Raw genomic sequence first — 55,638 nt, forward strand, 5'->3', positions numbered from 1 at the left:
TCTTACATGTGTACAGTAGCAAATTTTAATCATTTCTTGATTGCTTTTTCTCTCGCGATTCACATTAACATTTTGGAAATTGCTTTATTCAATTTTTAAGATTTATAAACAAAATGTTATATGCATCACTGCCATGTGTATTCACCTATTTGGGGCAATTGTAAAGTCTCCTAAACAAAGCAGTGACATCATTAGGCTAGGAATTACCCACATGGATCAAACACTACTGTATAACATATGAATAAGATAAAATACATTATTATTTCTAGTTCTAAAATGTCAGGGTGTCTCCAAGGGGACATAATCTTACAATACAATTTTACGCGCAATGACACAAAGAGCAAAAATAAATTAAACGGTTTAGGGATGATCTCAGAAGTTAACAAAATATACAGTGTATCATATCATTTCCTATTTCATAAAGGCGGGGGGGGGGGGGGGGGGGGGGGGGGGGGGGGGGGGGGGGGGGGTTAAAAGACAACACCTGGGGGGTCATTAATGTACTTTACACCAGTTGATGCATCATAATGACTTTAGAAGATATTTTGTATTTTCCTGTTTCGTGGGGTCAGAACAGTCCCATAAGGTCATGACCTACATTGTATTTGATGCATTATAACACATTAAGAAAGAAATACTCCTTCCTTCCCTATTATTACTCATATAAAAAATATAAGTGTCTACACTTACTTACATATGAAATACACAAATTTAATAAGAAATTGTTTATACAGGGTCAATATGCGGTCAACTCAACAGTGCATGCAGTCTGACAAATGAAAAAAATAACTTTGCAACTAAAATGACAGAAACTTTACAAATGCGATAGGATAGGTAACGATGATAAGCTATTTAAATATTAAAAGATGATGATACAGTATGCTGTCAAAGGGAGATTACATTTAGAAAGTGAAAGTAGAACTTATATACATGTGTAAGTATGCTGGCAGGAATCCCATGCTGGCATCTTATTATATTGTGCTACTGCTACTACATGTATTATGCTTACCTAAATTGGTCAACATCATAATGATAATCCAATTAAAACACAATAATGAATTCCTTTAGCTGATCTTAACTACCGTAATCCTTTTCTGCATACGGAAAACACAGACATGTATGTATGGGTGTTGCTAAAATGCGGAACGGAAAACGGAACGGAATGGAAAATATCATCACGTTTATCCCTTAAAAAGGGTATAGACTGGCCAGAAACGATTTACTTTGTATCTTTTATTTATATCTAATGAATGATTATCAACATGTTGCTATCTTATTAATATTCAAATGAATGTCTATCAATTATAGCATTGTATCATTCGGCTTTAGTTGAGTACGAAACGGAAAAATCAAATGTATACGAATTGTGAAACATTAACATGATTAAACGAGCAAATTAGCTATAACTTTTTACTTATTTCTCTTATATGGTATTGCTGGCATATTAACGTAACGTACGCAGTTAGTGAAAGCGTTTTATGCGTGTTTTGAGTATTTTTATATTATTTTCAAATATGATGTACATGTATATACTTACATCAAAATTGAATTTTCGGTGTTCTAGACGATCTTTTATCATACAGACGATACAGTATCATTGAGATGGAAGAAAAAAACTGTAGGACTGACGACATTAAAAAATTAAAATACAGTAAACATTAAAATACCCAGTAATTTGTGAAACTAGTAATTTGTGAAACTAGTATTTTTAGCAATGCAATTTTGTTACGTTTGCATTACAAAGCATGCAGTTGTTTATTTCAGCAGCTATATACATATGATCCGAATAGAGAGCTCTGGACGTTGCCTGGTTTGATTTTCCGATTATATATTGGGACTATAGTCTGTCGATCCCAAAATATTCATGCAGCACATTTGGACCATTTATAATGGAAAATGTTGACATCTTTTCTCCATTTGGAAGTCACTCAGAAGACCTTGCACAATTTTTCAACACCATCATCCGGGTCTGTTAAAATGCAAAACCCCGTAGACATCTTTATTTTTAGCCGTGTATTTATACCAGCTGATCAGCTAGAGAGGACGTTTTAAAGAAAGAATAATGAGAATGTTCAATGCTTCTAAAAGAGAATCGCTTGAACCCTGAGGTATATATAAATATACAGCAAAAAGTGAATCGAGGATATTTTGGGACAGAATATAGTGGTCAATGCATGTACTGTTAATTTTGAGGAAATAAATATTCTTGAATAAATAATCTAATATTGCTAATCTTTCAAAAAAAATTAAAAAGGTACATAAAGTATATCGTTTTAGCATACTTAACAAATCTATGAGGTAAATAACATTAGATAAGATTTTCCGTTTTCCTTCCGTTCCGTTTTCCGTTCCGCGTTTTAGCAACACCCATGTATGTATACACGTGAATCCATCTAATCGAAGAGCTGGGTAAAACTAGTACCCGCTAATGAGACATGCAAACCTGTGTTGTGTACGTAACTTCAGACAAAGATCAGTCATTTGTAACATGCATGTATTTTTATGACCTATTCTTCAAATCCACTTGCACTATTTTATTAGGTAAATGACAGCTTTAAGGTGATGCAGGCCACCTGCATATTGTGATGTACATGTATACTTCCTATTGAGATAAACAATAAAGTATGTTGACTATTGATTAAATATTTACCCCCCAAATGATGTTACCTAACATTGAAGCGCAATGGGTTAGAGCGTTTACATGTCTGTAAGAGCATTGGGGTCCAAGGTGTATTTTTGGTAATTTACGAATTTTCATGGGGAGCGGGGGTCTGGACCCCTCACTCCCACCCCTTCTCTAAATCTGTGCACACGATGATGTTCATTTAGGCACACAGAAGCAAATCTAAAACCGGCAACCGCCACGGGGAGGGGGCATAATTTAATTTTTAATTTTGTTTGTAATAATTATATAGACCATTATACTTCCTATGACATAAAATGTTAAGATTATTGATTAACTGAAAATTCACTGCAAACAGTTCTACCCCAAATTGCACATAAAGTGCTGCTCATGTCACGAGGTGTATTATCATATGGGCAGGGATCTCATCCTTCAGTTATGAAAATTATAATTTTTAAATGTATTACCGGAGTTTGCATGTAGCCTTCATTTTTAATTAAACTGGTATAAAACAGTGTTATTTAGGGGCAAACACATGGTGCGGGTATTACTGTCTAATGACAGCATCTAGTTTGTATTATAGTTTACAAGTGTCTTAGCCCCTAAAAAAAGGGGCCAGCCCCTTTTTGTTGAATTTGTTGGAAAGCACTTTTTATTATCTACCACTTTTGTTATATATATGTTAACAAAATATTAACTGATAAAAAGATACAGATCAAAGCGTATGAAAATTTTGATTCAAAATTCGTATCCAATTTTCGAGCCCAGGCGAGCTCCTAAACTTTGCGCCTCTGGCATAAAAAAACTGCATTGTGCACAACTTCAATCTATGGTCTACTTATCCTGAAAATTTTATATTCATATCTCTGATAGTCTCTGAGTTTATGTCTGCACCAAATTGGTCGTAAAAATTTACAAAATCGGCCGTAAATCGGAACCGGAAGTGACGATTTCAAAATTTCAAAAAAATTTCTAGAATTATGACCTCTGGCAATCATCTGTGAAAAAATGGTCGAAATCGGCCGAATAGTTTTCGAGATATCGCGTGCACAAAAAATAATAATAATAGGAAACAGTACGAAAACTATAAGGTCTTCCGTTGGAAACGGAAGACCTTAATTATTTGCGGGAACTATTTTTGATGACCGTTATTTTAAAATACCAAATGATTATGAGAGATATTTCAAAAGTATCTTGTTCATGGCGAAAAAAAAATTGTAATGATTGATAGAAGTTCTGTTGTGATTCTCTGAAAAATTATTTGCTCATGGAAGAAGTCTTCTATCCCTGACTCAACTATTCAGGCTCAGTTACTAAAAAACTTATAGATGTTTCATCAAATTCTCAAACTTATACAAAGATATACCAGTACACAGGGTTATTTTTGGCCTGTGCTTTCACCCTTCTAGACTTGCAAGCTACATTTCCCCGTCTTGAATTCACCCAGTTTCAGTTGACTGTCACGGTGATAAAAGATTAGAATTCGCCCACTCTCAAATTTGCCTGCTGAAAATGGGCAAACAGGAACAAAATAGAAACGGGGGCAAATATTTTCCTACATACAGTATACACGCATTTTTTGTTCTGTATCATATGAATTAAATTTTGTTTGTTTCAGGTTTCATATGGATTGCTGGTTACCTTAATGGTTTTCTCCAGTGTTAGGTTAATGTTGTGAGTATAATACATTTTTGGCTGTAATAAATTAATATTAATTTTTGCACATCTTGATCATATCTGCAATTTAATAAGCACATGTATCATTTATATTGAATTACTCTCTCTATGTCATACTTTCTTGCAAAGCTTTCACAGTGCACATGTTTTTCAGGTACTATGAACATAACACTCTTCTCTATCTTACTGGGCTGGTTACATACATGAGTGGTTTTGTGTTGTGGAACTTGGACCAGCACTTTTGTGGCAATCTTCAGTAAGTACAACTTGTAAATTTCATAGCAATACTCACAAATAGGTTTGGGGGCTTTGGTTTCTTTAGATCACCTGAACTAAAGCCTGAAAAGGTGACATTACTGATTAAAATTTGTCCTTCATCTGTAGTTGTCGTAAACTTTTCACATTTTCATCTTTTTCTCCAGAACTACTTGGTCGATTTCAACCAAACTTGACACAATTAAAGCATTTTTTTAGGAAAGAACTTTCTAATTTGAACAAAAATAGGGCCAGATTTTTTTGAAAGGGGGAGAAACTCAGGAAATTTAAGGTAAAAATAGGGTGAGGTGTTTTAAAAATCTTCTTCTCAAGAACCGAATAGCCTGTACGGAATATTCTAACTTTAACATGACCCGAAGTGTTAAGTAGAAAACCACACTTATATATAGTTCTTCCAAGAACAGAAAGACTATTAATAGTGTGGTAATGTTATAGAAGAAAGCTATTATACCTTAATGTAAGATTGTAAATTAGGTTTGTAAAGATGTGTTACAACATAAATGTATTATTTCAATTGAATAAATAGAATGTTAAAAATGTGAAATTTTGAACTGCTGACTTGGACTAGCATATTGAAGTGTGTTGTTGAAGCATCTGAATCAATAAAAATGGTTGGATTGTTGTCTGTAGAATTGCTGTATTATGTTGTCAAAATACTGTTTATTTGGTATATTATTCCTGAAATCTGAAAATATCTGCATGCAAAACTAAGTCCCTTATATACAGTGGTTCTTCAATCAATAGATTCATTTGAACTCTAAATGTTTATTCTAGCTACAACCAAAATTTAAGCACAGTTGAACGTAACAAATTGTGATATTTTTTTAAATAAACACTGAGAAAATATCAAGAGTTGAAGTATTTGGAGATCAAAATATAAATATTCTAAACTTTAGATGAAAATCAGGGAGATTCATTATAACATAGTATCATATCTAAATCAGATGTGCATGCAGTACCAAGAAAATTGCAAGAAAAATTTGCAAGATGCACTTTTGCTTCAACTTGTACAAATCTTATTAAAAGTGTTTGCGAAGTGCATTTTTGCACCAACCTGTACACACTTATTAAAGTCTGCACTAATCAGTTTTGTATTATCTACCTGCATGACATCTGAAACTAAATATAGGTCACTAGTAGGTGTATATACTGATACAGAAACATGGCGACTATAGTTCCTAAATACCCACTTGGATCTGCTCAAGTGCACATCCAAATGTGTGAGAAACACGATTTAAGAATAGACATGACATGTGAAGACTGTGATGAGTTTATTTGCTCACAATGTGCCAAAACAGACCACAAGGATCACGACTGGAAAACTATACCTGCAGCAGGAAGTCAAAGGAGAAAAGAGCTAAATGAATTTTTGAGTAAGATTAAGGAGGAGGATGTGAAAAAGATGGATGAGAAGATAGAGAAGGCAGCAAAACAGATGGAAGACAATCAGAAATGCTGTGATTTTGAGGTCTCTAAGCTTCAGAAACAGTTTGATGAGATAGTGTCAAAACTTATTAAAATCAAGATACATTTGGAAACTGAATTGAGGGAAGGTTTGGTAAGAAAAAATGCTAAAGTAAGTGAGAAGAAATTAGACTTAGAAAAGAATTCTAAAAAAATCAAGGATTTTGTGAAGTTCCTGGAAGATAAACACAGTATTATGTCTGACTATAGTTTGATAGAGAACCTCAGAGACTTGACCAACCTTGTATCTAACACCGACGGTAATATAGAGAAAGGGGATTACTCATTGATGTACAGAGAAGGGGGCATCGGAGAAGAATTACTGGAGTCCATGATGGGGCATACGTTTGATGTAGATGACATAACTGTTACTGAGACAGATTCATTTCAATACGGAGATAAAAGTATAGTTGTTATGGAGGCAATCAAAAAAGATACGTGTTTTGTTGGAGGTTTGATTTCGGGTTACATTGAAAAAGTGAATAAAAGCAATAAGAAGGAAATATACATTAATATTAATGTTAATGATGTATGTGTCACAGATGAGGGTGATGTGTACGCCACTGATTTTGATAACGACTGCGTCCTCAGTCTGTCCCAGTCAGGCTCAGTCTCTACTGTGTTCAGGACAGCTCCGTTGGTGGCAGTAGGAATCTGTCCATCAACAAAAGGAGGACTGATGGTCACATTGGTGGATGATGAGTCAGAAAGATATCAACCAGACTCGAGCAGCCGACGTCTGGTCAGACACGTGACACTGACCGGTGACGTCATCCGTGAGTACGAGTACCAGGAGGACGGTCAGACTAGGCTGTTCACTGTACCAAGGAGGGTCAGACAGAACAGTAACACTGATATCTGTGTGTTGAACAGGACAAACCAATTTGCCGGTGAACTGGTGATTTTATCTATATCTGGATATCTGAAGTCTGTATACCAGGGCAAAAACCAGGGCTTTCAGTTTAATCCAATTGATGTGGTGTGTGATTCACACTGTAACCTCATTGTTAGTGACTGTTTTAACAGCCAGGTTCATCTCGTTAGTCCTGAAGGGGAATTCATGAAGTACCTACTGACAGAGAATGAAGTAACAAAGCCGTGCTCCATGTCGTTGTATAAATCGGCATTGTGGGTAGGCAACAAACATGGGCTTGTCAAAGTGTTTCAGTACTACGAAACTTGGGATTACATTAATTGATATATGATCCTATAATGATGATGTTTTAAAATAAATTTGGAGAGAATGAAATGCATGTAAATTTATACAGTTGACTTACCATTGTAATACCAATGCAACAACAATAAGGATGACACTTTCAGTATATGTATATATTTCATATTTGCCACTGTTTTAGTATCTTAGATCCATGTAGGACACTACTTAAGATGTTAATTTTATTTGAAGCATCAATTTGTACTGTAACATCATTATAATACCCCACTGCAAACAATGTTTAGGGATATATAGAAATCACCTTGTCCTTCTGTTGGTCTGTCTGTCCATCTGTGTTATCGTGTACAGTCCATATCTATCTTTTGGAGAGACATTGGAAGTTCATACTTCACACAAAAATTTGGTTATGACCTGAGGATGTTGTCATGATTTTGTCTCAAAATCATTTGGGCAAGGTCAAGGTCACTGGAAGAAAAATCTTATAATTTGTGTCCAGTCTATTTTTTTTCTTATGGTGAAATATTGGAAGTTCTTATTTCACACAAAAATTGCTTATGATCTGAGGGTGTATAATGTTTTGTTCCAAGGTTATTTTGGTAAGGTAAAGGCCATTGTTCAAAAATGGATAATTTCTGCCTAGGTCATATCTTGTGATGAAAATGATTAGAAGCTAGAATTTGACACAAAGATTGGTTGTGACTTGTAAACATGTCCTAGGCTTTAGCTTTAGTCATTTGTGCAAGATCACTATAAGAAGGAAAAGTGCATACATAACTTTTTCATTGAGAAAGACTTGAGTTATATTTTTGTTTAGTGGGAGGTACATGTATCATTTGTGAGATTTGCTCACAGTACCTCTAGTTTTGATTCATGCACATTGCAAAAAAAAAACGAGGAAATAAAAAAAAAAAAAAAAAATTGAAGTTTATCATCATGCACTTACAATAAAGTGGTTACCGGTATGTTTTATGATTTATAAAAAAAACTTAAATCTATCTTTTTTAGAATTTTAATTTGCTATGATACAACAACAACCTTGTAAACTGTTCCAATTTGTGACAATCAATGCAATAAAAAAATACCATAAAGTTTTGTTTATTATTATTACATTAAGATGGAATAACACATCATCACAAAATGGCTGACACTGATCGAAATGACATTTCGTTTTATTTAATGGTAATTATGGATTAAAACATGTAACTTACTCCATAGCCGAGTGGATAAAGTGTCGGACTTGTGATCCGTACACCCCAAGTTCGAATCCCACAGGGGCATTTGTTGTTATTTACTACATTGTAAAATGATTATTTCAGATATTCATTTTTTATCCCCAAACTGCAAATTTTTCGCTTATTTGACATTTGTACAGTTTATTTATCATTATATCTTTCGTTATCAAAAATTTCCTGTTAATTTAAGTGAATTTTTCCAGGTGTGTTATTCCACCTTAAAACTTGTTTAGTGCATGGATATAGTGAATTCTCAGATTAAGGAAAGTTTTTTTGAGTCCCTGGTAAAATTCTTAATAAACGTTTACAAAATTTTACGGTTATAATGAATTTGGATACATGTATAACATTTACAGATATAGCGAACTGATTTTGAGTCCCGTAGAGGTGAATAATTAGGATATTTAACACTTTTATAACGAATTTCTTTACAGTTTATAAAAGTTTGCACTACCATTTAACATAATAGTTTGAATGAATGATTTTTTATATAATTTTTTTCAATTCACAAGCTGATTATTAAAAGTAACAAAGTATTGTATTTTTATTTTAAGCCTTAAATAGCAAAAATTATTGTCTGGTGAGAGAAAACATGAATTCGCTAAATATATTATTATTAATTCATTATACGGATATAACGAAGTAAACCTATTGGTCCCTAGGACTTCGCTATAACCAAGTTTTACTGTACACCACTTGTAAAAAATGAAAATGATAGTCAGATGTAATGCTATTCTGTAGAATTATTGAGCTTGTTATGGAAAGTAAATATATCTTAAAAATTATTTTGGGGTGTGACTTTGAGGATTTACTTTTAATTCTAATTCATTGAGGATATTATATAAATCTTGATATACAATATATGATACCTATAAAATCCATAAAATTGGAGCCATCACAAATATCATATTTTCTGAGTACCGATATGTATCGGCTGTCATTTACTATCTGTATTTCCATCTCAAGCTTGATATAGTTATGAATTCTGTCTGTTTTGCAGGTTAATCAGAAAAGAGTACCTAGGAGTATTCGCCCCTATTTTCCAGCTCCACGCCTGGTGGCACATCTTAGCAGGGACTGGGACATATCTCTCTGTGTTATTCAGGTAAAAGAAGTGCAGTGTGCTAAAGGGCTTAGGAGAAATAGCATATGAGTATAGAATTTACTCTCGGACAATTAACGACTTTGAAAATTAATATTTGTTGATTGATGGGTATAGGTATTTCTACATTGTAAGTGTAAGCAATACTTTTTATTTAAGCATATTGAAACCTTGCCTGCGCTTATTTTCAGTTAATTTTATCAACCAGGCTATGTTTCTATTTGGGAAAAAAAAGATAAAGGAATGGCAAAATCTCTTTGAAGAGCTTAGTGTCATTAAGCTTTTTTGGAAATATGGTAGATACGTTATCTCACTACAGGCCGTCTTTATTTATATGATTATAGTAAAGATGTATATGATAAGAAATTTACACTTTTTTGAGGCATGAACGTCAACACATACATGGTCAACAATTAGGATGTTAGAATACACATAAATTGAAATTGTAAAAAGAGATTACTTTCTTTTTAGTGCTCATACAAGATACCTATACCTTGGAATGAAACCAGAAATCAAGGTTTGTTTGTTGTATTCTTTTTTTATTTTTAGCTCACCTGAGCTGAAAGCTCAAGTGAGCTATTCTGATCACATTTTGTCTGTCGTCTGTCTGTCCGTCCGTCCGTAAACTTTTCACATTTTCAACATCTTCTCAAGAACTACTAGGCCAATTTCAACCAAACTTGGCACAAATCATCCTTAGGCAAAGGGGATTCAAAGTTGTGAAAATTAAGGGTCACACCTGTTTTCAAGGGGAGATAATTAGACATTAATGAAAAATTTCGAGAAATTTTCAAAAATCTTCTTCTCAAGAACCAGAAAGCCAGGAAAGCTGAAACTTGTGTGGAAGCATCCTCAGGTAGTGTAGATTCAAAGTTGTGAAATTCATGACCCCCAGGGGTAGGGTGGGGCCACAATGGGGGGTCGAAGTTTTACATAGGAATATATAGATTAAATCTTTAAAAATCTTCTTCTCAGAAACTAAACAGCCAGGAAAGCTGAAACTTGTGTGGAAGCATCCCTCAGGTAGTGTAGATTCAAAGTTGTGAAATTCATGACCCCCGGGGTAGGGTGGGGCCACAATGGGGGGGTCGAAGTTTTACATAGGAATATATAGAGTAAATCTTTAAAAATCATCTGCTCAGAAACTAAACAGCCAGGAAAGCTGAAACTTGTGTGGAAGCATCCTCAGGTAGTGTAGATTCAAAGTTGTGAAAATCATGATCCCTGGGGGTAGGGTGAGGCCACATTGGGGGGGGGGGGGTGTTAAAATTTGTAGAAATATATAGAGTAAATCTTTGAAATCTTCTTCTCAGAAACTAATCAGCCAGGAAAGGTGAAACTGTTGTGGAAGCATCCTCAGGTAGTGTAAATTCAAAGTTGTGAAAATCATGATCCCTTGGGGTAGGGTGGGGCACAATGGGGGGTCGAAGTTTTACATAGGAATACATAGAGTAAATCTTAAAAAATCTTCTTCTCAGAAACTAATCAGCCAGGAAAGCTGAAACTTGTGTGGAAGTATCCTCAGGTAGTGTAGATTCAAAGTTGTAAAAATCATGATCCCTGGGGGTAGGGTGAGGCCACATGGGGGGGGGGGTGTTAGAGTTTTACATTGGAATATATAAAGTAAATCTTTGAAAATCTTCTTCTCAGAAACTAATCAGCAAGATGATTCTTTATAATTGTTAAAACTTTGGCTCCAGGACAATTCTTCGGCCTCACAAGAAGGTTCAGAGTTTGTAGCTAAATATCCCATATATAAACAATTGTAAAGGATCTTTTTGAGAACTGCAATACTCAACATGTGATATGACTATAAAATTGAAGCAGGCAGCTATTTTTTCATTAGAATCTTTTTGTATTACTGTATTGAGTTATTGCCCTTGATTTATTGATTCTTGATTATTTTAATTACTGCTTCCACTGTTAACCAATTATTGTGATGATTATTTTTATACAATAAATATTCAATGTATATAAGTTGTTCTGCATAAGAAGTTTTGGGTAAGGCTGGATTAGTTTGTTTATTTTTGATTTCCAATTTTTAGATACTATGAATTATTTTAGGTTGGCAAATATATAGGGACAGTGTCAGTTGCATTTCGATGAGCTACTGTTTGGGGTTAAACTTGAACAGGTATGGATAGATTGAGTGTGTGAACATCCTTGCTCTATCTAACCTACGTGTTTTCTAACCTTCCATACAAAGTATGCAGTCATTCCTGCCCTGTATCGCATTAATACAAGTGTGCAGTCATATCTGCTTGTATCGGTGGTGGTTGCGGCGGAGCACTAATGTATGGTCATCCCTGCTGGTGTTCAGGCCTTTCTAGCGCAAGTGTGAGGCACTCCCTGCTTGCGTTAGGTTGAGCTGTTGGCGCAAGTGTGCGGTCATCCCTGCTTGCGTAAACGTTGGTACAGACCCTGAAACGTACTACTACACCACACGCTCGCTGCACGCTCGCTACACGCTCGCTAAACGGTTCACACGAAACGCTGAACGGTTTACACGAAACGCTGCACGCTTTGCCCGAAACGCTAAACGATTTACACGAAACGCTGAACGGTTTACACGAAACGATTCTCGAACGAAACGATTTGCTCGCTTTTCACACGCTTTGGACACGCTTTTATCCTGATCGATTCGGGTCCTCTCGGATTTTTACCCTGACTCTGTTAGTAAGATTTAATTTTAAGAAAACACGAAATAATAGAAGTACTGATATGAGAAACATATATGTACATAAGTATTGAATTGCTTAATGAAATTAATTTGGTACTTATTTTAAAGCAAAAGATTATCTATTCACAGAATTAGCCAAAACTCTTACTTTTCTAAATATATTTATTGCTCAAGAGAAATATCCATGATTCTTATTAGTCCCGTAAATAATAAAAATTCCAGAGAAAAAAGTTACCGTAACACAACATTCAATACCAAAAATAAAATCCGTATGATTACAAACTGAAATCGGTTTTTCAGTATTCGGCGGGATTTGTTTTTTCTTCTCACATTAATATTTTTATTGGTTTCAGAGAATACGATGTAAAAATACTAACTGTAAATAAACCTGTAATTATTTACATTGATAATTTTGAAAGTTATGTAAAATAAAATTAGTCACATAAGTTAGAGAAATGCTAAAAAACAACCGATTAATTTGTTTATGTCGAATCATTTGCGTAAATAAATGTTCCGTACATAACATCACAGAGAAAAATCGATGGATTAAACAATAAAGAAAAATGTCATTACTATTTTGGATTTCAGGAAGAACAAAAAATAAAAAATGATTTGGATTTTTGTCTCAATATTCGTATACATAACCAGTGCCCCGCATAACGGCGTACAATATATCTATCATAATCTATTTGAATTAAGTACCATGCATATAGATTCCCATAATAATTAATTGCATGTGTACTTTTTAGGAAAATTTCATAGAAATGAACGGAATATTTTTTTTTCTATGTTTACATTGAATTTTGTTCAAATTAATGTTAAATAATCTATCATTGAAATTGTGTGCATCATCAAATACTGATTCCGACTACCTTGAAGTCATTAAATTTCTATTGGCTATTGACAAAAAAAACAACGCGTGACCATCCAATGAAAACGAATACACAGAGTTTGATTGACAGGTTCAGCCAGGTGCAGGTCTTACCCGATGTCCGAGGTTATGTGTACTGGTTATACACAGCCGAATAGTCTCAGTAACTAGTCTTCTTTCAATACGCGTACTTTTCTTTTGTTTGTTAAAAATTAATTCAATTTTGTAAAAAGATAAGTATATCATTTTTTATAGATTTTTTTCACGAGAATATCTCAACGGAGTTTTGCCAATCAGTTTAAAGTAATGTTTAACACGAGCGCTATTTTGAAACAATTAAATTGTCAGAGAGTTCCGAATGAAATCTGATGAACGTTTCACACGGTTCTCTCACGCTTTGCCCGAAACGATTTACACGCTTTGCCCGAAACGCTGCACGCTTTGCCCGAAACGCTAAACGGTTTACACGAAACGCTTCACGATTCACACGAAACGCTAAACGGTTTACACGAAACGTTTCTCGCACGAAAGTCGCACGCTCTTTTGGTGTAGTAGTACGTTTCAGGGTCTGTACCTGTTGAGTTGCGTAGGTGTGCAGTCATCCCTGCCTGCGTAACGTTGAGTCCCTATATATGTGCAGGAGCGGTGATTAAAGTCTGCTCTTGTAAATATTGGCAGCAATTAGGGCTATCCGAATTCCAAGGGGGAAAAATGGATTTTATTTATACAGGATCTACATGTATTATTGTACATTGTCCAGATTGTTTGTATTATGACTCCATTAAGCTGACTTTATCAAATTTATTGTTCCTCAGGTGAGCGATGTGGCCCATGGGCCTCTTGTTCTGTTTGAGGCTATTGGACCTTGGCCATTCAATACTATTTCTTTCACCTCCAAACCAAGGAGGGTTTATTGACAACTTGTGAAATTATGAAAATCAATAATCTAATGGAATGCACGTGATTTTAATGTGTCAAAATGTCACTTTGTTGTTTGAAATTAAATTGTATATGGACCAATTATTGAACCCAGATCCATGAAGCTTCTCTTGGTTTATTTTTTCACAATGTTTAGAAATAAAGATTAATGTATAAGAATTTGTGCTTTTGTGTTGTAGTTTTGGATGAAAGTCTGGCCATACCTGAGACTTCGCAAGCAAAAGAAAGAGTAGTGATTCATTCCAAAATGTTAGAAAAGACTCTGAAATCAGAGAACAAGACAGATCTTGCATTGTGTTTATCATCTGTTTGATGGTATCTAAGCTTTGAAGGGAAGAATCAATCTTATATTTTCCTTTTTTGGGGGGGGGGGGTGGGTGGGTGGGTTTTGTGGGTAAGGGATTATATTATATTATCCTGCCAATTTGAAACTAAATCCTTCCAATATTAATTTATTCACATATTTATTTCAAGCATATTTTTTTCCTTACATTACTGAAGGTGTTAAACAAGTTTTCCCCCTTCGTGTTACCTGTAAATTTGTTCAATTCTTGAGATAAAATGCACTGGTAATATTCTAGACATATTCACTTAGTACATGTTCTACTAGCACAAACATACAATTTGATTCTTAGCATATCTTACTTTTGATTTAATTAATGACATATTTCAATTGTAGCAAAAATAATCAATGAGACATCAGGGTGTACACGTCAATTTTTGTCATCAAAATTTGTATCAAATATGATTCAAATTCAAAGTCAAATATGCTTTTTCATTCCTTCCCACAAAACTATAGATTCAAACAATTGGCTTTACCCTATGTGTTGATCTCCTTAAAATTGCATGCAAATACTGTGATGAAACTTAATGTAATCAATCTTACTTTTAAATTGACTGATAGTTACATTTATATACTTGTACAGTTTTTTTTTGGAGGGGGGGGGGAGATAATTCTCAACAAATAAAAAGAGTATTAAGGGAGTTTGTTAATTCCATCTAGTCAAAATCAGTGGATCCCCAACTTCCAAATTAGTTGTTGTTTTGTAAACTTTTTAGGTGACTAGATCGAGAGTCAAGTTTATTCGTTCAATAGTTGATTGAATACATGAGTTGATTATTTACTTGTAAAAATAATCCACGTTGACACATGCATGTTATGTACGGTACATTGTCTATGTGTTCAGAATACGCTCTACATGTTGTGCTGTAAATTTTCATTTTCTCCTCCTGTTCAATGCAAATTGTGTTGTGTACTTGCTCTATCTGTAGTGTTCAGATTTAATAGTCACTGTAAGCGCATTATATTTGGCTGTGTATTCTATTTCGCAAATTTGGCAGAATGCGACTTCTAGCTGCTAAATTAAATACATGGCCAAATGCCAAGAACAAAAACATCAGGAAAACTCTAATTCATATGCATGTGAACATATTGAAAAACTATTTTTCCAACAAATATTGTACGCCCCAAATATGACACGTTTACAGTAGTGTTCGTTCATCTTTATATTGTATGTGATATTGACATGCATGTGTATATGAAAAAAATACATATGATATACATGCACTGTTGATGCTTTTTTTCATGTGAGAACTTAATTCTGCAATTCAAGAATTTTGCATATACCGGTAATTGTGAGAATTTAAAATTGTAAATGCCAAACTTTCATCACAGTTTCGTTTATAGTTTACATCTGCCTAAAAAAATATAAGCGAGATGTAGTGCTATTTGCGATTTTATGAAGGTATTAATTCCTTGCGTTTATTAGGCATCTACAGTGTATGCATGATTACATGACTGTATGAAACACAAGTACATGCATAGAGCTTTTCCATCATCCATTTTATTTTATTTATTGGTTGTGGGGCTATTATTTGCTAGGTGCTATATTTATTATCATCAGTTTATTGTTTGTATATTAAGTACTTGCTGTTAATGTTCATGATTTTACAGTTGATATATATTATAGTACCTAGCAGAAACTAGGAATTCCCGTAACTCAGGTTTTGTTCATATTAATTTAGTTTGTTTTACATTATACACATTATATATATATCTATATATACATACAAGTAAATAAGGTAGAAAACTTTTTTTTACATGTATGCATATAGTCATAAGAGTAAATAAGATAAAAAAAAAAATAATATATGTATTTTTGTATTATTCTTAAAATTTTTTATTATCAATAGTAAACTGCTGTATACATGGTATATGTAAGGGATCTTATGACTCTCTTCATATATTCCAAACACTCTTGGTCTTTTCACTTTTTAATTAACTGAATTTTGCATTGTATATTTTTAAAAAGGTATATTTATGTATTGAAAACTCAAAAATTTGAAAAGATTTTGAAATGTTACATAGTTTTTAAATTTGAAGGTCACGTGCTGGGGACATTAAATTGTTACATTCAGAATACCCCATTTTCCATAGACAGGACATGCTATGATTTTGTCAATGGATGTTTTATCAGGCAAAGAGAGACCTTCAATAAAAGATATGTGTAATTGTGGGGGGGGGGGGGGATGAATGCTAGGGTCAGTTGTACAGGTTTGAGTGAAGTCATACCTCAACCAAAGTTATTATTTCATCATTCCATATATTTTTCCTATAATACTACCATATGTCCAAGATAAATTAATATGTGTATGCATACTTTTTTTTACATGTACATTGAATTATTAAGAATAAAGGGGATAATTAGAATTTGGGAGGAATAAATCTTAAGATAATTCACATCTAGGCCTATAAATTTGACAATACTGACATGAATTATGGGATTTCGTAGTAAAATATCACATGCATTAAGTGTTCTTAATTTCACCTACATGCATGCGTTTTTCTTCTCATGATAATGAAAAATAGTTTTTAAAATTTGTATGCTTTTTTTGTTTTTGTTTGTAAAATCAAATTAATTGTATCAAATTTTTATGTATCAAAATGAAAAACAGAATATGCATATGTATACCGTTATGAGCAATTGGTATATTTTATGTGCTTCTTAAAGTAATCAAGACAGTCTTACAGATTCAGTTGTAATGTATGATTTAACCTTCATGTGACCTACTCCTGTATGCGAATAGTATCTTATTTGTTTAAATCTTTTTTTTCTTTCTATAACTTACCTAAAATCTCGTTTGTTTTAATTGCTTATATGTGTATGTAACTTTTTGCTGAAAAAAATACATATTGAAGAACTTATGTGTTCAATTTTAATTTCAAACTTAAGAAGATCAAAAGGATGAATATGTACACATGCATATGTATTTATTCAGAGCTATGTACAGTATTAAAAATACATCTGGTGCCTATGTCCAATTTTTTGTCTATTTAAACCATGCAGCTATAATTTTGTTGCTTCCAATTTTTGAATGTACACATACTGTGCTTTATGTACATGTATAACTTTACATGAACATTTATGTTTTGTTTTTGTTGTTAGCTTATATAACAATCAAATTAAGGTACCTCACTACACCCAGACTTATACTTTTTAAGACACTACGTCACAAGATGGCGATTCAAATGTTTTGTTATACTGTTTATATCGTTCCATTGGGTTGTGTATCGTTGTAGCTCAGTGGTTAAAATATTGGGATTCTGAACTGCAGTTCATGAGTTCGAATCCGACTGGAGCTCTTGTTCATGTTTACGGAATTAAATTATCGAAAATGTAATTTTTCATCCAAATTGCACATTTTTATTGCCTAATTGACTTTAAAATACTTCTTTTCCATATTGATAGACTTCCATTATAATGTCTATCATAATCAAGTAATTTTCTGCTGATTTGAGAATATTTCAAGGTGTAGTGAGCCACCTGAAGTTTGATATTTTGTTTGAAATATGGAAAACTAATGGTGAATGAAGAAGCGTATCACAAAATGAAATTAAAAGCTAATCTATAGGTTTTGATTTTAAAAAAATCAATTTCATTAATGTTTGTGTTTTTCGTGACTAAAATTTTAAAAGCTTTGAAACTTGAAAACATGTGAAAAGCATGAAACACGAAAATAGTGAAGTGTACATTGCTTGTTCTTTTGTTCTTTATTTTTTGGTTAATATTACTTGTTGTTTTGAAAATTTATAACATTGTTTGGATTCAATCTTCTTCTGATTTCAAGCATTATTTAAAAGTTTTGGTCTTTTTATTGATTATTTTAGAATACATATATATAGTGGTTGTAATTTAGGGTTAATTATATCACTACCTTTGTATTTCTTTTTTTATATACAAAGTCATCTTTATTGTAGCCCTTCTAGTTTCATAGATATTAGCTATAGATGGCATATCTTGATGTTCAATAATGCAATAATTATTATTGGGAATATGTAAAATTTGAAGAGGGCAAAAGTTGTATAGAAAAAGACATATATAATAAGCAAATTAAAGTTATAGGTTTTTTCAGTAGACATTATATTACAGACTTACAAACTTGTACATTTCTCTCCTGTTTTATGCTTAACTTATAATATGTGCAAAGTAGCAGAACAATGTGAATCAAATCAAATATAATTTGTTTGTGTTTTGTTTAGTATATGAGTTATATCTCTTAAAAGAATGAAGACAAAATGCTTCTGTGATAATTACATGTATAACATTATATGTATCTTTCATGAAATAAATTCCCCAATGACTAAAAAAAAACATGTGTTGGCCTTAGTAATTCCCCCCCCCCCCTTTTCTCCTCAGCCTGATGGTAGCTTTGACTCCGTACACTTTATATATATTGCTTAATACCATCAATTATGGACTGTTAAAGTACATTGAGTACGGTATAATGGATTCTAAGAGGTCTAAGCATGCAGTAAATACCGAAAGACAATTTAGCCTTATACAGAGACGGCTGTTCTCAAGATCATAGCACCAAGAAAGACCTATGTGGCCGCTATGCCCTTGAAACATACTCCAATATATCTATAGTAAATCGCATATCCTATAAAACCTTAAGTGCTTAGTATGGTATTCAAGATTGCTGCCAAAATTACCATTTTGCACCAAATACACGTATGATATTTACAATGGTTGGTAATGTTTTCAATATCCGTAAGATTGTAATTTATATCTACATGCATATTTCCGTTTGAAATTAAACAAATAAATTAACGTCCGTGTAATGATGTGTCTCCAGCATACATAAGCAAGCGAACATCTGCAACATCAAATTCGTTAATATTTTTCATGAGCCATTCGCATTGTTTCACATGACCAACCACGTGCATTTGAAATTGAACTTCGTGATTGAAACATAATATATTGAATGCAAAAAAAAAATTTCAATATTATTCTAGCCAGTTACTGGTCCAATTAAATAATTACATACTGCACCCGCCATAAACATAAAAATTAACTTGCAATTCGGAGAATAACCTTTTTGGTTTTCTTTTTCTCTGCATTCGTGACGTCGTCTTGCAACGCATCATAATATAATGACGTCACAAACGTTGCGAGCTATTATCGTTGTCAATTGACACCAAAACACACGCTCTTGTTGGAAAATTGTTTACAAAGTTAGATTGATTTGTCAATATGGAGAAAGCTGGATTCGAGACTCGATTGCGGTCACTCCTGATGGAACACGTGTCCGCCACAAACAAACGGACAATGACTCCGGTGGGGTGTTTGCTTTTTTTTTTTTTTTTTTTTTTTTTTACCCTTTTTTGTTTTGGTAGACTTTCATGTCTTTATAAATTATAAGTATATGTTTCTTCACAAAATCTAAATTTCTGGTTTTTGGACATCAGTTTTTAACTTTTGTTTTACAGAGAACACAAATTCTGCATCTATTGATGTTTCTGTTCGGAGAAGAGAATTTCAGAGAAACTGGTAGATTCTCTTACTCAGAGGATAAAGATGTTGCTGGTATATAAAGATACTAAATAAAACTTTTAATTCATTTCATTAATCTTGATTACTTACAAAATATGTAAATGTACAAAGCATAAATTCTAATGCAATAAATAAATTTCGTTCACTTTTTTAAAATGATGATCCATAGTTATTTCAATTAATTGTTTATTTATATTTTTCAATTTCAGACCAACAGAAGAAGTAAGTTCTGTATTGCTATCTGTTCATGGAGGCGTTGAAGAATAACACAATAACTTCAGAGCGATTTGACAACACTCCAGAGAATGTGGGGACAGCACCTCCTGTCCCTGGTCAACAGAGGTATAATACATTATGTACATGTATATAGTTCTTATTTGGCATTCATTATATTGATTGTTATAATTAACAAAATCTTTATTAGATATACGTAGTTTGTTCTCCATTTTTCATTCATGTTTGTTTCACTCCTACAGATAAGGCAAACATAGCTGAGAAATACAATAGAATTCTTCATAACAGCAGTGAAACAGTTTTTAACGTAAGTATTTCGTGGTGTTCAACTTAACTAATTTTGAATAAGATCTAGACCGAAATATTCCGTTGTAAACAAGTTTTGTCAACATCAATGTTTTTTTTCATTCCTACCTCATCGTTTTTAACAACATTGTAAAAAATGTGTAATAATTAGATTTTTCTCCATCTTGCAGATCAAACGATTTCAACGATTTTTAGAGAGAATGAAAAAAAGCGAAATAAAGTCAGAAGACAGAACAAAACTCAAAAGTCACGTGACAAAGATTGGATTTAGTCCGTTTTGCTTCCGAAGACCCAGACTTCTTGAGAGACTCACAATGTCACTGAAGAATACGTTTGGCCGAGGAGATCCGAGCGATTTCTTGATGCTGAAGTTCCAAGACATTCAGTAAATTATGTAGCGTTTTAGTCACCTGGCTATGGATCTTACTTATGGCGTTTTAGTCACCTGACTATGGAATATCGTTGTGGCGTTCTAGTCACCGGGCTATGGATCTTACTTGTGGCGTTTTAGTCAACTTACTATTGAATATCGTTGTGGCGTTTTAGTCACCAATAAACCTTCTTAAATTCTGTTTTTGTTTTTGTCCTATTAATACCGTAACGATAATATCTACTTACAAATGTTTTGACACCTGTACATGCAATAAAATTGTTGATATAATTGTATACGCCGAAAAATTCATCAATCAAGTCTTAGTTTTAGAACTGAATTAAAAAATACAAGTATTACTACATGAAGTACTCTGACCAGCATCTTAATATAAAGTAAACGTCCATTTTAATTTTTTTTTTGCTCTTTGCTTAAGTCGTATTAAAATCTTTAAAGCTTTAATTTACTTGCTTTTTTTGTCATTTGCGAGCTGGTCCTTTTTTCTCCACAAAACAATGGGTTTATATACCCAGAAATATTCTTTTAAGTATATGTACATGCATGTATAAAGATTTTGAGTTATGAGCAGGAGATTATCAACTCAGATTTATTAGGCCACCTGAGTCATTCAGTTTGAATAATGCTTTACGGGAACACCAATATTGAGGCTAATTCCAAGTTTTTATTTTATTCTATAGCATGTCTAAATTTCAGAAGATTCCAAAGGCTGTCCCCTTCCATACTTTGCTCTTAACATCTCTATTCACCCCTATTCCTGTGAAAAGAACCCCGAATGCATACATAAATTACATTCAACTAACCCCCCCCCCTCCATTTTCTGCACCTGAGCATGTTTTTATTTATCTCACATGTCGACATATTTGATAGAAAAATGACTTGTGTGCAAGGAGCAAAAGTATGTCACCATACTTCAAGATATATTACTAAAGTTACTCTTTACACAATTGCTCTGAAAAATATAGTTCCATTATTAATCAGCAGATACATCATTAAAATTTTTTTAGAATATCGATGTATATTGAGTATGCATTAGGCCACACCAATATAATTTTTTGTTCGTCAGACATTGAATGGAAAAAGGTACGAGCGATAAAATGTTTGTTTTTTTGTAAGGCAAAATTTTTCAGGCGGTACTTGAATAAATTCTACAGGCAGTTATATTTTTCTTCTTGTTTCTGATTTCTAAATAAAAACTAATGAAAATACAAAAATAGACCGGAAATAATATAGAAAACGCCGCATAATTTCTTGGAAGGGGAAATTAATTATAATACATTGTATTACTTGTACATTTTTTATTCAAATACGAGCGCGCGAGGTACGACGAGCAAGAAATGATATTGGTGTGGTCTTACATGAGAGAAAACAAAATTAACGATCTTTTAATAATCCCCCCCCCCCCCGAAATGTAAATATCCCTATGCTTGCTGTCTCCTCAATCTTTTTCACGGAAATATACTAGTAGGTTATTCTAGGATTGACAATTTTTCACCAATGAATACTAAGTATTGCTTATATTATCACACCAGTTACTAGTATATTACTTTCATGTTTTTTATTTGTTATTTATCACAACCTTTTTCGACAGAGAATTTCAATTCTTCACTGTGTATGAGTGTATGTTTTTATTTTATTTTTTTAATGACGGAATGGTTATGTATCGGTTTCTGATCTCGCTAGTGTAGACCTGGGTTATTTGTTGCAGATTCAAATGTATAGTAACGACAAAATATAGTTCGGCAGTGTTTGCATAATTTTGTACATCAAAGATTGTTTTCAAATGATTTAATAAAGAGTAGTGAACACGAAATCGAGCATGCCATTTCCCGCAAGAGTATTTGTTCCAATTAAATCCGTGCGATGGCTGGGAATCTACCGGATGCCGCTAAAACTCGAAAAGGAAAACTACGTAGGCCTTATCGGCTAAATTTAACAAAAAAAAGATGTTACAAAAAAGGAGTAAAAAATTATTTTGAGATATTTCTATTTTATTTTGAAAATGAAGCTTTCGTAGAAAACGGAACTAAAACGAATTTCTGATATAATGATATTTACTGTATAAGGTATTGAACAAGCTAGAAACGTTTTTAATTTTGTTTAATCTAAACTGTTAAATTAGGATTTGTAGGATCTTTACCGGTAATTTACCATCAGCCACTTTTTTCCAAGATGTTCAAAGATTATTTTAAGGTTTTGTTATTAAATATTTTTGGCTCTAGAGTTTCAGCATGGGGTGTTTACATTTGCCCAGCGGGTTTTCTGTATGATTTGTGGGCATTATGGCAGTCTGTTTAGCAAACAGTGTTAATGTTTACATAGAACAGATATATTTCGCATGGGTTCTCAAGAGAGTTAAAACTTGGCATAATCCATACAAAGGAAGTGTTGATTAATGTACGCTACATAATGATACAGATATCTATATGTATAATAATTTCATTTATTCAAACATTCAGTGACTTGGAAACGATGTTTCCGGTTTCTGACCCCCCCTCCCCCTTACCAAAAAAAAAAACCCAACAAATTTTCAAAACTGATTCTTTATTTATCCAGCAAATAATGCATTGATGTGTCGAGCCACACTAAAGCAACGCACTGAGATATATGACAGAATTCAGCTATTCAGATATTGGATGATTTTCCCCCGTTTTTTTTTTTTTAAATAAACCCGTGGGTTTATAATTGAGAAATATTGGCTCTAGAAAAATCACAGAAATGGAACATCAAAACCAATTAAACACAAAAACGGATCACATGGTATTAAATTGATTTATCTTGTCGAACTTCACGTCGTTTTCTTCCGCTAATTCTAATTCATTGGCAACAATTACAAACCAAATTTGACAAAACACACTGCTTTTATTCCATATGTTACAAAGAAAGAAAGTTCTTAAAAAAGAATACAGATACAATCAATTAACCATATCTGAAGCTCTGCACTCCAACGTACATGCATGTTTATATACACTATATAATGTACATATGATTTAGGAGATACATGTATATACATGTATAAGAATATTACTTTGCACATAATTTTTAACTGCATGGAAATCTACGCATAAATCTACATAAAGATATTGGTTTTGTAGATAGATTTTTGACTCTATAACAGATCTTTCATCCAAATTACTGTCTAATTTTAGAAATAAGGAATCATTGAGTATTTTAAGATGATCAAATAAGGCCGGAGTGATCAAATTCAAAGAAAGCCTAAAGGGGCTTTATGATAGATTCGATCATGCCCGAACGTTATTTGATCACATTATAATACTCATAAATGATTCCTTACTACCTATATTCATATTATATAAACTAATTTTCAATCAAATATTAAGTAATTCACATTTTCACTTTATCTTAGTTTGTAAAATTATCCAAACCCCTTCTTGCACCCGAACTGCGTGATTGATGAACTGTATTGGGCTATACGTTACAAAATCGATTCGTAGTGTTATCACAGACAACGACACGGGAAAATGTAAATATTTACTGGTGTAGTGTTGACTGGACCACATCATGTATTCTCCTCTGTGTAGCAGTTTGTATCCTGTGGAATGGATACTGTGCGAGTGATTGTTGATACGAGTAAAGAGCAGCCTGAAGGTTCCCTGTCATCTGTTGACAGATCCCCAGGATTTCCCAGGAGATGTCTCTGAATAGATTATTTACATACATCCCCTGATCATGGTGGATTAGGACCTGTAATTCATTTAAAGCTGCTTGTGATGATGTCGTATCAATGTGTCTGTAACACAAAAACTTTAGGAAATGTAACATTACAAACACTGGGATCATTAATCTAATCGATCTGTTCTGTAGAGCAGACTGTTGTTCTGGTAATAGTTCACTGATATAACAGATTTTGGGACTAAGGATGATATCCTGTGCTACAGCCTGTCTGCGCTTTGTAGACCAGGACTGTCCTCCTACAGACTCATTATACCTCTCTCTGTCTACGGATCCCCTATACATCAGATAAGGCTGAGCTAACTTGACCTTTGTCATCTCTAAAACAGATAAAGCTTCGCTGTATCTGAGTGTCTTGTAATAATACATGGCAATGTACAACATATCAGAAATACACCCGACCTTGGCTGCTAATTTCAGCATGTGACAGGAAATTTTGACTGCAATATACAGCTGTTTATTGACACCTGCGAATGTGTACATATTTTGTAAGAGAAAAGAGGTTAGGTGAAGGACATAGGATGTAAATTTCTGTAAGACCACAACTTGATATTGTGTCATTGGTGACTCTACAAACTGTTCTATCATGTGTATGTATTTGGTAATATGGCATGGCTGTGCAATTGTATAATAACATTGTGTGGATTCATCGGCCACTTCTACATCATAATCAACTTCAGACATCATCATACAAATTGAAAGTGTAGGGTTGTACAGGATATCAATGATGTAGGACCTGATAGAGGAACTCTGTAACAGACAGGCCAGACCTTTCTTGTAGAATTCATTTAACTGTAAGAACAATCTGTTTTGTGCTGAGCCATGGACCTTTGTCAGAAACAGGTTGTTTTGTGGGATGAAAAAGTTTGGACAGATCCCCTCATACACCCATTTAAGGAGGAGTTTAAAGCAGAGCCAGAAACCACCCAGGAGATTTTGTGGACTCCAGTGAGGTAATGTGTTTTGTTGAATTGTCCAGAAAACTGTTGTCTTCATGTGATAGGAGCACAGCAGTTTACTGGTTTCATCTGATTGTTGGTTTAGAACTTCTTTTAAGAAAAGTTTTAACAACCCATATGTCAAAAACTGACAGTGGTTCATTGACGACACAAGTTTATATTCTGCACGAGAAAAAGAAATTCTCCATTCTTCATTTTCATGAGGTCCTAATGGGTGTCCTATTGCTACAAAGTGACATCCATTTCTGACAATGTCATCAACAACTTGAGGATTAGGCCATGAGTGACATCTGTCTGTCGATAGGGAAACAGAGGGAGGCCAAAAGTCACTAACAAAACAGTAAGCAAAGTCGTATTCCTTTCCATCTAGGATACCACTACTGCAGGGTCCATGTAGTGTAGAATTAGGAACTACTGAGGAACAAGTTAATTCTCTGTAAAGAGAACTAGATGTATATAGTCTATTATTCATTCTGACACATGCTGAAATGACGACTGGGTCAGCGAATGGTGTAGGAAACCGTAGTAAAGTGAATCCTGGTGGACTCTCAGAACTCTCAGAGAGAATCAAGGCTGTATTGGCTGTGTTGTAATACTCAGACTGAGACGCGTCCATGATCACGCATTGGTTGTTTGGCCAAAACATAATGTCAATATCTGATCCCTTCAGTCTAAATCCTTCTCTTTGGCTTCCACTCACCATCATCGTGATCGTACCGTGATGTGTGATTCGTCTATCGATCATCTCCGCGATGTCAATCATCTCCCTCCTCATGGTCACTTGTTGTGAGGTCCCCACTATCTGACACAGTACCACAAACACGCACTCTGACATGTGCTGCAATCCCTCACATCTGTAGTTATTGAAATGTATATATTTGAAACTTATCTTTTTTGTTTTTCATTCACATTATTCACAATATCTACAAAACATCAACTGGAAGAAGTACTAGTATATTGCTTAAATTTTTTATAAACTAAGATACCAATTTAATGCACTTACATTTGTGGGAGGAAAGACTCCATGTTGAAAAAATTAATACATCTGAGGAAATTAATCGTGTTATTTTTATATACATCTCTGTCTTGAAGACGGAAGTTTGACATTTAAGGAAATAAAAAATGTTTGGATTAAATTTTGATGTAACTGTATAAATAAACGTGTATGTAAAGAATAAAAAACCGCTAAACTCCAATTAGAAATATGGTTTTTAGAGTAAGAGCTGACCATAGGATTCATATTCCTACAGTTATGTCCTTCCTTTTGTTGGTTTAATGAAATGAAATAATTTCAGACAAGACTAGTTCAGACTAGATTTTGAATTGTTCAGACTGCAATGTAATGAAAAATCCAAATTAAAGTATGGCAATTTTATTATTAAAGAAAAAGTAATCAATATTTATTTTGTTTTATTCTCAATCAGGTGACCTTTTCCCATTGGTCTCTATCCATCGTCGTGTCATTCAGGTGACAACGTTACAATTTGAACTTTTTAAACTACATGTACAGGGCCAACTACAACCATATTTGGTATTTAGCTTCTGTAGTGCAGGATGTAGGTAAATTTTTAAGTTTATAAAGTTAACCTTCCCTGTCAGGGGCCCCATGGGCGTAACCAAATATTCGAAAAACGCCAGGTTTTCAAAAAAAAAAAATTCGCTACTTCCGCATGTGTGGGAGAAAAACCTAATGCATGGGTATAATGTTCATGTTTCTAAACTGTGAAATTTATGGTTCCAGGGTAAGGGGTTTAGGCCCTAGCGTGGGGCCAATATGGTAATTTTTTAGAGATGTTTAGTCTCCGCTACTATATACTAGTAGATCCCAATAATACCTTGAATTGATAAACAACCTATCCAGATACTCTATAAAAAATATTATGCAAAATAAAAAAATGAATACGTTATATTTACAGTTTCCAGTGTCTTTGCCTGTGATAAAACTACGTATCGATTTTGTACTATATAACCCATAATAAAAATGACGCCAAATCGATCGAGGCACCAGCAGAGTTTGCTTATTTATATTTAAATATATAATCGTATGATGGCTTAAGATTATATAAATGTAAGTAATAAGGAATCATTCTTTGAGTGTTATGAGATGATAATTTCGGTCGGGGTGTGATCAAATCTATCATAAAGCCCTTCGGGCTTTATTGGATTTGATCACGCCCCGACCGAAATTATCACCTCATAACACTCAAAGAATGATTCCTTAATTCTTATAAACAGCTGGTATTTTTCGGAAAATGTATAAAAAATCAAAGCCCAAGTAATATGCACAACTCTGATATAATTCTACATACATGCAATTGAATGCAAAACAAAAACTTCCCTCTTGAAAACCGTTGGAGATACGTACAATATACTAGGTACTCTTTTGGCAGGTACTCTTTTTCAATACTAGTAGCTGGATCTTTTCTACGAAAAACCTGGTTAAAAAGCAAATGCATGATTATGATGTCTATGAAGCCCTTTTCCTAAATTGCAAAATTCATGGCTCCTGGGTCAGGGGTTCAGGCCAATATGGCCATACATGTACATGTATATTATTCTAACAATACTTTCTTCTCTATTCCGAGAGCAAAGGGTAGATCAACTGAATGCATTGTTATTATGTCCACAATGTATTCTTTTTAAATTTTGATTTTGTAACCTATAGTAGTTACGTATAAAAATGATGAGATTCCATAACACGTCAGCGGCCCCTTTTCTACGATCAGTCATTTGTAGGCGCTTACTGGACGGTTCATATAGAATCTGACAAGATTGAAATCTTTATGAATCTGTGAATGTTCTTATTTTTAAAAACGTTTTTACATGTATATGCATTGTTTAACAAATTCTAATTTAAAAATATCAACTTATATTTAAAAAAAAAACAACTATCATAAATTAGGTGTATATAGCTTTTTTTGGTACTCTAATTTGATGTTAATTTTTTCTGCTGTCTTCCTTTCCTAAATTTTATAAAACATCTATGTTTGGCATCATTAAATATATATTAAAGACAGCAAACATTATTAAACAAAGATACTTGAAAAAGTATATTATTGACCAATGAAGGTAGCAATCTGAACATTAAACATTTTTTATATTTTATGATGGTCCATTTTTCAAAGATAATGTACCTGCAAAATGAAACATGAATTCCGACATTTATGGGTTTTTTTTTAGCTTACTACAGGCCATATTTAATTTCAACTTTAAAAATTTCACATTTTAATGAAAAGAATGGTAAAAGAGTAACAGGTATTTATAGATAACATGAAAATTGAACATTGCTAGGTTTTAATGCATTTTATGAAACAGCAAAACAAATTTTAGCATATGATATACATGTACTCAATCAAAGAACTCCTTTTACACTGTTCACTGTACAATGAGATTACAATTTCATTCACTCCTTTGATATAAATACACGTCAAAATAAGATTGGAATTATAAATGTGTATCCACTCAACAAAGATAGTGACATATTTGAACACAAATGTATCTGTGTCCCATAGTAAAATACTGTAAAATAAGGCTGGAACCTTGTATATGTTGAAAGAACTTTCCTAATAAAAATATTCAATTCAATTCAATAACTTTGTTAACTCCTTTAATTAAAAATTATATCAATGTAAATCACACCATCTATTTGCACCCGTCTTTTTTGTTAGACTGTGCAACATAATAATAACTAAATAAATTTAATAAATAATTCATAAATTTTTAAACCCATTTTAAAGATAAACTTATGAATATTCATGTACATGTAGGGTGTTTATGGATTCCATCCTTTGACACTGTCTTTGAATGTTCTCCCCACTTGCTTCTCCACCAGAAATATATATCAGCTGTGGGATATCTTGATTGTTGGACAATGATATACAAGGTATGTATCACAGTCTTCTTATTGTGGCACAATGCATCACTGGTGAGGATTATACTCTGTTCAATCTTAACCAGACACAGTATTATACTAGTAGTTCAGCAATTCATATTTTCCACCAGAGCATCAAACATATCATCAATAGTCAATGGTTTCTGAAGCATTGCTGCAATTGAAATGTAAACATTCATGTATGATGTAAAGTCATTTCTTTGATACATGTATCATAGTCTTCGAATTTGTCTTTGTGAGTATACTATTAGCAGCATAATAAATATCAATCAGATTTTGCAATTCTAATGTAAGTGTAGAATATCGGATTGCTCAAGTTCTTGTATCAATCAGAATTGGACTATCTCTAGTAAAATTTAAAGGGAAAAGATATATGCCTGTAAATCAATTTTGTATGAAGATATGTCAAACACATTGCCATATCCTGATATTTTTCCATTTAGAACTGAATTTGGCTTTCCGACAGTGTACTTTCAATACATAGAATATAAGTCTTTTCATTTTTAGATATAGTAGTAAAATTTACTATAATTGTGCCAGCACTGGCTGAAGTTACGTCTTGATTTTCATTTAAAAGGACATTGAGATTTTGATCCTTGTACCTGTACTTACCATTGATTAAATCTTTGGGTTGAATCTCTCCTCCGTGAGCTAGGACTGAGCTCCCTTCTGAAACGCTCACCCATTTCTCTGTGAAATAAGTTGTGAATATATTTTATAAAAGTCCACTTCATTGTTACATAATTCTTTTTTGTTAGTTAGTCAAAAGACATGTATACATGTATGTGTGTGTTCATGTATATATTCTGGTATATTTTAATATCTAAGACTAGAAGACATGCAAAATATATATTTTAATTTCATATTTCAGAAACAGTATCAACTGTTTGAAATTTGTATCTTTTAATGAAAATATTAAAGATACTGCAAAACTGTGTAACCTAATACCATTTACATTGCTTCTGAAACAAAGTGAGTCAGGTAGTCTAATTATTGCAGCTAACTATGTACACCTGAGTATGGTCACCCACCTGTCTAGGGGATCCTCCTTGAAGCACTGCTGCCAGATTTCTGATGCCAACGCCCAGGACATCAGGTAGGAGTAATAGCGGGCTCCATAACCATTCAAGTGGCCGATGCGCAAGTGGGGAGCCTGAAAGTGAAAAAATATTATATCTTCCAAAAACATGTATATGTTTGTTTAGTTTGTATCAATATTGGCGTATTAAATTCTCTTTTTTCTTATACTGGTACTTTAGGTTATCATTCTTTATAACTCTCTAGTCTTTTTTAAAAATTATTTATGCACTTATTACAAACATAATATTTTTTTAACCCTATAGGTTTACGGTACATGAACATTAGAAGATTATGGGAATAAAACTAAAACTGACTTCCCTGTAAGCGTGCATTTGTTATAAGTATGCTTGCTTAAATTATTTTTACTGTACTGTAGTTACCACTTACTGGGCCTTCCACGTAGGGTACCCCCATGTACTGGTTGTGGATTTCTGCGTACAGCTCAGTGGTAGACTTTTCCAGAGGGTTCTTCCCATAAAGCTTCTGACTAAGCAGGGAGTACACTATCTGAACTTGCATTTCCTAATAAAATGGAAAATTTTATTGATCTTGGTACAACATTCTATTGTATATAATATCTAACAGCATGGATGGAGTACAGTATCTATACTTGCAATTTCTGTCTCCTTGTTTCAGGCAGTTTATTTTTCTACAGATTAGTTGACATGCAACATACCTTTATAAATGTTTAAATTAACATGTAGATTTTATTAGGGAAAAACAAACATTGAAATACTGCATGAGCTGATAGTGGTGGAAAACATAAAGGAAGATATAACTCCTAGCTATCCAGCTATCTTTTCCGAGCCTATTTCTAATGAAATATTTTTAATACTTACAGTGGCTGAAAACATATTGCTTGCTTTACAATACTTCTTAATGGCTTCCATGGGTAACAGTTCTCCTGTTCGAAAATGTCTAGCAAACAGACTGATTACCTAAAGAAATGGAAAAATAAACAAAAATTAAAACAAACAAATGAAAATGATGGAAAAAGCAAGTCCATGTGGATGCATTGCGCTTGTTCAATAATTCACAGATTAATCTCACCCTTGGGTCTGTACCAAAAAAGTCCATAAATTCCGAGGGAACTTCAGCAAAATCAGTTGGACACCTTGTACCTGTCAATTAAAAAAAAACAAAAAAAACTTCAACAACAGAGATTAGGATTGACTAGATGGAAAATTTTACAATTTACTAGCCAACTTTCTCTACACAAGCATTCTTTCCCTACAGTCATCTTATACAATATACTGGTACATACAGTAAGTATATCACCAGCAGTAAAAAAAACTAGATGCTGTCATTAGACATTAATACCCGCACCAAGTGTTTGCCCCTAAATAACACTGGTTTTTACTAGTTTAATTAAAAATGAAGGCCACATGCCAGCTCCGGTAATACATTTAAAAATCATAAATTTCATAACTGAAGAATGAGATCATTTCCCATATGATATATATATAACACACATGAGCAGCACTTTATGTGCAATTTGGGGTTGAACTGTTTGCAGTGAATTTTCAGTTAATCAATAATCTTGACATTTCATGTCATAGAAAGTATAATGGTCTATATAATTATTACAAACAAAATTAAAAATTAGATTATGTCCCCTCCCCGTGGCGGTTGCCGGTTTTAGATTTGCTTCTGTGTGCCTACAAGCACATCATCGTGTGCACAGATTTAGAGAAGGGGTGGGAGTGAGGGGTTCCAGACCCTCCTCCCCCCCCCTAAAAAATTCATTTATATCAATAGTAAAATTACCAAAAATAGCCCCACCTTGGACCCCAATGCTCTTACAGACATGTAAACGCTCTAACCCATTGCGCTTCAATGTTAGGTAACATTATTTGGGGGGTAAATATCTATTTAATATTTACTATACTTTATTGTTTATCTCAATCAGGAAGTATAAATCACAATATGCAAGTGTCCTGCACCACCTTAAAGCTGTTATTTACCTAATAAAATAGTGCAAGTGGATTTGAAGAATAAATCATAAAAATACATGCATGTTACAAATAACTGATCTTTGTCTGAAGTGACGTACACAACACAGGTCTGCAGGTCTCATTAGCGGGTACTAGTTTTACCCAGCTCTTCGATTAGACGGGTTCACGTGTAAGTATACATGTATGTGTTTTCCATATGCAGAAAATGATTAGTTTAAATCAGCTAAAGGAATTCGTTATTGTGTTTCAATTGGATTATCATTATGATGTTGACCAATATAGATAAACATAATACATGTAGTAGCAGTAGCACAATATAATGAGATGCCAGCATACATAATTAATTAGTTCTACTTTCACTTTCTAAATGTGATCTCCCTTTGACAGCATACTGTATCATTATCTTTTAATATTTAAATAAGCTTATCATCGTTACCTATCCTATCGCATTTGTAAAGTTTCTGTTATTTTAATTGCAAAAGTTATGTTTTTCATTTGTCAGACTTGAACTATTGAGTTGACCCCATATTGACCCTGTATAAACAATTTCGGATTAAATGTATGTATAACATGTAAGTAAGTGTAGACACTTATCAGTTTTATTTGAGTTATAATAGGAAGGAAGGATCTAGTATTTCTTTCTTAATGTATTACATGTATAATGCATCAAATACGGTGTAGGTCATGACCTTATGGGACTGTTCTGATCCCACGAAACAGGAAAATACAAAATATCTTCTAATGTCATTATGATGCATACACTGTATATTTTGTTAACGTCTGAGATCTGAGATCCTCATCCCTAATTAAACCATATAATTTATTCTTGCTCTTTGTGTCATTGCACGTGAAATTGTATATAGATTATGCCCCCTTAAAGACACTCTGACATTCTAGAACTAGAAATAATAAAGTATTTTATCTTATTCATATGTAGTGTTTGATTCATGTGGGTAATTCCTAGCCTAATGATATGACACTGCTTTGTTTATGAGACTTTACAATTGCCCCAAATAGGCAAATACACATGCATATAACAATTTGCTTATAAATCTTAAAAATTGAATTAAGCAATTTCCAAAATGTTAATGTGCATCAGGAGAGAAAAAGCAATCAAGAAATGATTTAAAATTTGCTACTGTACACATGTTAGAATGTATTAAGAAGACTGAATCTTTAGAACCAGGTTAGATTGGGGGAGGACGAATGTTGAGTATAAACATTTATAATTTGAATCATTTATTGTTATTAATTTTAACTTGTTAATGAATACTAGTTATTGATCCCAAGGTAGAAACATGACCTCTGATCATATCTCAATAGATCATTTGTCAATTATGCAAGGTGTAATGTAATTTCTTTAAAGAATAACATTTTTTTACAAGTTTATAAAAGTTTTTAGACACCCAAATTATATTTTGATTTTAATATATTATTTGACAATTAAGGATGTTATTTAAAATAAGACAAAGCCATTACTACAGTCATGAACATGAATAGTATAGAACAAAACACTAACTAATGCATGAATATACATACATCGTAAGTATTACAAACCATAGATGATTGATCTATATCTGGGTTCTTAAATTGAATCATATATCATGTACATATTATATTATTGTTTCTTTGTTCAAAGCATTTCAGATGGTATGTAGGTCATGATCCCAAGTGCTCTTCCTGAAATTATCAAATATCATAAAAACCATTGAGATCCCCACCTTAATCCAAAGATATTATTCCTCCTTAGGTCATGGTGCATCAGATCATAATGGCATGTAATTTAAGTCATGACCCTAAGGGGTCATCCTGACCCCCTTAGAATCAGAAATTGTCAATTATCTTTAGATTATTGATGTTTGATGATCCTATCTCTATTTAATCTTTATTATCAAGTCTCCCGAATGAAATTTGGAGACTTATTGTTTTTGTACGGTTCTTAATACATGTATTATTAGTCCCCTACCGGTTTTCACCGAAGGGGACTATAGCTCTACTCTGCGTCCGTCAGTCCGTCTGTCTGTCTGTCCGTCTGTCGGTCCGTCTGTCTTTCTGTCTGTCTGTCTGCATGTCCGTCTGTCCATCTGTCTGTGCAGTCGTGTCCAGTCCATATTTATCTTTTGGAGAGACATTGGAAGTTCTTGCTTCACACAAACTTAAGATTTGCTTATGACTTAGGGTGTTGCCATGATTTTGCCTCAAAATCATTTGGGCAAGGTCGATGTCTCTGGAAGGAAAATTTTAAAATTTGTGTCCAGTCTATATGACCTGAGGGTGTATAATGATTTTGTTCCAAGGACATTTGGGGAAGGTTATGGTCATTGTTCAAGAATACATAATTCCTGCCTGTGTCATGTCTTGTGATGAAAATCATAAGAAGCTAGAATTTGACACAAAGATTGATTGTGACTTGTAAACATGTCCCAACTTTTAGCTTTGGTCAATTGTGAAAGTTCAAGGTTACTTTAAGAGAAAAGTGTATCCATTACATTTTCATTGAGAAAGACTTGAGTTATATTTTTTTTAGTGGGGGGGGGGGGTTGTATTTGTGAGCTTTGCTCCCAGTACCTCTAGTTTTGATTCATGTACATTGCAAATAAAAGGAGATAATAAAAATGAACAAAAAATTTGAAGTTTATCATCATGCACTTACAATACAGAGTTTGTTTAATGATTTATAAAAAAAAAATTGAATCTATATTTTACTATTATAATTTGGTATAATACAACAACAACCTTGTAAACTGTTCCAATTTGTGACAATAATATTGCAGTAAAAACATAACATAATGTTTTGTTTATTATATACCACTTGTGAATTAAAAACCTGGTTTAAAACAAAACTGCCGTGCAAGATGAATATCATTCATTTAGTACAGGGAAGTGTAAACAATGTAAACTGTAAATGTAAATGAGTCCTATTTATTTTTCAGTCAAAAGCTCATCATGACAATTTCATTTTCATGTATACTACCTATAATGTTTACTGCCTATATATAATAAAGGCTTGTGCACCTTATAATGTATGTCCAAGGGAGAGGGGCATGAGTGTTTCACCAATATCGCTTATCGTATTTGATACCATAAAAGATGATTTGATAAGAGTTATGACTATTGTTGCTCAGGTGTGTGATGTGGCCCCTGAGCCTTTTTTTATTTGATTTTTCGAATAGAATTAGATTTCGGGGAGGGATATGAAAATGATGGTCAGAATTAATGGTATTCTGTAGAATCATTGAGCTTGTTATGGAAAGTAAATATATCTTAAAAATTATTTTGGGGTGTGACTTTGAGGATTTACTTTTCATTCTAATTCATTGCATCTACGAAGATGAGTTCATTGAGGATATGATATTAATTTTGATATACAATATGATACCTAATCAATATAATTGAAGCCATCAAAAAAATCATATTTTCTCAGTACCGGTATGTATCGACTGTCATTTAGTATCAGTTCTGTATTTCCATCTCAAGCTTGATTTCTGAGAGGTGATGACTGGTAATTATAGTAATGAACTCGGTCTGTTTTGCAGGTTAATCAGAAAAGAGTACCTAGGAGTATTCGCCCCTATTTTCCAGCTCCACGCCTGGTGGCACATCTTAGCAGGGACTGGGACATATCTCTCTGTCTTATTCAGGTAAAAGAAATGCAGTGTGCTAAAGGGCTGAGGAGAAATAGCATATTAGTAGGATTTACTCTCGGACAGTGAACGATTTTGAAAATTAATATTTGTTGATTGATGGATATAGGTATTTCTACATAGTAAGTGTCAGCAATACTTTAAGCATATATTGAAACCTTGCCTACGCTTATTTTCAGTTAATTTTATCAACCAGGCTATGTTTCTATTTGGAAAGTAAAAAAGAATGGCAAAAAATTTGAAAGCTTTAGTATCACTAAGCTTTTTTCACATGGTAGATATTATTATACAATCATGTAGTAAAAAATGTATACGATAAGAAACATTTTCTTTTTGCATAAACATCACCATGGTCAACAATTAGGATGTTAGAATACACATAAATTGAAATTGAAAAAAGAGATTACTTTCTTTTTAGTGCTCATACAAGATACCTATACCTTGGAATGAAACCAGAAATCAAGGTTTGTTTATTGTCTTCTTTTCAATTTTTCTGTGAGACTGATGGACTTTGGCCATTCAATACCATTTCTTTCACCTCAAAACTAATGAGGGTTTATTGACAACTTGTGAAATTATGAAAACCAATAATCTATTAAATGGAATGCAAGTGATTTTGTTGTGTCAAAATGTCACTTTGTTGTTTTAAATTAAATTGTATATGGACCAATTATTGACCCCAGATCCATGAAGCTTCTCTTGGTTTATTTTTTCACAATATTTATAAATAAAGGTTAATGTATAAGAATTTGTGCTTTTGTGTTGTAGTTTTGGATGAAAGTCTGGCCATACCTGAGACTTCGCAAGCAAAAGAAAGAGTAGTGATTCATTCCAAAATGTTAAAAAAGACTCTGAAATCAGAGAACAAGACATATCTTGCATTGTGTTTATCATCTGTTTGATGGTATCTAAGCTTTGAAGGGAAGAATCAATCTTATATTTTCCTTTTTATTTTTTTTTGGGGGGGGGGGGGGGTGGGTGGGTGGGTTTGGTGGGTAAGGGATTATATTATATTATCCTGCCAATTTGAAACTAAATCCTTCCAATATTAATTTATTCAAATATTTATTTCAAGCATATTTTTTTCCTTACATTACTGAAGGTGTTAAACAAGTTTTCCTCCTTTGTGTTACCTGTATATTTGTTCAATTCTTCAGATAAAATGTACTGGTAATGTACGCGACATATTCACATAGTACATGTTCTACTAGCACAGACATACAATTTGATTCTTAGCATATTTTATTTATTGATTTAATTTATGACATATTTCAATTGTAGCAAAAATAATCAATGAAACATCAGGGTGTACACGTCAATTTTTGTCATCAAAATTTGTGTCAAATATGATTTAGATCCTAAAGTCAAATATGCCTATTCAGTCCTTTCCACGAAACTATACACACACTTGGCTTTACCACATGTCTTGATCTCCGTAAAATTGCATGCAAATACTGTGATGAAACTGAAACTTAATGTAATCAATCTTACTTTTAAACTGACTGATAGTTACATTTATATACTTGTACAGGGTTTTTTTTGGAGGGGAGGGGGGAGATAATTCCCTACAAATAAAAAGAGTATTAAGGGAGTTTGTTAATTCCATCTAGTCAAAATCAGTGGATCCCCAACTTCCAAATTAGTTGTTGTTTTGTAAACTTTTTAGGTGACTAGATCGAGAGTCAAGTTTATTCGTTCAATAGTTGATTGAATACATGAGTTGATTATTTACTTACAAAAAATAATCCACGTTGACACATGCATGTTATGTACGGTACATTGTATATGTGTTCAGAATACGCTCTACATGTTGTGCTGTAAATTTTCATTTTGTCCTCCTGTCCAATGCAAATTGTGTTATGTACTTGCTCTATCTGTAGTGTTCAGATTTAATAGTCACTGTAAGCGCATTATATTTGGCTGTGTATTCTATTTCGCATATTTGGCAGAATGCGACTTCTAGCTGCTAAATTAAATACATGGCCAAATGCCAAGAACAAAAACATCAGGAAAACTCTAATTCATATGCATGTGAACATGTTGAAAAACTATTTTTCCAACAAATATCGTACGCCCCAAATATGACACGTTTACAGTAGTGTTCGTTCATCTTTATATTGTATGTGATATTGACATGCATGTGTATATGAAAAAAATACATATGATATACATGCACTGTTGATGCCTTTTTTCATGCGAGAACTTAATTCTGCAATTCAAGAATTTTGCTTATACCGATAATTGTGAGAATTTAAAATTGTAAATGCCAAACTTTCATCACAGTTTCGTTTATAGTTTACATCTGCCTAAAAAAATATAAGCGAGATATAGTGCTATTTGAGATTTTATGAAGGTATTAATTCCTTGCGTTTATTAGGCATCTACAGTGTATGCATGATTACATGTATGAAACACATGTACATGCATAGAGCTCTTCCATCATCCATTTTATTTTATTTATTGGTTGTGGGGCTATTATTTGCTAGGTGCTATATTTATTATCATCAGTTTATTGTTTGTATATTAAGTACTTGCTGTTAATGTTCATGATTTTACAGTTGATATATTATAGTACCTAGCAGAAACTAGGAATTCCCGTAACTCAGGTTTTGTTCATATTAGTTTAGTTTGTTTTACATTATATATATAAATCTATATACATACAAGTAAATAAGGTAAAAAACTTTTTTTTACATGTATACATATAGTCATAAGAGTAAATAAGATAAAAAAAATAATATATGTATTTTTGTATTATTCTTAAAAACTTTTATTATAAATAGTAAACTGCTGTATACATGATATATGTAAGGGATCTTATGACTCTCTTCATATATTCCAAACACTCTTGGTCTTTTTATTTTTAAATTAACTGAATTTTGAATTGTATATTTTAAAAAGGTATATTTATGTATTGAAAACTTGGAAGAGATTTTGAAATGTTACATAGTTTTTGAATTTGAAGGTCACGTGCTTGGGACAATAAATTGTTACATTCAGAATACCCCATTTTCCATAGACAGGACATGCTATGATTTTGTCAATGGATGTTTTATCAGGCAAAGAGAGACCTTCAATAAAAGATATGTGTAATTCTGGGGAGGGGAGGGGGGGGGGGGGGTTGTGAATGCTAGGGTCAGTTGTACAGGTTTGAGTGAAGTCATACCTCAGCCAAAGTTATTATTTCATCATTCCATATATTTTTCCTATAATACTACCATATGTCCAAGATAAATTAATATGTGTATGCATACTTTTTTTTACATTTACATTGAATTATTAAGAATAAAGATAATTAGAATTTGGGAGGAATAAATCTTAAGATAATTCATATCTAGGCCTATAAATTTGACCATACTGACATGAATTATGGGATTTCGTAGTAAAATATCACATGCATTAAGTGTTCTTAATTTTACCTACATGCATGCGTTTTTCCTCTCGTGATAATGAAAAATAGTTTTTAAAATTTGTATGTTTTTTTTTGTTTTTGTTTGTAAAATCAAGTTAATTGTATCAAATTTTTATGTATCAAAATGAAAAACAGAATATGCATATGTTAACTGTTATAAGCAATTGGTAAATTGCGAATTGTATCTTATTTGTTTAAATCTTTTTTTTTCTATAACTTACCTAAAATCTCGTTTGTTTTATTTGCTTATATGTGTATGTAACTTTTTGCTGAAAAAAAAAACATATTAAAGAACTTATGTGTTCAATTTTAATTTCAAGCTTAAGAAGATCAAAAGGATGAAAATGTACACATGCATATGTATTTATACAAAGCTATGTACATGTAGATGTACTAGTATTAAAAATACACCTGGTGCCTATGTCCAATTTTTTCGTCTATTTAAACCATGCAGCTATAATTTTGTTGCTTCCAATTTTTGAATGTACACATACTGTGCTTTATGTACATGTATAACTTTAGATGTACATTTATGTTTTGTTTTTGTTGTTAGCTTAATATAAAAAGCAAATTAAGGTACCTCACTACACCCAGACTCATACTTTTTAAGACACTACGTCACAAGATGGCGATTCAAATGTTTTGTTAAACTGTTTATATCTTTCGATTAGGTTGTATATCATTGTAGCTCAGTGGTTAAAGTATTTGGGATTTTGAACTGCAGTTCATGAGTTCGAATCCGCCTGGAGCTCTTGTTCATGTTTACGGAATTAAATTATCGAAAATGTAATTTTTCATCCAAATTGCACATTTTTATTGCCTATTTGACTTAAAAATACTTCTTTTCCATATTTGATAGACTTCCATTATAATGTCTATCATAATCAAGTAATTTTCTGCTGATTTGAGAATATTTCAAGGTAGTGAGCCACCTTAAGTTTGATATTTTGTTTGAAATAAGGAAAACTAGTGGTGAATGAAGAAGCATATCACAAAATGAAATTAAATGCTAAAAAAATCTAATAGGTTTTGATTTTTAAAAAAAATCAATTTCATTAATATTTGTGTTTTTTCGTGCCTAAAATTTTAGAAAGCTTTGAAACTTAAAAACAAGTTTAAAAGCATGAAACGCGAAAATAGTGAAGTGTACATTTGCTTGTTCTGTTTGTTTTTTTGTTTTTGGTTAATATTACTTGTTGTTTTGAAAATTTAATTATAACATTGTTTGGATTCAATCTTCTTCTGATTTCATGCATTATTTAAAACAGTTTTGGTCTTTCTATTGATAATTTTAGATTACATATATATAGTGGTTGTAATTAAGGGTTAATTAGATAAGTACCTGTATATTTCTTTTTTTTAATATACAGTCATCTTTATTGTAGCCCTTCTAGTTTCATAGATATTATCTAGATGGCATATCTTGATGTTCAGTAATGCAATTATTATTGGGAATATGTAAAATTTGAAGAGGGCAAAAGTTGTATAGAAAAAGACAGATATAATTAGCAAATTAAAGTTATAGGTTTCGTTCAGTAGACATTATATTACAGACCTACAAACTTGTACATTTCTTTCCTGTTTTATGCTCAACTTAATATGTGCAAAGAAGCAGAACAATGTGAATCAAATCAAATATAATTTGTTTGTGTTTTGTTTGGTTTCTGTAGCAACTATTTAATGAGTTGTATCTCTTAAAAGAAAATAAAAACAAAATGCTTCTGTGATAATTACATGTATAACATATATGTTTATTTCATGAAATAAATTTCCTGATGACTAAAAGAAATGCATGCGTTGGCCTTAATAGTCCCCCCCCCTTTCTCCTCAGCCTGATGGTGCCTTAAATTCCGTACATTATATACAGCGCGTTGGCGGCTGCCATAATGGTACCCTCATTGTACGGATAACTCCTCCTACAGTTTTCAAGAGAGGAAGTTGTTCTCTTGCAGATCAATTGTACATATATCAGAGGTGTGCATATTGCTAGGATTTGGATTTCCGATAATTTATGAAAAAAATACCAGCTTTTAAAGTTAGTCATTTTTTGGCAAAATATTGCATATAGGGTACTCCATTTCACTGGATACGGGATGACATGGATTATGGATACAGTTCACATAAAAGAAAACCCGGTTCGCTGTCACATTGATATCTTTTCACTTGTATATTTCTTAATACCATCAATGATGGACTCTTGAAGTACATGGAGTATGGTATAATAAATTCTAAGATGCCTAAGCGTGGTAAATATCAAAAGACAAGTTAGCCTTATACAGAGACGGCTGTTCCAAGATCACAGCACCAAGAAAGACCTATATGTGACCGCCATGACCTTGAAAAATAATCTAACATATCTATAGTAAATCGCATAGCCTATAAAACCAAAGTGCTTTGTATGGTATTCAAGATTGCTGCCAAAATTACCATTTTGCACCACGTATGATATTTATAATGGTTGGTGATGTTTTCATTATCCGTAAGATAGTAATGTATATCTACATGCATATTTTTGTTTGAAATTAAATATTAAAACTAGAGCAAAGCTCGTTGCAAAGCAACGAGTGGGTCTTCCGTTAATGTCGGAAGTAAAGCCGGAAGTTCCTGTTAGAAACAGACCTCTTAAACCAACAAGAAGAGTAACTAAAATAAAAAGATGAAAAAATTGAATTATTCCTGGTACGACTTGACAAAATCCGAATGATTTTAAGTACGAATTAACAAAAACCTTTCTGATTTCAAGAACAACTTGACCAAAAAAAATACGAATTAATTTTACTTTGAACCAATCGCAACTTCTCGGGCCTTTTCGGCAGGCTCGGAAAAACACCTCGAATGTATTACCATCACCGGATGTAAGAATTTTATACAAAATGGAGTCGCTTCCCATTAAAATAAGTATCGGCTAGACAGTCTTGTATGTCGCTTCTGTGTTATATTTTAGTGTATATCGTTTACTTTAATGAAGTATAGCTCACATCTCAACAGATCGTAAAATGTGTTCTATTTATTTCAAGTTTTACAAAAAGGGGGGTTGTCAGGGACGCCTTGGTAATACATTAGAGGTGTTTTCCGAGCCAGCCGGAAAGGCCCGAGAAGTTGCGATTGACTTTGAACATTACGCTATTTTTTAAACCAAGGACGTGGAATCAACATTTCCGGAAAAATCAATTTTTAAACCCCGATATCTCTGTAATGCATCGTCCGATTTTCAAACGGATTTCAGATTTTAATTCACCATGTTAAGTACCATAAGACTGATATATTGTCTTATTTTGTTCAAAAAAATGAAAATTTCCAAAAATTGGAACTGCTTCCGGTTTTGAGCAAAATTGATGAACAAAATTCTAAACCCCCCAGTACATTATAGAATTGATACATCTATCATCAGTAAAAATTTCAAAGCGATATCTTTAAAGTTTAGGGAGATTTCTTCCGGACAAAATCACTTTTTTTTAAATTTAAAATGGCGGCCAAATTTGAAAGGAAGTGACGTAAATGCTGAAACTTTTACATCTGTTAGGCACGGTAACTTTACAAAAACTCTGAAAATTTAATTGAAATCGGATGAAAACTTTTCGAGATATAAAGCCGAGAAGGAGTCAGAAAAAAAATAAAAAAATAAAATAATAACTAGAGCAAAGCTCGTTGCAAAGCAACGAGTGGGTCTTCCGTTAATGTCGGAAGTAAAGCTGGAACTTCCTGTAAGAAGCAGAGCTCTTAAACCAACAACAAGAGTAATTATAATAAAAAGATGAAAAAATCGAATTATTCCTGGTACGACTTAACAAAATACGAATGATTTTAAGTACGAATTAACATAAACCTTTTTGATTTCAAGAACGACTTGACAAAAAAAATCCGAATGTGTTCAAGCACGACTTAACAATTATTTTTGGTATGAATTAATTTTACTTTGAACATTACGCTATTTTTTAAACCAAGGACGCGGAAATAAAATTTCCGGAAAAATCAATTTTTAAACCCCGATATCTCAGTAATGCATTGTTTGATTTTCAAACGGATTTCAGATTTGAATTCACCATGGCAAGTTCTATATGACTGAAGTATTGTCTTATTTTGTTCAAAAAAATGAAAATTTTTAAAAATTTGAACTGCTTCCGGTTTTGAGCAAAATTGATGAACAAAATTTTAACCCCCCCCCAGTACATTATAGAATTGATACATTTATCATCAGTAAAAATTTCAAAGCAAAGCAACGAGTGGGTCTTCCGTTAATGTCGGAAGTAAAGCTGGAACTTCCTGTAAGAAGCAGAGCTCTTAAACCAACAACAAGAGTAATTATAATAAAAAGATGAAAAAATCGAATTATTCCTGGTACGACTTAACAAAATACGAATGATTTTAAGTACGAATTAACATAAACCTTTTTGATTTCAAGAACGACTTGACAAAAAAAATCCGAATGTGTTCAAGCACGACTTAACAATTATTTTTGGTATGAATTAATTTTACTTTGAACATTACGCTATTTTTTAAACAAAGGACGCGGAATCAAAATTTCCGGAAAAATCAATTTTTAAACCCCGATATCTCAGTAATGCATTGTTTGATTTTCAAACGGATTTCAGATTTGAATTCACCATGGCAAGTTCTATATGACTGAAGTATTGTCTTATTTTGTTCAAAAAAATGAAAATTTCCAAAAATTTGAACTGCTTCCGGTTTTGAGCAAAATTGATGAACAAATTTTAAACCCCCCAGTACATTATAGAATTGATACATCTATCATCAGTAAAAATTTCAAAGCGATATCTTTAAAGTTAACTGAGATTTCTCCCGGACAAAATCACTACTTTTTAATTTAAAAATGGCCGCCAAATTTGAACGGAAGTGACGTAAATGCTGAAACTTTAACATATTTGAGGCACGGTAACTTTACAAACGCTCTGAAAATTTCATTGAAATCGGATGAAAACTTTGTGAGATATAAAGCCGAGAAGGAGTCAGAAAAAAAATAAAAAATAAAATAATAATAAAAAGAAACCGAAGAAAAACAAGAGGGTCTTCCGTTGGAAACGGAAGACCCTAATAAAAAGAAACCGAAGAAAAACAAGAGGGTCTTCCGTTGGAAACGGCAGACCCTAATTAACGTCCGAGTAATGTGTCTTTAACTGTACCAGTTATCGGCTAAACTGATAGTTCGGGTTAATAGCACGTGACAATCCAGGATTTTTTTTAATTCAGTCGTCTGTTTCGAATAAAGAAAATTAAGTTTGATTGAAAACGTTTTTGAATATGTTTTATACATGAGCTTAAACGACCATTGTTTACCGCTGATTTACATCTTTGCATCAAATTCGTACATCTTTTTCATGAGCCATTCGCACTGTATCACATGACCAACCAAGTTAATTTTCCAGTGAACTTTTTTTTTTTACATCGCTGTTTATTTACGAAATTGACACCACCAAAATATTTTCCGATTTGAATCTACACTGTTGGGATTAATTGACTGTCCCTAGGGATATTAAGTATATTAAAAATTGTAGACATATGGAAGAAGATTTTTAAAGATATTTAATTTTTTCCTGCATTTACTTTAAATTTAATTAGAACTTAAGAAGAAGGGCTTTTTTTTTTATTAAAGCGCACGAAAAGATGTTCAAGGTAAAACAATAAAAACAAGCGAAAGCTAAAGAAAATTTCTCGTTCTCATCAGTCTTTCATAAAAAAAAAAAATGATTGATAATTCATTGAAAAACATGGATTGCTTTGAATACCGCATTTAAGCTTTATATCAAAATTTATAGAGTTGTTTTATATTGTGTCCTTTTTTAATTTATTGCTGACGTTGACGCAAAACGGAAGCTAATGAATTAGAACCACATTAACCATTTTAACAAGACCTTGGACTTTCGATAGGACGTAATTATCTATTTCTTGCGTCAAAACAATTTTAAATGACGCTGCTGGTTTCAAGTGAAATATAGACAGATTGCGCAGTCTTAGCTCAAAAGCCAGACAAATCTTTTTGATTTCACAGAGCATTGGCTGAGTGGCCAGCGATGAAATAGACAGGCCTACGTCACATTGCTGTTTGACACAACTACCCAAAGTCCAAGCTCTTGTTAAAAATGGTTTTATTATGGTCGCTGAAGTTTCTTTCAATTTAAAGAAATGGATGGATCAAACCATCCGTGCATTTGAAATTGAACTTCGTGATTGAACATAATATATTGAATGCAATAAAAATTAAGTATTATTTTAGCCAACAGCAGGTCCAGTTAAATCATTACATACTGCGCTAGCCATAAACATGGAAAAATTAACTTGCAATTCGGAGAATGACCTTTTTGGTTTTCTTTCTCTCTTCATTCGTGACGCCGTCTTGCAACGCATCACAATATAATGACGTCACAAACGTTGCGAGTTATATTCGTTGTCAAACAACACCAAAACACACGCTCTTGTTGGAACCTTGTCTGAAAAGTTTGATTGATTTGTAAATATGGAGAAAGTTGGATTCGAGACTCGATTGCGGTCACTCCTGATGGAATTCGTGTCCACCACAAACACACGGACAATGACTCCGTTGGTATGTTTTGCTTTTTTTCCTGTTTCGTATTTGTAGGGTTTTTTGGTCTACGATCTACTGAAACAGGTTTTTGTGATTGCATAAACTTCCATGAAATAACATGTTGGTTTATGAAATTCAATATTTTTTACTGTTTTGTTTTACAGAGAAAACACATCCTGCAGCTATTGATGTTTCTGTACGGGAAAGAGAATTTCAGGGAAATTGGTGGAGTCTCTTACTCTAAGAACAAAGATGTTGCTGGTATGTAAATGTACAAAGCATAAATTCAAATCCAATGAAAAAATCTCGGTTACTTGTTTTTAAAATGATGATATACAGTGGTTCCAATTGATTGGCTATTTGTTTAATTGAAATTATAATTTTCAATTTCAGACCAACAGAAGAAGTACGTTCTGTATGGATATCTGTTCATGGAGGCGTTGAAGAAAAACACAATAACTGAGACCGACTTGACCACACTCCAGAGAATGTGGGGGCAGCACCTCCTGTCCCTGGTCAACAGCGGTATGCAACATAATGTATAGTTCTTTTTTGGCATTCATTATATTGATTGTTATAATTAAAACAATCTTTATTAAATATACGTAGTTTGTTCTCCTTTTTTTCATTCATGTTTGTTTCCCTCCTACAGATAAGGTAAACATAGCTGAGAAATACGAAAGAATTCTTCATAACAGCAGTGAAACAGTTTTTAACGTAAATATTTCATGGTGTTAAACTTCACTAATTTTGAATAAGATCTAGACCGAAATGTTCAATTGTAAACAAGTTTTGTCAACATCAATGTTTTTTTCTTCATTCCTACCTAATCGTTTTTAACAACATTGTAAAAAAATGTTTAATAATTAGATTGTTCTCCATCTTGCAGATCAAACGATTTCAACGAAATTTAGAGAGAATGAAAAAAAGCGAACCAAAGTCAGAAGACAGATCAAAACTCAAAAGTCACGTGACAAAGATTGAATTTAGTCCGTTTTGCTTTCGAAGACCCAGATTTCTTGAGAGACTCACAATGTCACTGAAGAATACGTTTGGCCGAGGAGATCCGAGAGATTTCTTGATGCTGAAGTTCCAAGACATTCAGTAAATTATGTGGCGTTTTAGTCACCTGGCTATGGATCTTACTTGTGGCGTTTGAGTCAACTTACTATTGAATATCGTTGTGGCGTTTTAGTCACCAATTAACTTTCTTAAATTCTGTTTTTGTTTTTGTCCTATTAATACCGTAACGATAATACCTTTTTACAAATGCTTTGATACCTGTACACGCAATAAAATCGTTGATATTATTATAATTGTATACGCCGAAAAATTCATTAATCAAGTCTTAGTTTTAAAACTGAATTAAAAAATACCTGTATTACTACATGTAGTACTCTGACCAGCATCTTAATACATGTATAAAGTAAACGTCCATTTTAATTTTTGTTTTTGCTCTTTGCTTAGGTCGTTTTAAAATCTTTAAAGCTTTGATTTACTTGCTTTTTTGTCATTTTTGTCATTTGCGAGCTTGTCTTAATTTCTGTACAAGACAATGGGTTTATATACTCCGAAATATTATTTTAAGTACATGTACATGTATGTATAAAGATTTTGAGTTATGAGCAGGAGATTATCAACTCAGATTTATTAGGTCACATGAATCATTCAGTTTGAATAATGCTTAACTTATTTAATTAATACAAAAAAATTAACGGGAACACCAATATTGAGGCTAATTCCAAGTTTTTATTTTATTCTATAACATGTCAAAAATTCAGGAGATTCCAAAGGCTGCCCCTTCACATACTTTGCTCTTAACATCTCTAGGTGGCCCCTTATTCCTGTGAAAAGAACCCCGAATGCATACATAAATTCCATTCAACTAACCCCCCCCCCCCCATTTTCTGCACCTGATCATGTTTCTATTTATCTCGCATGCCGACATATTTGATAGAAAAGTGATTTGTGTGCAAGGAGCTAAAGTATGTCACCATACTTGCTATATATTCAAGATATATTACATGTATTATAGTTCTCTTAATTTACTCAATTAATTGCTCTGAAAAATAAAGTTCCATTCTTAATCAGCAGATGCATCATTAAAAAAATGTTTAGAATATCGATGTATATTGAGTATGCATTAGGCTAGCGGTAATAATGTAGCCCTCTCCCGATTTTTTTTTTTTTTTTTTTGGGAGAGGGCTACAACTCCATAGGATCTCTGTAATGGTGCAAGTGCGGGAGTGATTTACTCCTGCAACGATTTTGTCTCAAATCGTATATAAATGACGATAACTTCTGCATTTCTCACCTGAACTGAAATATTGTAGATGTCTATGGCATAAATTAATCCAAAAATATCAGGTATAGGCCATATATCGGTTATTTTTCGTGTATGTCAACAACGCAAGTTGAATTTGTCCGCCATGTTTACTGACCTTGACCGGTTTTATTTTGAGACAGCCAATGAGAATTTAGGAGCGGATCTTGAACTGAATATAGGAATTCCCCTATTTTAAACATAATTAACGCGGTAAATATGAATTTTTCATTACATACCAGTTCCTTAAATGATGTTTTAGTGATAGAACGAGGTTAGATAAATTATTTACAGTGACATTCACGTTATCAAGCCCATCAAAACTCCAAGCGTAAATCCCATAAAATCACGCGAGAACTGTCATGGCTGCTCAAAAAGACGACTGGTAAACATGTTGATGTGTTTTATCTGGTTTTGATTTATATACGGTTAGTTTGTTCAACCTGAATTAAAAAATCATTTTATCTAAAAGAAGTCAAATATAAAATCGATCTTTGCATACCGAAGTCAGTCGCATTAAAAATTTAATTTTGCACCATTACGAAGATCCTATTGAATTGTAGCCCTCTCCAGTAAACATCAGATATAAAAAATCGGAGAGGGCTACATTATTGCAGCTAGCATTAGGCCACACCAATATAATTTTTTGTTCGTCAGACATTGTATGAAAAAAGGTATGAGCGAGCGAGCGATAAAATGTTTTTTTGTAGGCAAAATTTTTCAGGCGGTACTTGAATAATTCTGCAGGCAGTTATATTTTTTCTAAGAATACAAAATTAACGTAAAACGATTTTTTGATAATTCAACCACCCCCCCCCCCACCCCAAAAGTGAATATTCCTACGCTTGATGCCTTCTCTAGGATTGACAAGTTTTCACCAATGAATACTATAGTCTGTCCCGAGTTTTTTTTCCTGCATATTTGAACGATTTTTAATAAAAATACACATACCTGTGACTGAAGTGCAATTAAAATCGATAGAAAGGAAAATTCCCAAGATAACTTCATTCACACATTATCATTTTTCCCTCGTAAAAATTCACAGGAACGAAAACAGATTTCCTACGGAGATTTATAATGGGGAATGTTGACATCTTTTCTCCATTCGTAAATACTCGGGACCCCTCGCGCAATTTTTCAACGTTATCATCCGGGCGTCTTCATCTCCTTGGCAATGGAAAAACCTCGTAGACTTTTTATTTTTAGCCGTGTACTGATACCCGACAAGCTAAAGGGGGCGTTTCAAAGGAGAAATCTTGGGATTTTTTCATACTATTGAATGAACATCGTCTGAACCAAGAGGTATTTATAAATATTGAATAATTTAAGAAAATATGCGGCAAAAATATTGTAAGCTCCCTGGGGATGGCCAAGCATATTTTGGGAGCACTACAAAATAATAACTGGCTATTCTCCTTTACTAAAATCCTTGGTTACTTGGTAATATGGAAGACATAAGAGTCATCTTGATGTCAGCAATATTTATTAACATGAATAAACAAATTCTTCATTCAACATGTACAATAATATTTGATTGGTGGTGTCTACCGTACAGCATAACACTAAAGGGGGGGGGGGTGGATCTATCAGCTGCACAAACGGTAGTTCAGTAAAAATAATAGTAAATCTGGTGTCCAGTGTGTTGGGAGATATTTGCTACAAGGATCCTCACCTAGATCTGTACTGGAATGGCTAGGGTGGAAAAAGGGGCGGATCTACAACTTCTGGTTTTAAATATTGCCGCTTTACAACTTGCGAAATATCTGACGCCACTGAGCATCCGCTCATATATATAACCTTCGGAAGTATGTCACATGACAAAGATTAACCAATGGGATAACTGTACGGCGACGTTCCACCAATCACGACAAAGTACGACGTCGTACAAATAAAACATGTGTCGTACTGTCAAACAACTTTTGTCGTACAAAGTGATAAATACACAAATACATGAATTTGGATTTAAAATAGGTGATGATAAATAAAAACTGGTTACACTGGACATTCCTATTTAATGTAAGTAAACATTTTGTATTTAAAACTTATATATTTCACAGAAGTCACTTCGTGATTTTACAGACGACACCATGCAGGGTTAAAAATAGCACGAGTTTTAAATACAAGTAATCAAGAATAAATAAGTACTTGAATGCATCACAATTATCATTAAATTGTTTAAGACAATTAATAAGACGTAAATACACAACTTTTATGGCATAAATAACAAGTTTGGCAAAATACGAAACTAAGCCACAAAAGTCCGGTATGAAAACGAAAGTTGAGATGTAAACAAGTGCATGGCAGCAGGTGATTTAAAGGGGATAACGGCTGATATAAACATTCGAAAAGGCTAGAAATATGATGATTAACTCAAGGAAATCATGCAAATTCACATGGTATGATACTTGATCCATGAAATGTAAAAATAAATGCAATGTACAATGCATTTATCTCTGTTGACAAACGAAGTTGTTTAAAATTTAAAAAATCCACCCGACCAATAGTTATCACAATAAAATAATAAATATACTATAAATATTCTCAGCAGGTCCTTACATTTCCCCCTCCTTAGTTTCTTAATTCTCCTGAATTAATAGGATAACAATATTATAATAACTTATTCACTATACATTGTATATTTACAGTTTTTGAAAAATAGTACAGTCTATCAGATTCACTCGGTCAAGCGAAGAGGTACTCCTGCTCCATCAACGGTAGAGATAAGACTGTCCCACTGTCTGTTCCTGTGAACTCTGCTGGCCTAAATCTAAAATCTAATTAGGTTTTTATCTTCTGATGTACAGGTGTTCCCCCTCGCAATGTTCCTCAGTGCCTGGTACATGTAGACTCGGCTCTTGTTCGCAGGGCCCAAAGATTTCTTAGGGGAAAGTACTGCTGTCCCAGGTAACACTAGAAAATTAAAGTTGTCGATTAGCATGGCACGGTCTACTGGTCCCTCACCCCCTGGTTTGCTTCTCCTTAAGGACATGGCTGCATACTCAATCTCCAATAGCTTTTGGTCAGGGCTCAACTTAGTAAAATCCTTGGGGGGCCAGGTAAAGTGGATACTTCCACTAGATATCTCTACGGTCCCCTCCTGCTCCCACTGGCGCCTGGCAGGAGGAAACAGGGGCATACAACCTTGGGCCAGGAGTGTTTTGGCTCTGTCCGCGAGAGTTTCCTGTGGCTGCTCTGCAGACTCCGCTGGAAGTGTGGCTGTTATGGGGGTGGCAGTGCATTCTGTTGGTATGATGGGAGCTGGTGTGCGAAGGCTAACTGGCAGCATTGGCAAAGTGGCAGGAGGAATGGTGGAGCGAGGTTTCATGGAGAGGTCCTCTTTCAGGCAAATTTTCTTTCTCTTAGGCTCCTCAGATTTGGCAGGGCTGGGGGTCCTCAGAGTGGCTATTCTGGCAGGGGATGGCATGGATTCAATATCTGATTCAGCAAATAGCTCTAACTCGGGTTCGGTAGTTTGAAATTTCTGAAATTTTGAGATTGTTTTTATGAATTTTTCCTCAATGCCAAAGGATGTTGAAAAATGATTGATCCGTTGATGTTCAAGGTTCAGTCTTGTAAATTCGCAGGGGGGTGGAATACTGTAATTACTTTGCTTCAAAACTGCCATCTTCCTGGACAGGCTGGCAATGCCCCTTGGGTCTAACAAAATGTTGTTGTCAATCCCTACCTGGTACAAGGAACTACCTTCTTCGAGTACAGCCACTAAGTTGTTGGGGACCAGGGAAATAGAAATAATGGTGAAGAGTCCTGGGGATCCTGGGTTATACTCGGTTGATGAGTCCACACGAAAATTCCAAGCCTGGGCCTCCCATCCCTCGAGCCACTCTTGCCTTGACCTCTTTGGCGTGAACATGATCTTTTTAGTCCAGTCGAGAATCAGGGTCCTCAGTTTACTTGAGGCTCTGGAGTTCCTATCTGTTGGCTCTACCAGAGATCTATAAATGGCTGGCCAGCAGGAGATCCAGAAGCAGTTATTTTCCGAGAAAAGGTCATCTGTAGGAATATTGATGGATGCTGTAGCCTCCTTATGTCTCCTTAACACATGGTTCTTGAGGTCGGCTGGCCGGCTAAAGGTGGCTTCCTTTGTGATGCAAAAAGGACAAACAACTTTCATCCCACAGTGAGGCGCTGGTACCAAGTGCTCCTTGAGCTTCCGCCGACTATCGAAATGGAGGTGGCATGGCTTTCCATCCACTTCAAGGTTACAGTAGAAGGACATCCTGTGGAAGGAACAGTTTCATTAGGAAGGACACATAGTATAGAATGGCATTGGCATAAAAAAAATCATGACACAATTGTAGTACCATGGCAGCATAGTTTAGAGGGACAAAAGCAGATTTCAATATTTATGGTGTACATGTATAGGGTATTGAAGGGCTTACATGACAGGACTTGGACTTAGGGTGATAAACTTCAATTTCATACATACATGAGGGCAAGGGGTCAAATATTGATACAACCAACTATGGTAAGCAGCAACACAACAAAACCGTGGGAATGTTTTGTCACTGAAGTGAAACATGGCAAAAGGGGAGACTAATACAGAAAAAAACCCCAGCAAACAACATCAGAATTATTTATTCACACAAAACAGGCAATGGTCACATCCCGAGATGCAGGGTGCACCTGGATGTCGACCAAGTGAGGGCCATAGGATGTACACATCCGTCGCCTCCCGTCACCACTTGGGCAAGGGCCATAGAGTGCGCACCTCCGTCCCCTCCCATTGCCCAATGGTGCGGGCCATAGACTGTACACTCCCGTCAACTCCCTTCACTGGACTCAAGAACTATATATATATAAGGGGAAAAAAATCTCTGTTGACTAGTCTCAAAATTCCAAGTCTGGACTAACTGTATTTATCTGGCGGGGGATGTTATCAATCCCTTGGTCTTTGGTACCATCTCGGGGGGTTTCGGCCCTTATAAGGAAGTAGCCTGTCAATATGGTACACCTTGCCTCTTTGCTTTTCAGATCTTTTAACCAAGAAAGTAATGTCATCTATCTGTTTGGTTATTATGTAGGGGCCCTTCCATTTGCATGTAAGTTTACTGCACACACCCACTTTCTTTGATGCATCATAGAGCCACACGGCTTGACCTTCCTCAAAGAATCTTGTACTGGCCTTGGTATCATAATACTTCTTCTGATAGTCTGCATTTTGTTTTATGTGCTTCCTTGCAATCTCATGTGCTCTTGTCAACTTCTCCTGCAATGTACGGATATACTCCTCTGGTTCTGATACATGTTCATCTTCATATTTGGGCCTTGGGATTATGGCTTCTATTGGCATCATTATATTTCTTCCTAACATCATCATATTTGGGGATAAACTGGTACTGGAGTGCGCAGATGCTCTGTATGCCATCATTACCTGTGGTAATACTTCATCCCAATGTCTCTGGTCCTTATTGCAGTACATTGTCAACATGTTGACAAGGGTTCTGTTGAATCTTTCCACAGCTCCATTGGCTTGGGGTCTTTGACTTGTAGTTCTTGTTTTCTGAATTCTGAACAATGACAGCATGTCTTTGAAAAGGTTGGATTCAAATGATCTCCCTTGATCGGAATGAAGTTGAAGAGGGGTTCCAAATCTACATATGAATTCATTTACTATAATTTTTGCTATAGTGCTTGATTCTTGGTCAGGAATGGCAAATGCCTCTGTCCATTTGCTAAAACAGTCACATATGACTATAATGTACTTGTTGCCTTTTTCTGTTAAGGGAAGTGGCCCAAGGATGTCAATCGCTATGCGCTCCATGGGTTCGCCTACTAAATACTGGTGTAGAGGAGCCTTATTAGATGCCTTTGAGGGTTTTCTTGCGGCACAGAGGTCACACCGAGAGCAGTAGTTTTCTACATCTCTTTTCATCTTTGGCCAGTATAATGAATTTCGTATTTTATCTAAGGTTTTCTCTGCACCCAGATGACCACCGCTTGGAATGTCGTGGAAATACTTTAATACTTGTTGTCGTAGAGATGCCGGTACAATAAGCTGAAGATGCTCAAGGTCACCATCCTCGTTTAGAAACTGGCGGCACAAAATACCGTTGGATACTACCAGTCTGTTCCACAGCCTCCAGATAGTTTTCATTGTTCCGGATCCTGATGAGACCTGGTTCCATGCTGGTCTGGGTTCATTGGATTCCTTTGTCACAAGCATCAGAGAAATTTCTTTGTCATCCAGCTGGGCTTGACGGAGGGAGTCAAGTTGCCAACCCTCAAGCACAAAGCCGTTGTCAGGGGTAATGAAATTTTTGGCTGCCTCATTACGGGTTATGGCACATATTTGAACCTCAGGGCTGCGAGCATCTGATTCATCTTCACTATCACTAAGCGAATTGATGTTCTCTTGACGTTCACAGGAGCGACATGGTCGTCTTGATAATGCGTCAGCATTTGAGTGCTTCTTTCCTGCTCTATGAGTGATCTCAAGATTGTATGTTTCAATCTGCTGCAACCACCTTGCAGTCTGACCTGTTGGGTTCTTGAGACTCTTCATCCAGCTGATGGCGGCATTGTCTGTACGCAGAACTTTTTGACCATAGAGATAGGAATGGAAAGTTTTCATGGCAACAACAACAGCAAGTAATTCTTTACGGGTAACACAATATTGCTGCTCGTGTTTATTCATAGTTTTGCTCATGTACGCTATTACTTTTTCGGCACCGTCTTGAATCTGTGAAAGCACGCTACCAACTGCTTTATCGCTGTCAAAGCCCTGTACAAAGCGTCTATAGTAAGAACAAAGTCCAATAAAACTTCTTGTTTCTTTTGAAGTTGTGGGAACTGGCCAGCTGGTTATGGCACTGACTTTTTGAGGATCTGTGGCTACGCCATTTTCTGACACAATGTGTCCTAGGAATTGAATTTCTTTTTGAAAGAATGTACACTTAGATGGTTTTAGCTTTAAATTTGCCTCTAGAAGTCGGTGAAAAATTCGTTCAAGCCTCTCAAGACCTTCAGAAAAAGTGGTACTTGGCACTATGATGTCATCCATGTAGACCAAGCACTCTTGCCACTGCAAGCCTCTAAGGACATTTTCCATTAAGCGCTCAAATGTAGATGGTGAATTGGCTAAACCAAAGGGCATTACAGTAAAGTGGTACAGTCCTAGGCTGGTGTTAAAAGCTGTCTTTTCTCTATCCTCAGGTGCCATAGCAATTTGCCAAAATCCTGAATTAAGATCCATGGAACTGAACCACTCTGCTCCTGCCAGTCTAAACATTCATCAACTCGAGGAAGTGGATAGGCGTCTTTTATGGTGACATCATTGAGGCGCCTGTAGTCAACACAAAATCTGACTTTGCCATCCTTT

At 34.0% G+C, this 55,638-nt stretch overlaps 5 protein-coding genes and 1 pseudogene across 5 annotated transcripts in view; 5 read left to right on the forward strand and 1 right to left on the reverse strand.

The window, feature by feature from the left end:
- Nucleotides 1-14,394, forward strand: part of LOC128180800 (alkaline ceramidase 3-like) — a 30,830-nt gene extending 16,436 nt beyond the window's left edge. Inside the window, exons 7-11 of the mRNA XM_052848953.1 lie at nucleotides 4,242-4,297; nucleotides 4,455-4,556; nucleotides 9,447-9,551; nucleotides 10,020-10,065; nucleotides 14,218-14,394. Of these exons, the coding sequence (XP_052704913.1) occupies nucleotides 4,242-4,297; nucleotides 4,455-4,556; nucleotides 9,447-9,551; nucleotides 10,020-10,065; nucleotides 14,218-14,271 (363 nt within the window). The 3' untranslated portion in view covers nucleotides 14,272-14,394. The remainder of the gene's footprint in view (nucleotides 1-4,241; nucleotides 4,298-4,454; nucleotides 4,557-9,446; nucleotides 9,552-10,019; nucleotides 10,066-14,217) is intronic.
- LOC128180798 (uncharacterized) lies at nucleotides 5,203-8,874 on the forward strand. Its single transcript, XM_052848952.1, has one exon. The coding sequence runs from the start codon at nucleotides 5,739-5,741 to the stop codon at nucleotides 7,236-7,238; it is 1,500 nt and encodes a 499-aa protein (XP_052704912.1). The 5' UTR covers nucleotides 5,203-5,738; the 3' UTR covers nucleotides 7,239-8,874.
- Nucleotides 14,395-19,572: 5,178 nt separating the features above from the next.
- LOC128182136 (uncharacterized) lies at nucleotides 19,573-21,107 on the forward strand (annotated as a pseudogene).
- A 2,735-nt stretch (nucleotides 21,108-23,842) lies between these two features.
- LOC128182027 (uncharacterized) lies at nucleotides 23,843-26,559 on the reverse strand. Its single transcript, XM_052850627.1, has 2 exons — nucleotides 26,456-26,559; nucleotides 23,843-26,306 (listed from the first exon to the last, which is right to left on the reverse strand). Exons 1-2 carry the CDS (start codon nucleotides 26,557-26,559, stop codon nucleotides 24,293-24,295), a joined length of 2,118 nt encoding a protein of 705 aa, XP_052706587.1. The 3' UTR covers nucleotides 23,843-24,292.
- Nucleotides 26,560-35,874: 9,315 nt separating this feature from the next.
- Nucleotides 35,875-36,977, forward strand: LOC128182137 (alkaline ceramidase 3-like). The gene is made up of 3 exons (XM_052850748.1): nucleotides 35,875-36,020; nucleotides 36,442-36,487; nucleotides 36,792-36,977. The coding sequence occupies exons 1-3, from the start codon at nucleotides 35,875-35,877 to the stop codon at nucleotides 36,843-36,845; spliced, it is 246 nt and encodes an 81-aa protein (XP_052706708.1). The 3' UTR covers nucleotides 36,846-36,977.
- An 8,930-nt stretch (nucleotides 36,978-45,907) lies between these two features.
- On the forward strand, nucleotides 45,908-47,095 carry LOC128180344 (uncharacterized). The gene is made up of 5 exons (XM_052848375.1): nucleotides 45,908-45,994; nucleotides 46,141-46,237; nucleotides 46,370-46,501; nucleotides 46,629-46,693; nucleotides 46,866-47,095. The coding sequence occupies exons 1-5, from the start codon at nucleotides 45,908-45,910 to the stop codon at nucleotides 47,082-47,084; spliced, it is 600 nt and encodes a 199-aa protein (XP_052704335.1). The 3' UTR covers nucleotides 47,085-47,095.
- The last annotated feature ends 8,543 nt before the right edge of the window (nucleotides 47,096-55,638 follow it).

This window comes from Crassostrea angulata, chromosome 4 (assembly GCF_025612915.1).
Source record: "Crassostrea angulata isolate pt1a10 chromosome 4, ASM2561291v2, whole genome shotgun sequence".
NCBI lineage: Eukaryota > Metazoa > Mollusca > Bivalvia > Ostreida > Ostreidae > Magallana > Magallana angulata.

Coding starts and splice junctions, on each gene's coding strand:
- LOC128180798 (XM_052848952.1), top strand. CDS start 5,739: ATGGCGACTATAGTTCCTAAATACCCACTTGGATCTGCTCAAGTGCAC.
- LOC128182027 (XM_052850627.1), bottom strand. CDS start 26,559: ATGTCAAACTTCCGTCTTCAAGACAGAGATGTATATAAAAATAACACG. Junction 26,307..26,455: donor GAGTCTTTCCTCCCACAAAT/GTAAGTGCATTA, acceptor CAATAACTACAG/ATGTGAGGGATTGCAGCACA.
- LOC128182137 (XM_052850748.1), top strand. CDS start 35,875: ATGACTGGTAATTATAGTAATGAACTCGGTCTGTTTTGCAGGTTAATC. Junction 36,021..36,441: donor TATCTCTCTGTCTTATTCAG/GTAAAAGAAATG, acceptor CTTTCTTTTTAG/TGCTCATACAAGATACCTAT. Junction 36,488..36,791: donor GAATGAAACCAGAAATCAAG/GTTTGTTTATTG, acceptor TTTGTGTTGTAG/TTTTGGATGAAAGTCTGGCC.
- LOC128180344 (XM_052848375.1), top strand. CDS start 45,908: ATGGAGAAAGTTGGATTCGAGACTCGATTGCGGTCACTCCTGATGGAA. Junction 45,995..46,140: donor CACGGACAATGACTCCGTTG/GTATGTTTTGCT, acceptor TTTGTTTTACAG/AGAAAACACATCCTGCAGCT. Junction 46,694..46,865: donor GCAGTGAAACAGTTTTTAAC/GTAAATATTTCA, acceptor TCCATCTTGCAG/ATCAAACGATTTCAACGAAA.